This window comes from Mustela erminea, chromosome 9, assembly GCF_009829155.1.
Source record: "Mustela erminea isolate mMusErm1 chromosome 9, mMusErm1.Pri, whole genome shotgun sequence".
Classification (NCBI taxonomy): domain Eukaryota; kingdom Metazoa; phylum Chordata; class Mammalia; order Carnivora; family Mustelidae; genus Mustela; species Mustela erminea.
Genome location: NC_045622.1, coordinates 35,483,669 through 35,555,757, shown reverse-complemented (window position 1 = coordinate 35,555,757; position 72,089 = coordinate 35,483,669).

The following is a 72,089-nucleotide window of genomic DNA, read 5'->3' as shown; positions in this document are numbered from 1 at the left end:
AATCTTCTAACTATGGGAAAACATGCAGACTATAGTTAGGACATGTACATAACTATATGACTTTGGGGATTGAGTAATATTCATTTGCCAGTGAAAAAGGGACTATAAGGGGCTGACTCTTATCCTTGCCTTACTTTTAATTTTTTACCAGGATTGTTTTCCTAGCTGTTAGGAAAAATCAGGTTTTCCTGCACAATATAAGAGTTGGTGTCCACACCAATATCTGGGGAAGAGATCTTTAAGATTTTCTTTACTGTGGGATTTGCTGAGGTTGTTGGATAACTTTTGGGCAAGACCAAGAAAGACAAGTGGCCATCTCTAAAGCTCATTTGAGAAAATAAGATATCCAGCTTGTTTCTAATAGATATTCATCCCCAGGTACTGGCAGTTGTCCAATACATTCTCTAAGTATAAGTTTCTGCTCTAAAGGAGGTTGATGAAGGGAAAATATGCAGATGGTTGAAGGAAAATTTTCTTGTGAAGCATCTGTTGTAGCATATATGTCAGTCAACTCCTTTTCTTTACTATTGAGTCTGACTACTAGTGTGAGCTTCAGTTGTGAGAATAGTTAATTCCTTGGATAGTACTAAGATTTCTAGTAGGTTAGTTATTTCACTTCCATTTCCGGTGGGTATCTTTTTACAACTTTCGTGACTGCTCTTTGTTTCTATACTATATCCAAATCATGTCCAACATAAAAAGCATGTCTTCTACATGTATAAATGTCAGCTTTATTATCTTGTGCTACTATGCAAGACTGGCACAGGCTTTGAGCTTAACAATTTGGCTGAGTTAACCTCAGGTAAGTGTTTGAATTTGATGGGTTGTTGAAAATCTATGGTAGTATATCCTGTTTGAAATTTTCCATTTCTAAGTCTGAGCTAAGTACATGTATAAAGAAGATGACATCAAGGTCTTTGAGAGGAGTTTCAGTGAAGTTTGGATGAGGAGGAATTATAGACTAAATGATGGTGATGAAGCTATGAGATTGTTCCTCAAGAGGGAAAGAAGGCTAGTTGCACTGAGGTTTAGATTGTGATGGATAATGATGTGAGAGGGAGAAAACAGTAGGATTTCATAGGATATGAGCTAGAGTCATTAAAATGTAGAAGGGACGGGAGTGGGGGAATGGGTGAGCCAAGTGATGGGTATTAAGGAGGGCATGGATTGCATGGAGCACTGAGTGTTACATGCAAACAGTGAATCATGGAACACTACATCAAAAACTAATGATGTACTGTTTGGAGACTAATGTAACATAATAAAATAAGTAAATAAGTAAATAAAATCTTTAAAAAAGTATTGAGTGTTCTCAGTAAGTGGCAGGGTTTGAATTGCATGGAGTACGTATAGATTGAGTGAATAACTCAGCACTGAGTCAGCAATGGCATTAACTAATTATGCAGCAGTGGCATATTTGTACAGACAAACAGAAAAGCCTGAGCTGTAGTATCTAAAGTGTGGTTAAAATGTACAATAGGTCTTTGTCTTTCATTATGTTTTTTGATGAAGACCCTTAAAGCACGTTTTCCTCTTTGGGCATAAAAGGTAAAAGGACAAAGAGTAATTGGGAAACCCAGCCATGAAGGAAGAGGATAAAGAGGATGTGAGGTTTTGATATTCAGATATGGAAGGGGAGTCCCAATCAAGATGTTCAGAGATGGACTCTTAGTTCTGGTGTATAAAGGGAAGGCAATAGTGGAAAAGTCAGGAGTCCAATCCCAGCAATAGCCAAATAATGCTATAAACTGTTGAGTTGTATTTTAATCTTGATGATAGGGAAATTGATGATGGTGTTAATTCATTTAGGTGATAAATATTCCCATCAGGAGAGATACCATGTCCTAGGTAATACACTTGAGGAATGCATAATTGCATTTATCTTTAGAGCTGTTATGTCCCTTGTGGGCAAGAACTTGGGAGTAAATATTGGATGTTGACAAGCAAGCTGTCAAAATTAGGTGATCAGAGAAGGTCATCTACAAACTGGATCAGAGCTTCAGAATAAGGTTAAATGTCTCAGGTTTGCATTTAGGTTTCAAAACAACTAAGTCCAGTAAACACCTGAGACATAAAGTGTACTATTTTTTTTTCATAGAACCCCAAAAAAGATATGAGTTGGGGTGAAGAGGTATGCTGAAAAAAAAAAAAAAGTCAGAATATAAGGCAGTGACTATCAATGAACAGTTTTGGTTTGAATAGAAGCCAGAATGGTGTTAGGATTAGGAACTAAAAAACCACGGATCTCTTTCATTTACTGTTTTTTTTTTTTTTTTAAGATTTATTTATTTATTTGACAGAGGGAGACACAGCAAGAGAGGAAACACAAGCAGGAGGAGTGGGAGAGGGAGAAGCAGGCTTCCCACAGAGCAGGGAGCCCAAATGTAGGGCTGTACCCCAGGACCCTGGTATCACGACCTGAGCCAAAGGCAGAGACTTAAGGACGGAGCCACCCAGGCATCCCTATTCATTGCTTTTAAATCTTGAACTAGCTGCCAATAGCCTTCTTTACTTGGAGGGTGGGATATTTCAGGGACTGAATGCTGGGACCGAGTCCTTAAATTGACTAGTAAATTCTTCTTTATTCTTATGAAGGTCCAGGAAGTAACAACAGCATATAAATCTGAGTGTGACTAAAATTTCAAGAGTATTGGCTTCAGGGGCAATGCAGGTCATTAACTTTCAGGAAAGGTTGGAGAGGGCTGCAGGTTAAAGTGGGAAACTAAGGAGCAAGGTTTTGTCACAGAAACTGGGGGTATAATGAAGAGGAATAGGGACTGAGGGAAAAGGAAAATGTAATTCATGGAATAATGAGTAGTGGGTGGAAGAAGACCTGGGGGTGGTGCCTATGGAAAGGTCTGGGGTGAAGAAGCAGTTTGGGAAGTTTTGCAGGAGGAATGGATTGGTGATGAGATAAGCATCCTTAAGGGATTGTACAGTTTGAGATACTGTTTCATTTTTTTAGCCCTGTTGTATCAAACAAAATAAACTGCCACTGGTGAGAAGACATGAGAGAGCCAAGATTCAAGGGCATCTCACAGGTGAACAAGTTTAGTGAGCTCTCAGGTGTCCCAGTAACACCACTGGAGTTCTAAACTGTCCTTAGTAAAATCCAACCATTTTCAGAAGTAAAGAATTGAATTGTTACTTGTAGTGGTAAACATCTAATTAGCAGACGTTTTGGAAAGGGATAAGAAAAGGATTGAGAATTTCATATAGTACAAAAGTTGAACAGAAACTGGCAATAAAACAAATCAAAATCATGCTTAAAAATAAAATTCAAACCTTTACTCTTCTACCATGGACAAATATCTGAAACACAGGGATCAGAATCTGTACTCAGTACTGGGCCCCTGAATTGCCAGTCAGGGAAGGAACATAACAGGCTCAAGAAGTCTCAGCTCCTGGGTGGTGAAGATGAAGTCTAGTCCAATACAAGTCATGTGACCAAATCACTGAAGACAAAAACTGGGTAAGAAAGGAGATTGGCTTTATTCAGCCTGTTAAAATAACAGGAAACACCCCACATCAGAGTGGTTAAAACTCTTTTAGGGAGAGTTAAGCCAGTTACAAATAGGATGGTTTACAACTGGGGTTGTTTTGCAAGAAAGTAAAGTCTCTGTTATCTGAACAGGAAATATTTTTCTATGGGGTTAACTAGTTTCATGGGGAGAGACAGTTCTAATCTTAAGTAATCAGTTATGAGACAATAAACAGGAAGTTAGAGAATCTATCAATAATGTTTTGGATGGAATTTGTTTCTTAAATCTTAGGGAAAGAAATGTCATCTTAGTTTCTTTTATCTGAAACAAATCATGAAATCTGTTTTTGAATTCTTATTCCTGGATAATGGGAAATTCTAACTCACTGAAATTTTATAGATCTTCCTCCTTTTGTTCTGATGCTCTACCATTGTGGTTGTCTGAAAATTGAAGGAAGTTCCTGGTCCTTAGTCTGCAATTTTTACATAAGTATCAAAATTTCTTTATCTTACGTAATACCACTCTCCAGCCTGGTCCTTTGCCTTCCTCAGAGCTAACTTGAAGGTTTCCTTCCAAGAGCTCTTTTCCAGGATTATAATTTTTTTTAAATGAGAGAACACTCTCAAGGTCTTGTGTTTATGGGACAACTCTCACCAGTATCCCATGTTGATCTCTCATCTTGACAGATAAGGTATGGTTCTGCCTTACTCTCTGGAAGTCTAGTACCTTCTTTCCTCATTGTTCTGGAGAAGCTCAACCCTTTCCTCCAAATTTGAGTCATTTCCCCCCCTTCCCATATCTGTGGACTAATTTCTGTACTAATACCTTTTGATGAGCCACCAACTCTCAAATAAGCTCTGATTGTGGGAACTGGGGTGGGGTGGAAGGTATTTGTTTCACATGAATTTGATTCTATAACATAATGCTCATTAGGTCCTTGGGATAGGGAACCTAGATTCTGGACACATGGTGTGGTCACTTATTTAGAAGGTGAGGGTCAAGTCCATTCAGTGCTTGACCTTTATAGCAGGGAGAATAAAATACAAATTATTGCCCAAATAAATGATCCTTTGAATTCTCCCCAAGTAAATTTTTACACTTCAAAAATAGTCTTCCAAATGAATTGTCTCTTTATAAATGTGGTGTAGGTACTTGTCATCTGCTTTCCCTAAGCAGTTATTCTTATAAGTAAAGCAGTGTTTCAGATATGCTTTCTATTCTTTCTGAGTATTCTAAAAATTGGGTTTATGAGATTAGCTACAAAAATAAAGTGAAATAAGTTCATTGCACTTGTTTTTCTATTTTAATTCCAGAATAGTTAACATATAGCATTATATTAGTTTCATGTGTAAAATACAGTGATTCAACAATTCGGTACATCACCAGTTGCTCATCACATCAAGTGTACTCCTTAATCCTCATCATCTGTCTCACTCATCCTGCTACCAACCTCATCTCTGGTAACCATCAGTTTGTTCTCTATAGTCAAGAGTCTGTTTCTTGATTTGTCTCTCCCCTGCTCCCATACTCATTTGTTTTGGGTCTTAAATTCCACATATGAGTGAAATAGTATGGTATTTGTCTTTCTCTGACTGATTTATTTTTCTTGGCATTACACTCTCTAGATCTATCCATGTTGTTGCAAATGGCAAGATTTCATTCTCTCTTATGGTTGAATACTCCACTCTGTGTGTGTGTGTGTGTGTGTGTGTGTGTGTGTGTATGTGTGTGTGTATTATATCTTCTTTACCCATTCATCTATCAATGGAAAATTGGGCTGCTTCCATAATTTGACTATTGTAAATAATGCTGCTATAAACATTGAGGTGCATGAATCCCTTTGAATTAGGGTTTTTGTATTTTGGGGGTAAATACCCAGTCATGTGATTACTGTATCATAGGGTAGTTCTACTTTTAACTTTCTGGGGAAACTCCATACTTTTTTCTACAGTGGATGCACCAGTTTGCCTTCCCGCCAATGGTGCAAGAGGCTTCCTTTTACTCTACACCCTTGCCAACACTTGTTTCTTTTTTGATTTTAGCCATTTTGGACAGGTTTGGGGTGATATCTCATTGTGGTTTTGATTTGAATTCCCTGGTGATGAATGAAGTTGAACATCTTTTTGTGATCGTGTTTTGAGAGATCTTTTTCATAATCCTGGACTTAAAAACAGTAAGAAAATTAATTCAGATGCTGTGTATAGCTATGATCTTTTTATCCTCCTTGTCCAAGCTCTTCATTCCCTGTTTGTATTTAGGAATCTCATTTCTTATATTCTTGGGATCTGACATGCGCTGTCTTGCCATGGATCCTTTAACTGATAGAGAGGGAGAGCCTTTATCTCAAACTGGCACTTTTCTAAATTGAGTGGGTCTTTAGGCCCTTCCCTTTCTATTTCCTGGGTCAAACTTAGGAGTGAGGCTGTGCCAAAAAGCCCAGTTTCTTGTAGGACCAGGTCAAATTTGTTCTTTCATCCCTCTCTGGTTTATTAATAGTCACCAGATATATCTTAGCTTTATTTAGGGTTATCTTTATAAGTACACCAAACCATAGAGATATTTTAGCTTTTATAAACATATAGTGGTTGTAGTTATCTCTTATATATTTTACTTTTGCACCTGAGCAATGCTCTTCACTTTCATTTTATGTTCATGTCTCCTCTTCTGATTCATGTGTGTATGTGTGTTTCAGGCCCACTATCAATAGCAGATTAAGATACAATATTACTTGTTGGGGTACCAGGATTGCCTCTCTTCTGTGGTGAGCTCTTAGGGGACCTACAGAAGGATGTTCAGAGCAACCATGGTTTTTCACTGCCTTGCTCAGTTGCCATCTGCTGCAGTTGGCAAAATCTGGACCATTGTTCTTGAACACAGCATCCCTTCTTCCCCTGGCTAAGTGCTTCTTAATGTTTTGTGGCCAGAGGTCTCTGCATAAGTTTTTAGCTTCAGTTAAATGCAGATAATTTTTTATTTCCATTTAAGGAGGTATTCAGGAAGCAAACCTGTACTGCTTTCTGGTTTTAGATATGGCCAAAGCTGGTCCTAAAGTGCTCAGATAATTCAGCCAGGCACAATGAGAGCTAAAATACCCTTAAAGACTGGGTCACTAAAGCAATCTGCTTCTAAAGGTTAGCAGCTGCCTGTCCTGTGTAAGAGTTACTGCTGTAGTACCTGAGTAATGGGATCCTTTCAAGATTCAAATATCTCTTCTAGAATTGGCTTTTCATACCCCCAAAACACCATCATTTTCCAGGAATTTGTTGTTTCTGTCATAGGCAGAAGCCATTTTTGTAGCACACTATCTTAGAACGTTAGACTTTAACTGAATTTATAATCAGGCTTAGGATGTCATGGTGTTCCCATATCCATGACTTCTGTTACTGACCTCTTCAAGACAAAGCTCTCTCTTAGAAATTCAGAGCCTGAACAAAGGACCTTAAAAATAATCTTCAGTGATATGTGTGCTCTCTTTTCCTTTTGAACACTGTGTCCTCAAAATATATCTACCTCGAAGTGTTAGTAAACATTCATAAAATTTCTGATTAAACTGAATCTTAGCATGGCCTTCTTATAGTTGTTTCTTATTATTGTTATTCTTAAAGTCAAAAGTTATTTACTATCATTTCTCATCTGTTTGAATTATTTTTTGAACTTGGTCTTGGCAATGGGTTAAAAACTAATAAGTTCAAGTTATAGTTGTTATGGTTAATACATAGTGTGGCCATAATCTAGGAATATTTTTAGTAATAGGAATATTTTTAGTAATCTGGAGTGAGGTCTTAGTCAGTAGCAAGTATAAAATTCTCTACAATCTTTGAGGGCAAGAGAGAAAGAAAATAGTTTTACTCTTCTAAATTAATTTAAATTTGGCCCCGAGACCCCATTTGCTAACATGGTAAAAAAATTTAATCTAAAATTTATTTTTGGACATGGTTTCTCACTACCTAGATTTCATAACATTCTGGAATTCAGAGACACATAACAGAGTGTTTATAAAGCAAATTAGAAATTTCTCATTCCTTGGCGGTATTTGTTGTTACTTTGCTCCATCTGTTGTGTGATGCCATTGTTGAGACTGGTCCTTTATCATCATCTGGACACTGATCACTTAAGTCTGTTTAAAGACACTTCCTTAAAGCAGTCTTCTCCATTACCTGATAATTGGACTGTATAGAACTTCATTCATTCTTAGGGCTTTGGTGTTTAATTACCAGCCATATCTAACATCTGAAGCCTAATGTTGGTGACTAAATATAAGAACATATGTCTCTACTATTTGTGGAAATGTGCAGATGTCTCCTAATCACCATTTTCTCAGGGGCTATTTCTTCTTTTCTTTTCAACTCTCAGAATCAGGTTCTTTCTCCTTCTTCTGAATAAGACTCTAGTTCTCAAATAATAGAGCAGACTTTTTTTCTGGATGACTGACAAATTCTATAGTTAGAATTTATTTTTGTAATGCAAAAGCCATTCTCTAAAGGAGAAAACCTTGACTGATTATAAGAAGGGGAAAATATATCTTACTCTCTTTTACCCTTTTCAATGACAAGAAGTAAACCTTAATAATTCAGTAAGTTTTCAAACCACAATATAAACCCATTGAATGCATTTTCTTGAAGCCTGGTAACATAGTCACTCTTCTCATCATTGCACACTCAAATTGCCAGGTACATTTGTAGGCATTAGTAAATGCACTGAATGTTGAATTTTCATTTTGGCTGCTTTTATGTTCTATGTAGGCAATTCCATTGTTAAAAAATGTAGGAGCTATAGCTATAGTTTTCCCCTTATTGATTATACTCATTTACTTTGGATACATCAGTAATAAAATAGAGATCCTTTCTTTTGTAGAACTTATATTCTGTTGGGCAATGGGGGGAATAGAGATAATAACAAAAATAAATAAGTAAGTAAGTAAGTAAGTATATAGTATGACAAATGGTGATAAGTGCTATGGAGAAAACCAAGGCAGAGAAGGGAGAGAAAATGTAGAGAAGGCACTTGAAATATACACTGCAGTGCACAGGGAAACTCTCATTATTTAAAGGATGATATTTGAACCAATATGTGGAGTAAGTGGGAGAATTAAGCATGTATGAAAGTCCTACAGAGAAAAAGAAAGGCTGTGCTATAAAGCAAAAACTTACCTGCCTATACAAGAAATAGCTTTGCGGACTGTTAGGTGTGGATTGACTGGAGGGGGACAGTGATGAGACACAGTAGAGGGGTAAGGAGGGTGGGATTATAAGGTCTTGCAGACCACTGTAAAGAGTCAGGACTTTTATCCCAGTGAAATGGTGAGCCATCATATGGCTTTGAGCAAAGGAAAGACATGAAAGTTTTAGTAGCATCACTATAGTTGTTCTGTGGAGATTAGATGACTGGAGGTTAGAAGCAGGGCAGAAGCATGTGACCAATTGAGAGGCATTTGAAATAATCCCTAGTAACTGGTGATGGTGGCTTGCACCTGGGGTGTATCCAGGCAGGCGGTGAAATTTTATATCTGCTTTGGAAGTAGAGCCAATAGAAACCTAGACTTTAATGACTTAATTCATGTTTATGGGTTCATATTCTCTTTGCCCTGTGTTTTGCATTCTTAATCGGTACTTCCACTGTATTTCTCAAAGAAAGTATAGGAAAGAAAATGACTGATTGAGCTGGGCTTGCGAATGAGCTGTTAAGAATGCCTGTTTTAAAGAGTTATAGGACACCCGAGCTGATAATGGTTTTATTTAGGAAGAATAGAAAGTTAACTCTCAGTAAATTCTTCCTTTGCTGTACCATTTAGATTCCGCTTTGAGTTTTACTGCACCACAATATAAGTATTAGTGGTGGATGGGTACTTGTGGAGCTGCAACACAGCATGAATTCTTCCTGACACCTATTGGGTTATATACTGCAATATCCATAAAAGAGCTCCAACTAGTCCAGTCATTTCTCTTGAGAATGAGAAAACACCTACTCCTCTTAAAATAATAATAAAGAACAGTGGGATACAAAGTCCCATTAGGAAGATCACATGCAGGACTTTGCTTTACTAATTTGCAGAAGAGAAAGCATGCTTCAGTGAAATTTGTCAGAGCAATGCCACATGGGGCTCTATCATGAGAAATTAATAGACAATCAAAGAAAACCAGAAGGCTCCGATTTTTTGTAGATTCAGAGCTAGGCACTCATTTATTTTTGTAGTTTTCTCTTAATAGTCCAGTAGTTTCTGCCATGCAGCAATTTCATTAACGCTTTGATCATACTAGTAATATAAACTCAAGCTTTCTGCAAAGGCTTCATTGCCCTAAAGAGTTAGTAATTGGCCAAATGGCTTTTAGAGTTTTGCTTGGATTCATCACAGTACAAGTAAAAATTAATTACCCCCACAGTTTCTGCAATGCCATAATACAAGGGTGTCAAAACTTGTCTTTCTAAATGGCATTTCCTCGTATCACACTGGATATGGGGCTGGCTATAAATGTGATTTGTGGAAACCATTAATGAAGTACTAGACCTAATTGACTTCTCTTAGCTTTATGACAACATAAAAAAAGTTCTGCACTAGTGATAATTCCTTTAAAGTTCTGTAGTTGGAAATACATGGCTGTATATTTTTCCAATGAGGCAAGACTTAACGTTATTTAGAATTTGAAACGTGAGCTGTAGCTAAGGAACAATATGGCAGACATGACTATTTTGATTTTTATCATTATTACCATCATTATCTTTATCTGCTGCGTCTGCTGAGCTCCTGCTATATTGGTACCACCGTATTAGGCCTTGCGGAAACTGTGCACCAGGGAAGAGGCATAGCAAGTGGGTGGCTCACACTGCTGTATGAAGGGGTGTATTTGACTATTGCTAAAGTTGATTTATGACAAGAGATTTAGCATTGGAACACTGTTTTCTTCACTAATATGATACTTAAGACTCTACAGGAGTCTAACTCTGAGGCTTTGGTTCACTTATTAATTCTATAATCTCTGAAAATAGATGAAATATTTATAAATTGGAGATTCATTTGGATATTAAACTAGGATAAAAATTAGGTAATGGGTAACAATCTTCTCTCTTTTGATCATTCTCTGCTTATACTAAATATACTGCTAATCAACTCAGAGCAGCCATCAGTTGGTAGTGATGAGGAGAGGCCGTATTTCAAAAAACTATTGTGAAGGTGTTAGCAAAATATGTTAATAGATTAAGTGAAACATAACATAGCAAAGTAGGAGGAATATTCCCTTATTTTGTCTGGCCTTCATTTCTTCCCCACTTCCCCCATCCCTTGTACTTTTAATTCAACTGTCAATAATAATCTACATCTCTCTGACTGTAGGGGTATGCATAATAATCTGGGCTTGACCAGTCTCTACAGCAAATAGTAGTTGTCCAAGGGTGGACTCATGACTAAGAAGGTGTATTCATTGTTTACTGTTGCTCTAACAAAGTATATAAATTTAGCAACTTAAAACACAGAATTATTATCTTATAGTTTATGTTGTAAGTATTGCACTCACTGAAACAATCCAGGATAATCTCCCTATATTAAGACCTCTAACCTTAACTTCATCTACAGAGTTCTTTTTTGTCATATAAGAGAACATACTTATAGGTTCTGGAGATTAGGACATCTTTGCAGGCTTTTATTAGAGTTAAAAAATCCTAAATTGGGAAAACAATGTGTATTCAACCTTTTTTTTTTTTTTAAGATTTTTTTTTTTCTTCCTGTAACAGAGAGAGAGAGATCACAAGTAGGCAGAGAGGCAGGCAGAGAGAGGAGGAAGCAGACTCCCTGCCGAGCAGAGAGCCCGATGCGGGGCTCGATCCCAGGACCCTGAGATCATGACCTGAGCCGAAGGCAGAGGATTTTTTTTTTTTTCTTTTTTTTTTTTTAAATTTTTTTTTTTTTTATTTCCAGCATAACAGTATTCATTATTTTTGCACCACACCCCGTGCTCCATGCAATCACGGATTGCACGAAGGCAGAGGATTAACCCACTGAGCCACCCAGGCGCCCCTGTATTCAACCTTTAAGGTAATTCTTAGCTTCCTAATGATGAGAATGACAGGGATTGGAGACAACCTCTGAGGTGACCACTGATGGAAATGCAGAGGAATCTGCTGTTTTAAGCTATTGAGATTTTTTTTAGGTTATTTGTTACCCTAGAATAATTTACCCTATCTGATTGATATATTCTCTTTTACAATTTCAATTATTACTGCTTTCCAGATGTCATTTAGTTTTAGATTGATGCTCTTGGAGAAGCAACATCCATTTTTCATTGTTAGAGGTAGAAAATTATTTCTTACTTCTATATTTCTATATGGAGAAACTGTCATTAAGATAAAAGTACTCCTGGATTCTCTTTGTCCACAGGCAGAAGGGCCAAAAAATTAAAATAAGATTGACTAAAGACACTGGGCATGCATAACTCATCTTCTTCTCTTCTTTGATCAATGGGATCTTCTTGAACTTAGAGGGCCTCTATTTTGATTTGTTTTCAGCCTGTGGTATGATGAGAAATATGGGCCCTTTACTTGCAAGAACTCTTGGGGCAATTCTGCTTAATTCAGGTTGTAATAATAGCAAGTCTTTGACTCAGAACTAAAACCACATTATCTCATTATCTAATTTCTTTTTTAATTAGTAGTAATATTTATTTTTAATATCTGCCTGACCCCTGTCTCTCTCAACAGATACCATACTTGGAAGAAATAGGAAGTACAAGTGTAAGTGAGTTGATGCTCTATTGGGTGAGAGTTGGATTATCACCCTTTAGTTGATTTAATTTTCCTTTCTGTTTCCTTTCTGTTTACTTATTTTTTCAGCCTTGTTGAGGTATAATTGATAAATAAAGTGGTAAGATATTCCAAGTATACAATGTGATGATTTGATATACATATACATTATGAAGAATTTCCCTTCATTGAGTTGACATATTCATCACCTCATTTGGTTACTTTATTGATTGATGGATAGATTGATTGTTGAGAACATTCAAGTTCTATTCACTTATCAGATTTCAATTATACAATACAGCATTATCAACTATAGTCATAGTGTTTTGCACTGGAGCCTCAGAACTTACTTATCTTATAACTGAAAGTTTGTCCACTTTTACCAGTCTCTCCCTATGTCCCTCACTCCTCAGCCTGTGGCAACCTATTTCTCTATTCTTTTTTTTCTTAAGTTTGATTTTTTTTTTTCATTGCACATCTAAGTCATACCATACAACGTTTGCTTTCTCTGCCTGATTATTCCAGTAAGCATAGTGCCCTCTAGGTTTATTCATATTCTTGCAAATGACAGGATTTCCTTCTTTTTAAAGGCTGAATAATATTTCAATTATATATGCACTACATTTTCTTTTAATATTTATCCATTAATGGACAGTTTGTTTCTGTGTCTTGGCTTTTATGAATAAGACTGCAGTAGATATGGTGGTATAAATAACTCTTTGAGATACCTATTTTGTTTCCTTTGGGTGTCAAAGGGAATGGGATGGCTGGATCATAAGTAGTTATATTTTTAATTTTCTGAGAAACCTCTGTACTGTTTTCCATAGTGGCTGTACCAGTTTACAGTACCACTGACAGTGTACAAGGATTCCCTTTTCTCCACATTGTCACCAGCACTTGTTATCTCTCTCTCTCTCTCTCTCTCTCTCTCTTTTTTTTTTTGATAATATATAACCTAAAAGTTGTGAAGTGATATCTCATTGAGTTTTTAAAATAATTCTAATTTGGGCACCTGGATGGCTCAGTTGGTTAGGCAACTGCCTTCAGCTCAGGTCATGATCCTGGAGTCCCAGGATCAAGTCCCCACATCAGGCCATCTGCTCATCAGGGAGCCGGCTTCTCCCTCTGCCCCTTGCCCCTTTCATGCTCACTCTCTCTCTCTCTCAAATAAATAAAATCTTTTAAAAAAATAATTCTAATTTATTTTTTATTAAGAATAATATTTAATTTAAAGTATGAAGTATAAAGGTTATCACAGTCTTTTTTCTATCCTCTTTTTTCTTATGTAATTGGGATCACACCATATATAGTATTTTTAAAGGTAGGATTAATGTAACAATATTCAGAAGTTCCAGATGGAATGCAATATAAACATAGGCTTGATGACATGTCTTCTCTTGAGGGCTTTCTTTCTTTCTTTTTTTTTTTTTAATTAATATTTTTATTTTTTTTATAAACATATATTTTTATCCCCAGGGGTACAGGTCTGTGAATCACCAGGTTTACACACTTCACAGCATTCACCAAAGCACATACCCTCCCCAATGTCCATAATCCCACCCCCTTCTCCCAAACCCCCTCCCCCCAGCAACCCTCAGTTTGTTTAATTAAAATAATGTGTTATTTGCTTCAGGAGTACAGGTCTGTAAATCATCAATCTTACACAATTCATAGCACTCACCATAGTATATATTGTCCCCTGTGTCCATAACCCAGCCAGCCCATCACTCCTCTTCACCCCCCAGAAACCCTCAGTTTGTTTTTTGAGATTAAGAGTCTCTTATGGTTTGTCTCCCTCCTGATCCCATCTTGTTTCATTTTTTCTCTCCCTACTCCCCCACAACCTTCTGCCCTGGCTCTCAAATTCCTCATATCAGAGAGGTCATATGATAATTGTCTTTCTCTGATTGACTTATCTTGCTTAGCGCAATACCCTCTAATCCACCCATGTTGTTGTAAATGACAAGATTTTTTTTTTTTTTGATGGTGGCATATATGTATGTATATATATATACATATATATATATATGTATATATATACAACTCACATCTTTTTAAAATTTTTATTTATTTATTTGAGAGAGAGGCAGTGGGAGAGAGCATAAGAGGGGAGAAGGTCAGCGGGAGAAGCAGACTCCCCATTGAGCTGGAAGCCTGGTGTGGGACTCCGGGATCATGACCCAAGCCAAAGGCAGTCGCTTAACCAACTGAGCCATCCAGGTGCCCTATACCACATCTTCTTTATCCATTCATCTATTGTTGGACATCTAGGTTCTTTCCATAATTTAGCTATTGCTTTGACTTGCATTTCCCTGATGATTAATGATGTTAAATATCCATTCTTTTACCTGTTGGCAATTTGTATGTCTTCTTCAGAAATCCATGTTCAGATCCTTTGCCTATTTTGAAAATGGGGTATTGGTTCTTTATTGCTATTGAGCTGTGTGAGTTACTCACATATTTCATTTTGTTGATGCTTTTCATTGTTGTGCAGAAGTCTTTTAATTTGATGTATTCTCATTCATTTGCTTTTGCTTTTGTTGCCTTTGCTTTTAGTGTCAAATCCAAAAATTCATGGCCAGGACCAATGTCAAGAGGTTTATCCCCTATGTTTTCCTCTAAGAGTTTTATGGTTTCAGTTCTTACATTCAAGTATTTAATCCATTTTGAGTAGATCTGTTTGTTCTTATGCCAGTACTGTACTCTTTTCATTATGGTAACTTTGTAATATGGTTTGAAATCAGGAAATATGATGTGTCTAGCTTTATTATTATTTTTTTCTCAAGATTTCTTTGCTTACTTGGGGCCTTACGTGGTTTCATACAAATTTTATAATTGTTTGCTCTATTTCTGTGAAAATGTCTTTGGAATTTTGATAGGGATTTCATTGAACCTGTAGATTGCTTTGGGTAGTATGAAAATTTAACATTATTAATTCTTCTGATCCATGAACATGGAATATCTTCCCATTTATTTGTGTCATCATTTTCTAATATCAGTGTCTTATAGTTTCAGTGTACCTATCTTTCTCCTCCTTGGTTAAATTTATTTCTAAGTATTTTATTGCTTTTGACATTTGTAAATACAATAGTTTTCTTAATTTCTCTTTTTGATAGTTCATTGCTCATGTATAGAAATACAACTGATTTTTGTATATGGATTTTATATCTTAGAATTTCATTGACAATATTTTGGTGGAGTCTTTAGCATTTTATATATATATAAGATCATGCTGTCTACAATCTACAAATAGAGACAGTTTTACTTCTTCCTTTCTAATATGGATGCCTTTTTTTCTTTTCCTAGTTTACTTGCTCTGGCTAGGATGTTATATACTATATACTTGTATATAGTTATATAACTATAGTTATTTATTATGTTATATACAAGTGGTAAGTGTGAGCATCCTTGTCTTATTCCTAATCTGAGAGGAAAAGCTTTGAGCTTTTCACCATTGAGTATAATGCCGGCTGTAGGCTTGTCATATACGTCTTTATTATGTTGAGATACATTCCTTCTATATCTAGGTTTTTAGGAGTTTTTATACTGAATGGATATTAAATTTTGTCAAATGCTTTCATTGCATTTATCAAGACAATCATATTATTTTTATTGTTGCTTTTGTTAATGTGGTATATCACAATATTTTGTGGATGTTGGGCCACCCATGCATCCCTGGAATAAATCTCACTGGATCATCATATATTATCTTTTTAATATGTTGTTGAATTTGATTTTTAAATATCTGTTGAGGAGCTTTTATATCTAGTTCATCAGGATATTGGCGCATACTTTTCTTGCAGTGTCTTTATCTGGCTTTAGTAATAGGGTGATGCTGGCTTTGTAAAATAAGTTTGGAAGTGTTCCCTCCTATTCTATTTTTGGGAAGAGTTTGAAAAGGGTCAGTATTAACACTTTAAATGTTTGGTAGAATTCACTGGTAAAGTTGTCTGATCACTTTTCTTTGTTGGGAAGTTTTTGATTATTGATTCTCTCTCCTTACTAGTAATTAATCTGTTCAGATTTTTTTCTTTTTTTTATGATTCAGTCTTAGTCTCTTTAAAGATTGTATTTATTTATTTGAGAGAGAGAGAGAAGGAAAGATGGAGCACAAGCAGGGGAAATAACAGAAGAAGAGGGAGAAGCAGACTCCCAAATGAGCAGGGAGCTCAAGGTGGAACTTGATCCTAGGACTGTGGGATTTTGACATGAGCTGAAGGTAGATGCTTAACCTACTGAGCCACCCAGGCACCCCCCAGTCGTATCTTTCTGTGTTTCTAAGACATTATTCTAGGTTGTCCAATTTTGGGTGTATAATTGTTCATAGTAATTTCTATAATCCTTTGTATTTCTGTGCTATCAGTTATAATGTCTCAATTCATTTCTTTTTCTTTTTTTAAAAAATTATTTAAATTCCAGTTAGTTGACAAATACTCTAATATTAGTTTTAGATGTACAATATAGGGATTCATATATTAATTCAACAATTCCATATATCATCCTGTGCTCATCATAACAAGTTCATTCTTTAATTTCCATCACCTATTTCATCCATCCCCTCATCCCTTCCTCTCTGGTAACCAACAACTTATTCTCTATAATTAAGAGTCTTTTTCATGGTTTGCCCCATCCCTCCCCCTCCCTTTGTTTTATTTCTTAAATTCCATATATGAGTAAAATTATATGGTATATGTCTTCGTCCAACTGACTTGCTTTGCTTATTGTAATACTCTCTACCTCTATCCATATTGTCACCACAATGTCATCACAAATGGCAAGATTACATTCTTTATTATGGCTAAGTAATATTCTAATGTATATTGGTATACCACCTCTTCTCTATCTATTCATCAGCCTATGGACACTTGGGCTGTTTCCATAATTTGGGTATGGTAAATCATGCTGCTATAAACATCATCATAGGGTAGTCCTATTTTTAACTTTTTGGTGAGCTTCCATACTGTTTTCCAGAGTGACTGCACCAGTATGCTATTCCCACCAACAATGCAATAGGGTTTCCCTTTCTCTACACACTCTCCAATACCTGTTTTTCTTGTATTGTTGACTTTAGCCATTCTGACTGGTGTGAGGTGGCATTTCATTTGTATTTGTTTTCCCTGATAATGAGTGAGATTGAGTGTCTGTTGGTAGTCTGTATGTCTTTGGAGAAATGTCTATTCATATCTTCTGCCAATTATTTTAGATTGGATTATTCATTTTTGGGGTGTTGAATTTTTAAAGTTCTTAGTATTTTGGACACTAACCTTTTATTAGATATGTCACTTGCAAATATCTTCTCCCATTCCCCAAGTTGTCTTTTAGTTTTGGTGATTGTTTCCTTTGCTCTGCAGAAGATTTTTATTTTGATGAAGTCCCAATAATTGATTTTTGCTTTTGTTTTCCTCACCCAGGAGACATATCTGGTAAGAACTTGCTATGGCTGATGTCAAAGAGATTACTGCCTGTGTTCTTCTGTAGGATTTTTAAGGTTTCAAGTCTTCCATTTAGGTCTTTAATCCACTCTGAATTTATTTTTATTTAAGGTGTAAGAAAGTTTCATTCTTTACATGTTGCTGTCCAGTTTTCTCAAATCCTTTGTAGAACAGACTGTGTTTTTTCCATTGGATTGCTTTTCTGCTTTGTTGAAGATTAATTGACCATGTAGTTGTGGGTTTATTTCTGGGTTTTCTATTCTGTTAAATTGATCCATGTGTCAGTTTTTGTGCCAATACCATGGCTTTGTCTTGATCACTGTAGCTTTGTAATATGACTTGAAGTCTGGAATTGTGATGCCTTCAGTTTTGGTTTTCTTTTTCAAGGTCATAATTCACTTATTATTTTATTTATTTAGGTTATCTCTCCTTTTTTTCTCCATGAGTCTAGTTGAAGAGTTGTCTATTTTATTTAAAAAAAAAAACAGCTTTTAGATTTATTGATCTTTAGCCTATTCCTTTTATTTCCACTTTGATCTTGGCTATTTCTTCTTTTCTTCTAAATTTGGGCTTAGTTTGTCTTTATTTTCCTAGTTCCTTGAGGTATAAGGGTAACTTGTTTCTTTGGGTTTGATTTTTTTTCTTTCTTTTTTTTTTTTTTAAATTTATTTTTTATTTTCACCATAACAGTATTCATTATTTTTGAACCACACCCAGTGCTCCATGCAATCCGTGCCCTCTATAATACCCACCACCTGGTACCCCGACCTCCCATCCCCCGCCCCTTCAAAACTCTCAGATTGTTTTTCAGAGTCCACAGTCTCTCACGGTTCACCTCCCCTTCCAATTTCCCCCAACTCCTTTCTCCTCTCAAACTCCCCATGTCCTCCATGCTATTTGTTATGCTCCATAAATAAGTGAAACCATATGATAACTGACTCTCTCTGCTTGACTTATTTCACTCAGCATAATCTCTTCCAGTCCCGTCCATGTTGCTACAACATGGGTATTCGTCCTTTCAGATGGAGGCATAATACTCCATAGTGTATATGGACCACATCTTCCTTATCCATTCATCCGTTGAAGGGCATCTTGGTTCTTTCCACAGTTTGGCGACCGTGGCCATTGCTGCTATAAACATTGGGGTACAGATGGCCCTTCTTCTCACGACATCTGTATCTTTGGGGTAAATACCCAGGAGTGCAATGGCAGGGTCATAGGGAAGTTCTATTTTTAATTTCTTGAGGAATCTCCACACTGTTCTCCAAAGAGGCTGCACCAACTTGCATTCCCACCAACAGTCTAAGAGGGTTCCCCTTTCTCCATATCCCCTCCAACACGTGTTGTTTCCTGTCTTGCTAATTTTGGCCATTCTAACTGGTGTAAGATGATATCTCAATGTGGTTTTAATTTGAATCTCCCTGAGGGCTAGTGATGATGAACATTTTTTCATGTGTCTGATAGCCATTTGTATGTCTTCATTGGAGAAGTGTCTGTCCATATCTTCTGCCCATTTTTTGATATGCTTGTCTGTTTTGTGTGTGTTGAGTTTGAGGAGTTCATTATAGATCCTGGATATCAACCTTTTATCTGTACTGTCATTTGCAAATATCTTCTCCCATTCCGTGGGTTGCCTCTATGTTTTTTTTGACTGTTTTCTTGGCTTTGCAGAAGCTTTTGATTTTGATGAAGTCCCAAAAGTTCATCTTCGCTTTTGTTTCCTTTGCCTTTGGAGACATATCTTGAAAGAAGTTGCTGTGGCTGATATCGAAGAGATTACTGCCTATATTCTCCTCTAGGATTCTGATGGATTCCTGTCTCACACTGAGGTCTTTTATCCATTTTGACTTTATCTTTGTGTACAGTGTAAGAGAATGGTCGAGTTTCATTCTTCTACATATAGCTGCCCAGTTTTCCCAGCACCATTTATTGAAGAGAATGTCTTTTTTCCACTGTATATTTTTTCTTGTTTTGTCAAAGATTATTTGACCATAGAGTTGAGGCTCCATATCTGGGCTCTCTACTCTGTTCCACTGGTCTATGTGTCTGTTTTTATGCCAGTACCATGCTGTCTTGGTGATCACAGCTTTGTAGTAAAGCTTGAAATCAGGTAACGTGATGCCCCCCATTTTATTTTGTTTTTCAACATTTCCTTAGCGATTCGGGGTCTCTTCTGATTCCATACAAATTTTTGGATTATTTGCTTCAGCTCTTTGAAGAACACTGGTGGAATTTTGATTGGAATGGCATTAAAAGTATAGATTGCTCTAGGCAGTATAGACATTTTAACAATGTTTATTCTTCCGATCCAAGAGCATGGAATGGTCTTTCATCTTTTTGTGCCTTCTTCAATTTCTTTCATGAGTGTTCTGTAGTTCCTCAAGTACAGATCCTTTACTTCTTTGGTTAGGTTGATTCCCAGGTATCTTATGGTTCTAGGTGCTATAGTAAATGGAATTGATTCTCTAATTTCCCTTTCTATATTTTCATGGTTAGTGTATAAGATAGCCACTGATTTCTGTACATTGACTTTGTATCCTGCCACGTTGCTGAATTGCTGTATGAGTTCTAGTAGTTTGGGGGTGGAGTCTTTTGGGTTTTCCATATAAAGAATCATGTCATCTGCGAGTAGAGAGAGTTTGACCTCCTCATTGCCAGTTTCGATACCTTTTATTTCCCTTTGTTGTCTGATTGCTGTTGCTAGGACTTTTAATACTATGTTGAACAAGAGTGGTGAGAGTGGGCATCCTTGTCGTGTTCCTGATCTCAACGGGAAGGCTGCAAGCTTTTTCCCATTGAGGATGATATTTGCTGTGGGTCTTTCATAGATAGATTTGATGAAGTTCAGGAATGTTCCCTCTATCCCTATACTTTGAAGCGTTTTAATCAGGAAGGGATGCTGGATTTTTTCAAATGGTTTTTCTGCATCAATTGTGAGGTCCATGTGATTCTTCTCTCTTCTCTTATTAATTTGTTCTATCACATTGATTGATTTGCGAATGTTGAATCATCCTTGTAGCCCAGGGATGAATCCCACCTGGTCATGGTGGATAATCTTTTGAATGTGCTGTTGGATCCTGTAGGCTAGGATCTTTTTTTTTTTTTTAATTTATTTTTTATTTATTTTCAGCATAATAGTATTCATTGTTTTTGCACCACACCCAGTGCTCCATGCAATCTGTACCCTCTCTAATACCCACCACCTGGTTCCCCCAACCTCCACCGCCGCCCCGCCACTTCAAACTTCTCAGATTGTTTTTCAGAGTCCATAGTCTTTCATGGTTCACCTCCCCTTCCAATTTCCCCTAACTCCCTTTTTTTTTTTTAATTTTTTATTTTTTATAAACATATATTTTTATCCCCAGGGGTACAGGTCTGTGAATCACCAGGTTTACACACTTCACAGCACTCACCAAAGCACATACCCTCCCCAATGTCCATAATCCCACCCCCTTCTCCCAAACGCCCTCCCCCCAGCAACCCTCAGTTTGTTTTGTGAGATTAAGAGTCACTTATGGTTTGTCTCCCTCCCAATCCCATCTTGTTTCATTTATTCTTCTCCTACCCACTTAAGCCCTCATGTTGCATCACCACTTCCTCATATCAGGGAGATCATATGATAGTTGTCTTTCTCTGCTTGACTTATTTCGCTAAGCATGATACGCTCTAGTTCCATCCATGTTGTCGCAAATGGCAAGATTTCATTTCTTTTGATGGCTGCATAGTATTCCATTGTGTATATATCCCACATCTTCTTGATCCATTCATCTGTTGATGGACATCTAGGTTCTTTCCATAGTTTGGCTATTGTGGACATTGCTGCTATAAACATTCGGGTGCATGTGCCCCTTTGGATCACTACGTTTGTATCTTTAGGGTAAATACCCAATAGTGCAATTGCTGGGTCATAGGGCAGTTCTATTTTCAACATTTTGAGGAACCTCCATGCTGTTTTCCAGAGTGGCTGCACCAGCTTGCATTCCCACCAACAGTGTAGGAGAGTTCCCCTTTCTCCGCATCCTCGCCAGCATCTGTCATTTCCTGACTTGTTGATTTTAGCCATTCTGACTGGTGTGAGGTGATATCTCATTGTGGTTTTGATTTGTATTTCCCTGATGCCGAGTGATATGGAGCACTTTTTCATGTGTCTGTTGGCCATCTGGATGTCTTCTTTGCAGAAATGTCTGTTCATGTCCTCTGCCCATTTCTTGATTGGATTATTTGTTCTTTGGGTGTGGAGTTTGCTAAGTTCTTTATAGATTCTGGACACTAGTCCTTTATCTGATATGTCGTTTGCAAATATCTTCTCCCATTCTGTCAGTTGTCTTTTGATTTTGTTAACTGTTTCCTTTGCTGTGCAAAAGCTTTTGATCTTGATGAAATCCCAATAGTTCATTTTTTCCCTTGCTTCCCTTGCCTTTGGCGTTGTTCCTAGGAAGATGTTGCTGCGGCAGAGGTCGAAGAGGTTGCTGCCTGTGTTCTCCTCAAGGATATTGATGGATTCCTTTGCACATTGAGGTCCTTCATCCATTTTGAGTCTATTTTTGTGTGTGGTGTAAGCAAATGGTCCAATTTCATTTTTCTGCATGTGGCTGTCCAATTTTCCCAGCACCATTTATTGAAGAGGCTGTCTTTTTTCCATTGGACATTCTTTCCTGCTTTGTCGAAGATTAGTTGACTGTAGAGTTGAGGGTCTATTTCTGGGCTCTCTATTCTGTTCCATTGATCTATGTGTCTGTTTTTGTGCCAGTACCATGCTGTCTTGATGACAACAGCTTTGTAATAGAGGTTGAAGTCCGGGATGGTGATGCCACCAACGTTGGCTTTCTTTTTCAATATCCCTTTGGCTATTCGAGGTCTTTTCTGGTTGCATATAAATTTTAGAATTATTTGTTCCATTTCTTTGAAAAAGATGGATGGTACTTTGATAGGAATTGAATTAAATGTGTAGATTGCTTTAGGTAGCATAGACATTTTCACAATATTTATTCTTCCAATCCAGGAGCATGGAACATTTTTCCATTTCTTTGTGTCTTCCTCAATTTCTTTCATGAGTACTTTATAGTTTTCTGAGTATAGATTCTGTGTCTCTTTGGTTAGGTTTATTCCTAGGTATCTTATGGTTTTGGGTGCAATTGTAAATGGGATTGACTCCTTAATTTCTCTTTCTTCTGTCTTGCTGTTGGTGTAGAGAAATGCACCTGATTTCTGTGCATTGATTTTATATCCTGACACTTTACTGAATTCCTGTATAAGTTCTAGCAGTTTTGGAGTGGAGTCTTTTGGGTTTTCCACATATAGTATCATATCATCTGCGAAGAGTGATAATTTGACTTCTTCTTTGCCGATTTGGATGCCTTTAATTTCCTTTTGTTGTCTGATTGCTGAGGCTAGGACCTCTAGTACTATGTTGAATAGCAGTGGTGATAATGGACATCCCTGCCGTGTTCCTGACCTTAGCGGAAAAGCTTTCAGTTTTTCTCCATTGAGAATGATATTTGCGGTGGGTTTTTCATAGATGGCTTTGATGATATTGAGGTATGTGCCCTCTATCCCTACACTTTGAAGAGTTTTGATCAGGAAGGGATGCTGTACTTTGTCAAATGCTTTTTCAGCATCTATTGAGAGTATCATATGGTTCTTGTTCTTTCTTTTATTGATGTGTTGTATCACATTGACTGATTTGCGGATGTTGAACCAACCTTGCAGCCCTGGAATAAATCCCACTTGGTCGTGGTGAATAATCCTTTTAATGTACTGTTGAATCCTATTGGCTAGTATTTTGTTGAGTATTTTTGCATCTGTGTTCATCAAGGATATCGGTCTATAGCTCTCTTTTTTGGTGGGATCCTTTCCTGGTTTTGGGATCAAGGTGATGCTGGCTTCATAAAATGAGTTTGGAAGTTTTCCTTCCATTTCTATTTTTTGGAACAGTTTCAGGAGAATAGGAATTAGTTCTTCTTTAAATGTTTGGTAGAATTCCCCCGGGAAGCCGTCTGGCCCTGGCCTTTTGTTTGTTTGCAGATTTTTGATGACTGTTTCAATCTCCTTACTGGTTATGGGTCTGTTCAGGCTTTCTGTTTCTTCCTGGTTCAGTTGTGGTAGTTTATATGTTTCTAGGAATGCATCCATTTCTTCCAGATTGTCAAATTTATTGGCGTAGAGTTGCTCATAGTATGTTCTTATAATAGTTTGTATTTCTTTGGTGTTAGTTGTGATCTCTCCTCTTTCATTCATGATTTTATTTATTTGGGTCCTTTCTCTTTTCTTTTTGATAAGTCGGGCCAGGGGTTTATCAATTTTATTAATTCTTTCAAAGAACCAGCTCCTAGTTTCATTGATTGGTTCTATTGTTTTTTTTTTTTGGTTTCTATTTCATTGATTTCTGCTCTGATCTTTATGATTTCTCTTCTCCTGCTGGGTTTAGGGTTTCTTTCTTGTTCTTTCTCCAGCTCCTTTAGGTGTAGGGTTAGGTTGTGTACCTGAGACCTTTCTTGTTTCTTGAGAAAGGCTTGTACCGCTATATATTTTCCTCTCAGGACTGCCTTTGTTGTGTCCCACAGATTTTGAACCGTTGTATTTTCATTATCATTTGTTTCCATGATTTTTTTCAATTCTTCTTTAATTTCCTGGTTGACCCATTCATTCTTTAGAAGGATGCTGTTTAGTCTCCATGTATTTGGGTTCTTTCCAAACTTCCTTTTGTGGTTGAGTTCTAGCTTTAGAGCATTGTGGTCTGAAAATATGCAGGGAATGATCCCAATCTTTTGATACCGGTTGAGTCCTGATTTAGGACCGAGGATGTGATCTATTCTGGAGAATGTTCCATGTGCACTAGAGAAGAATGTATATTCTGTTGCTTTGGGATGAAATGTTCTGAATATATCTGTGATGTCCATCTGGTCCAGTGTGTCGTTTAAGGCCTTTATTTCCTTGCTGATCTTTTGCTTGAATGATCTGTCCATTTCAGTGAGGGGAGTGTTAAAGTCCCCTACTATTATTGTATTATTGTTGATGTGTTTCTTTGATTTTGTTATTAATTGGTTTATATAGTTGGCTGCTCCCACGTTGGGGGCATCGATATTTAAAATTGTTAAATCTTCTTGTTGGACAGACCCTTTGAGTATGATATAGTGTCCTTCCTCATCTCTTATTATTGTCTTTGGCTTAAAATCTAATTGATCTGATCTAAGGATTGCCACTCCTGCTTTCTTCTGATGTCCATTAGCATGGTAAATTCTTTTCCACCCCCTCACTTTAAATCTGGAGGTGTCTTCGGGCTTAAAATGAGTTTCTTGGAGGCAACATATAGATGGGTTTTGTTTTTTTATCCATTCTGATACCCTGTGTCTTTTGACAGGGGCATTTAGCCCATTAACATTCAGGGTAACTATTGAGAGATATGAATTCAGTGCCATTGTATTGCCTGTAAGGTGACTGTTACTCTATATGGTCTCTGTCCCTTTCTGATCTACCACTTGTAGGCTCTCTCTTTGCTTAGAGGACCCCTTTCAATATTTCCTGTAGAGCTGGTTTGGTGTTTGCAAATTCTTTCAGTTTTTGTTTGTCCTGGAAGCTTTTAATCTCTCCTTCTATTTTCAATGATAGCCTAGCTGGATATAGTATTCTTGGCTGCATGTTTTTTTCATCTAGTGCTCTGAAAATCTCATGCCAGCTCTTTCTGGCCTGCCAGGTCTCTGTGGATAAGTCAGCTGCCAATCTAATATTTTTACCATTGTATGTTACAGACTTCTTTTCCCGGGCTGCTTTCAGGATTTTCTCTTTGTCACTGAGACTTGTAAATTTTACTATTAGGTGACGGGGTGTGGGCCTATTCTTATTGATTTTGAGGGGCGTTCTCTGAACCTCCTGAATTTTGATGCTCGTTCCCTTTGCCATATTGGGGAAATTCTCCCCAATAATTCTCTCCAGTATACCTTCTGCTCCCCTCTCTCTTTCTTCTTCTTCTGGAATCCCAATTATTCTAATGTTGTTTCGTCTTATGGTGTCACTTATCTCTCGAATTCTCCCCTCGTGGTCCAGTAGCTGTTTGTCCCTCTTTTGCTCAGCTTCTTTAATCTCTGTCATTTGGTCTTCTATATCACTAATTCTTTCTTCTGCCTCATTTATTCTAGCAGTGAGAGCCTCCATTTTTGATTGCACCTCATTAATAGCTTTTTTGATTTCAACTTGGTTAGATTTTAGTTCTTTTATTTCTCCAGAAAGGGCTTTTATATCTCTCAAGAGGGTTTCTCTAATATCTTCCATGCCTTTTTCGAGCCCGGCTAGAACCTTGAGAATTGTCATTCTGAACTCTAGATCTGACATATTACCAATGTCTGTATTGATTAGGTCCCTAGCCTTCGGTACTGCCTCTTGTTCTTTTTTTTGTGTTGAATTTTTCCGTCTTGTCATTTTGTCCAGATAAGAGTATATGAAGGGGCTAGTAAAATACTAAAAGGGTGGCAACAACCCCAGGAAAATATGCTTTAACCAAATTAGAAGAGATTCAAAATCGTGAGGGGGGAGAAAGGGGATAAAAAGAGGTTCAAAAAGGAAGAAAGAAAGAAAAAAAAAAAGAAAAAAGAAAAAAAAAGAAAAGAAAAGAATTTAAAAAAGAGAAAACACCTAAGAAAAATGTAAAAAAGAAAATATATATATATTAGATAAACTAGTAAAAAATCGTTAAAAAAGAAAAAGGTAACAGTTAAAAAAAAAATTTTACCCGAAGGCGAGAAAAAAAAAAAAAAAATTAAATTACCTGCAAGACTAAAAAAAATCACAGGGAAAAAGCCATGAGTTCCACGCTTGGCTTTCTCCTCCTCTGGAATTCTGCTGCTCTCCTTGGTATTGAAACCGTACTCCTTGGTAGGTGAACTTGGTCTCGGCTGGATTTCTTGTTGATCTTCTGGGGGAGGGGCCTGTTGTAGTGATTCCCAAGTGTCTTTGCCCCAGGCGGAATTGCACCGCCCTTATCAGGGGCCGGGGTGAGTAATCCGCTCGGGTTTCCTTTCAGGAGCTTTTGTTCCCTGAGCGCTTTCCATAGAGTTCCGGAGGACGGGAATACAAATGGTGGCCTCCTGGTCTCCGGCCCGGAGCAGCCGAGAGCCCAGGGCCCCACTCCTCAGTGCGCCCTCAGAGAACAGCGCCCAGTTACTCCCGTCTGCCTGACCTCCGGCGGCGCTCCGAGCTCACCGAGCCTTAGACCGGTTCAAGGTCACCCCGAGCTGCGAGCTTACTGTCGGCTCTGTCTCTGTAGCTGGCTTTCCCGTTCCAATACCCGCAAGCTCTGCGACACTCAGACACCCCCGATCCTTCTGTGACCCTGCGGGACCCGAGGCCACGCTGACCCCGTGTGGGCTTTGCCCTGGGTAGCCTCTGGAGCGATGTCCCTCAGCGGAACAGACTTTTAAAAGTCCTGATTTTGTGCGCGGTTGCTCCGCCGCTTCCCGGGAGCCAGCCCCTCCCCCCCGGGGTCTATCTTCCCGTTGCTTTGGATTCACTTCTCCGCCGGTCCTACCTTTCAGAAAGTGGCTGTTTTTCTGTTTCCAGAATTGCTGTTCTTCTCTTCGATCTGCCGATGGATTTTCAGGTGTTTGCAATCTTTAGATAAGCTATCTAGCTGATCTCCGGCTAGCTGAAGTAGTCTCAGCCTGCTACTTCTCCGCCATCTTGACTCTTCCGTCGATTTTTTTTCTTAATGCTGATATTAATCCACATAATTCTGTCTTAGCACTGCTTTTACTATATTCCATAGGTTTTGGTATGTGGTGTTTCCATCTTAATTTTCTCAAGTTATTTTTTGATTTTCTTTTTATTTCCTTTTCATCAAATGGTTTTCCAGGAGCATGTTATTTAATTTACATGCACTTGTGAGTTTAGTTTTCTAATTTTCTTCTTCTAACTTATTTCCAGTTTCTCACCATGGTGGTCAGATAAGACCTTGATAGGATTTAAATCTTCTTAAATCTATTAAAACTTGTTTTATGGCCTAACAAATAATCTATGTTGCAAAATATTTCACGTGCCTTTAAAAAATGTGCATTCTTCTGCTAATGGTTGGAATATTCTGTATATATCTGTTAAATCCATCTGTTTTTCTGTGTTGCTTGTCATTGTTTCCTTATTGATTTTCTGTCTGGATGATCTATCCACTGCTGGAAGTGGCGCTTTGAAGTTCCCTGTTATTATTATATTTCTGTATGTTTCTCCTTTCAGATCTAGCAATATTTGTTTTATATATTTAGGTGTTCCTATGTTGGGTGCATAAATACTTAAAAATACTTTAACTTTGATGAATTAAGTCCTTTATCATTATATAATGACTTTTTTTTCCTCTGGTTTTAGTTTGTTGCTTAAACTCCTTTTTGCTGAAGTATAGTTACTTCTGCTCTCTTTTTGTTTCTATTTACATGACATATCTTTTTCCATCTCTTTACTTTCAATCTCTGTGTATACTAAATCTTAAGTGAGTCTCTTATAGGCAGCATATAGATTTACCTTCTTTTAATCCATCAGCCACTCTGTGTTTTATTAAAAACATAATTTAGTCCATTTACATTTGTATTGATAGGTATGGATTTATGTCGGTGCCCGAGCGGCTTGTAGCGCATGCGCGGTGATGCTTTTGGGCTCCGCCGTGCCCGCTTGTTGCCTCGGCCGCCGCTGCCTCAAGCTGTTGCCACCGACAGGTGGCGACGATGCGGAGCTGCTCCGGCTGGGCCCTCGTGGGGGCCTCGGGCGCCGCCTGACTTTTTCGGTGCCCGAAAGTAAACACGCCATTAAGATGGCGGCTGGATGAGAGCCAGTAGGCGGAACTTAAGATTTTGTATCTATGTGGCTGCGAGTGATTGGTTGTGCAACCTTGGTATATATAGACATGCACGGGCGGGGGAGAGAGAGATCCCAACAGCTACCCAGAAATAAAGCTTGCTTCGCTGAGGTCTCCTGGTCGTTCTTGCTGGCGAGAGCGACAGATTTACTATTGCCTTTATCTTTTTTCTAATTGTTTAGTAATTCTCATATTCCTTTCTTCCTCTCCTTTTCTTTTCCTTTGTCACTCATTGGGGCTGTAATGAGTATTCTTTGATCTCTTTTTCTTTATTTTTTTGTGTATCTATTATAGGCTTTTGCCCTATGGTTATCATGAGGCTTACATAAAATATATTTATAACAGTTTATTTTAATAACAGCTTAATTTTGAATGCATGCAAAAGATCTTTATTTTTACACTCCCCCTCTCATATTTTAGTTTTGATATCACAATTTCCATATTTTTTACATTGAGTATCCAATAACACATTATTTTAATTATTGTTATTATTTTTTTAATTTTTAATTTTTTATAAACATATATTTTTATCCCCAGGGGTACAGGTCTGTGAATCACCAGGTTTACACACTTCACAGCACTCACCAAAGCACATACCCTCCCCAATGTCCATAATCCCACCCCCTTCTCCCAAACCCCCTCTCCCCAGCAACCCTCAGTTTGTTTTGTGAGATTAAGAGTCACTTATGGTTTGTCTCCCTCCCAATCCCATCTTGTTTCATTTATTCTTCTCCTACCCACTTAAGCCCCCATGTTGCATCACCACTTCCTCATATCAGGGAGATCATATGATAGTTGTCTTTCTCTGCTTGACTTATTTCGCTAAGCATGATACGCTCTAGTTCCATCCATGTTGTCGCAAATGGCAAGATTTCATTTCTTTTGATGGCTGCATAGTATTCCATTGTGTATATATCCCACATCTTCTTGATCCATTCATCTGTTGATGGACATCTAGGTTCTTTCCACAGTTTGGCTATTGTGGACATTGCTGCTATAAACATTTGGGTGCACGTGCCCCTTTGGATCACTATGTTTGTATCTTTAGGGTAAATACCCAATAGTGCAATTGCTGGGTCATAGGGCAGTTCTATTTTCAACATTTTGAGGAACCTCCATGCTGTTTTCCAGAGTGGCTGCACCAGCTTGCATTCCCACCAACAGTGTAGGAGAGTTCCCCTTTCTCCGCATCCTCGCCAGCATCTGTCATTTCCTGACTTGTTGATTTTAGCCATTCTGACTGGTGTGAGGTGATATCTCATTGTGGTTTTGATTTGTATTTCCCTGATGCCGAGTGATATGGAGCACTTTTTCATGTGTCTGTTGGCCATCTGGATGTCTTCTTTGCAGAAATGTCTGTTCATGTCCTCTGCCCATTTCTTGATTGGATTATTTGTTCTTTGGGTGTGGAGTTTGCTAAGTTCTTTATAGATTCTGGACACTAGTCCTTTATCTGATATGTCGTTTGCAAATATCTTCTCCCATTCTGTCAGTTGTCTTTTGATTTTGTTAACTGTTTCCTTTGCTGTGCAAAAGCTTTTGATCTGGATGAAATTCCAATAGTTCATTTTTTCCCTTGCTTCCCTTGCCTTTGGCATTGTTCCTAGGAAGATGTTGCTGCGGCTGAGGTCGAAGAGGTTGCTGCCTGTGTTCTCCTCAAGGATTTTGATGGATTCCTTTCGCACATTGAGGTCCTTCATCCATTTTGAGTCTATTTTTGTGTGTGGTGTAAGGAAATGGTCTAATTTCATTTTTCTTCATGTGGCTGTCCAATTTTCCCAGCACCATTTATTGAAGAGGCTGTCTTTTTTCCATTGGACATTCTTTCCTGCTTTGTCGAAGATTAGTTGACTGTAGAGTTGAGGGTCTATTTCTGGGCTCTCTATTCTGTTCCATTGATCTATGTGTCTGTTTTTGTGCCAGTACCATGCTGTCTTGATGATGACAGCTTTGTAATAGAGCCTGAAGTCCGGAATGGTGATGCCACCAACGTTGGCTTTCTTTTTCAATATCCCTTTGGCTATTCGAGGTCTTTTCTGGTTGCATATAAATTTTAGAATTATTTGTTCCATTTCTTTGAAAAAGATGGATGGTACTTTGATAGGAATTGCATTAAATGTGTAGATTGCTTTAGGTAGCATAGACATTTTCACAATATTTATTCTTCCAATCCAGGAGCATGGAACATTTTTCCATTTCTCTGTGTCTTCCTCAATTTCTTTCATGAGTACTTTATAGTTTTCTGAGTATAGATTCTGTGTCTCTTTGGTTAGGTTTATTCCTAGGTATCTTATGGTTTTGGGTGCAATTGTAAATGGGATTGACTCCTTAATTTCTCTTTCTTCTGTCTTGCTGTTGGTGTAGAGAAATGCACCTGATTTCTGTGCATTGATTTTATATCCTGACACTTTACTGAATTCCTGTATAAGTTCTAGCAGTTTTGGAGTGGAGTCTTTTGGGTTTTCCACATATAGTATCATATCATCTGTGAAGAGTGATAATTTGACTTCTTCTTTGCCGATTTGGATGCCTTTAATTTCCTTTTGTTGTCTGATTGCTGAGGCTAGGACCTCTAGTACTATGTTGAATAGCAGTGGTGATAATGGACATCCCTGTCGTTTTCCTGACCTTAGCGGAAAAGCTTTCAGTTTTTCTCCATTGAGAATGATATTTGCGGTGGGTTTTTCATAGATGGCTTTGATGATATTGAGGTATGTGCCCTCTATCCCTACACTTTGAAGAGTTTTGATCAGGAAGGGATGCTGTACTTTGTCAAATGCTTTTCCAGCATCTATTCAGAGTATCATATGGTTCTTGTTCTTTCTTTTATTGATGTGTTGTATCACATTGACTGATTTGCCGATGTTGAACCAACCTTGCAGCCCTGGGATAAATCCCACTTGGTCGTGGTGAATAATCCTTTTAATGTACTGTTGAATCCTATTGGCTAGTATTTTGTTGAGTATTTTCGCATCTGTGTTCATCAAGGATATTGGTCTATAGCTCTCTTTTTTGATCGATCCTTTCCTGGTTTTGGGATCAAGGTGATGCTGGCCTCATAAAATGAGTTTGGAAGTTTTCCTTCCATTTCTATTTTTTGGAACAGTTTCAGGAGAATAGGAATTAGTTCTTCTTTAAATGTTTGGTAGAATTCCCCCGGGAAGCCGTCTGGCCCTGGCCTTTTGTTTGTTTGCAGATTTTTATGACTGTTTCAATCTCCTTACTGGTTATGGGTCTGTTCAGGCTTTCTATTTCTTCCTGGTTCAGTTGTGGTAGTTTATATGTTTCTAGGAATGCATCCATTTCTTCCAGATTGTCAAATTTATTGGCGTAGAGTTGCTCATAGTATGTTCTTATAACAGTTTGTATTTCTTTGGTGTTAGTTGTGATCTCTCCTCTTTCATTCATGATTTTATTTATTTGGTTCCTTTCTCTTTTCTTTTTGATAAGTCGGGCCAGGGGTTTATCAATTTTATTAATTCTTTCAAAGAACCAGCTCCTAGTTTCGTTGATTTGTTCTATTGTTTTTTTGGTTTCTATTTCATTGATTTCTGCTCTGATCTTTATGATTTCTCTTCTCCTGCTGGGTTTAGGGTTTCTTTCTTGTTCTTTCTCCAGCTCCTTTAGGTGTAGGGTTAGGTTGTGTACCTGAGACCTTTCTTGTTTCTTGAGAAAGGCTTGTACCGCTATATATTTTCCTCTCAGGACTGCCTTTGTTGTGTCCCACAGATTTTGAACCGTTGTATTTTCATTATCATTTGTTTCCATGATTTTTTTCAATTCTTCTTTAATTTCCTGGTTGACCCATTCATTCTTTAGAAGGATGCTGTTTAGTCTCCATGTATTTGGGTTCTTTCCAAACTTCCTTTTGTGGTTGAGTTCTAGCTATAGAGCATTGTGGTCTGAAAATATGCAGGGAATGATCCCAATCTTTTGATACCGGTTGAGTCCTGATTTAGGACCGAGGATGTGATCTATTCTGGAGAATGTTCCATGTGCACTAGAGAAGAATGTGTATTCTGTTGCTTTGGGATGAAATGTTCTGAATATATCTGTGATGTCATCTGGTCCAGTGTGTCGTTTAAGGCCTTTATTTCCTTGCTGATCTTTTGCTTGAATGATCTGTCCATTTCAGTGAGGGGAGTGTTAAAGTCCCCTACTATTATTGTATTATTGTTGATGTGTTTCTTTGATTTTGTTATTAATTGGTTTATATAGCTGGCTGCTCCCACGTTGGGGGCATCGATATTTAAAATTGTTAAATCTTCTTGTTGGACAGACCCTTTGAGTATGATATAGTGTCCTTCCTCATCTCTTATTATAGTCTTTGGCTTAAAATCTAATTGATCTGATCTAAGGATTGCCACTCCTGCTTTCTTCTGATGTCCATTAGCATGGTAAATTCTTTTCCACCCCCTCACTTTAAATCTGGAGGTGTCTTCGGGCTTAAAATGAGTTTCTTGGAGGCAACATATAGATGGGTTTTGTTTTTTTATCCATTCTGATACCCTGTGTCTTTTGACAGGGGCATTTAGCCCATTAACATTCAGAGTAATTATTGAGAGATATGAATTCAGTGCCATTGTATTGCCTGTAAGGTGACTGTTACTGTATATTGTCTCTGTTCCTTTCTGATCTAGCACTTGTAGGCTCTCTCTTTGCTTAGAGGACCCCTTTCAATATTTCCTGTAGAGCTGGTTTGGTGTTTGCAAATTCTTTCAGTTTTTGTTTGTCCTGGAAGCTTTTAGTCTCTCCTTCTATTTTCAATGATAGCCTGGCTGGATATAGTATTCTTGGCTGCATGTTTGTCTCGTTTAGTGCTCTGAAAATATCATGCCAGCTCTTTCTGGCCTGCCAGGTCTCTGTGGATAAGTCAGCTGCCAATCTAATATTTTTACCATTGTATGTTACAGACTTCTTTTCCCGAGCTGCTTACAGGATTTTCTCTTTGTCACTGAGACTTGTAAATTTTACTATTAGGTGATGGGGTGTGGGCCTATTCTTATTGATTTTGAGGGGCGTTCTCTGAACCTCCTGAATTTTGATGCTCGTTCCCTTTGCCATATTGGGGAAATTCTCCCCAATAATTCTCTCCAGTATACCTTCTGCTCCCCTCTCTCTTTCTTCTTCTTCTGGAATCCCAATTATTCTAATGTTGTTTCGTCTTATGGTGTCACTTATCTCTCGAATTCTCCCCTCGTGGTCCAGTAGCTGTTTGTCTCTCTTTTGCTCAGCTTCTTTATTCTCTATCACTTGGTCTTCTATATCACTAATTCTTTCTTCTGCTTCATTTATCCTAGCAGTGAGCGCCTCCATTTTTGATTGCACCTCATTAATAGCTTTTTTGATTTCATCTTGGTTAGATTTTAGTTCTTTTATTTCTCCAGAAAGGGCTTTTATATCTCTCAAGAGGGTTTCTCTAACATCTTCCATGCCTTTTTCGAGCCCGGCTAGAACCCTGAGAATTGTCATTCTGAACTCTAGATCTGACATATTACCAATGTCTGAATTGATTAGGTCCCTAGCCTTCGGTACTGCCTCTTGTTCTTTTTTTTGTGTTGAATTTTTCCGTCTTCTCATTTTGTCCGGATAAGAGTATATGAAGGAGCAAGGAAAATGCTAAAAGGGTGGCAACAACCCCAGGAAAATATGCTTTAACCAAATTAGAAGAGATCCCAAATTGTGTGGGGGGAGATAGGGGATAAAAAGAGGTTCAAAAAGGAAGAAAGAAAAAAAAAAAGAAAAAAGAAAAAAAAAGAAAAAAGAAAAAAAAAAGAAAACAAAAGAATTTAAAAAAAAAAGAAATCAAATAAGAAAAATATAAAAAAGAAAAAATATATATATTAGATAAACTAGTTAAAAAACGTTAAAAAAGGAAAAGGTAAAAGTTAAAAAAAAATTTAACCAGAAGGCGAGAAAAAAAACTAAAAATGAAAAAGAAAAAAATTAACTGCAAGACTAAAAAAAATCACAGGGAGAAAGCCATGAGTTCCGTGCTTTGCTTTCTCTTCCTCTGGAATTCTGCTACTCTCCTTGGTATTGAAACAGCACTCCTTGGTAGGTGAACTTGGTCTCGGCTGGATTTCTTGTTGATCTTCTGGGGGAGGGGCCTGTTGTAGTGATTCTCAAGTGTCTTTGCCCCAGGTGGAATTGCACCGCCTTTATCAGGGGCCAGGGGTGAGTAATCCGCTCGGATTTGCTTTCAGGAGCTTTTGTTCCCTGAGTGCTTTCCGTAGAGTTCCAGAGGACGGGGAATACAAATGGCGGCCTCCTGGTCTCCGGCCCGGAGGAGCCGAGAGCCCAGGGCCCCACTCCTCAGTACGCCCTCAGAGAACAGCGCCCAGTTACTCCGGTCTGCCTGACCTCCGGCCGCGCTCCGAGCTCACCGAGCCTGCGACCGGTTCAAGGTAACTCCGACCTGTGAGCTTACTGTCGGCTCTGTCTCTGTAGCCGGCTTTCCCGTTCCAATACCCGCAAGCTCTGCGACAGTCAGACACCCCCGATCCTTCTGTGACCCTGCGGGACCTGAGGCCACGCTGACCCCATGTGGGCTTCGCCCCGGTTTAGCCTCTGGAGCGATGTCCCTCAGCGGAACAGACTTTTAAAAGTCCTGATTTTGTGCACCGTTGCTCCGCCGCTTGCCGGGAGCCGGCCCCTCCCCCCGGAGTCTATCTTCCTGTCGCTTTGGATTCACTTCTCCGTCGGTCCTACCTTTCAGAAAGTGGTTGTTTTTCTGTTTCCAGAATTGCTGTTCTTCTTCTCTTCGATCTGCTGATGGATTTTCAGGTGTTTGCAATCTTTAGATAAGCTATCTAGCTGATCTCCGGCTAGCTGAAGTAGTCTCAGCCTGCTACTTCTCCGCCATCTTGACTCCTCCTCCCTAATTATTGTTATTTTTAATACTTTTGTCTTTTACCCTTCATACTAGAATTATAAGTGATTTACCCATCACCATTACCTAATAGAGTATTTTAAATTTAACTGTATATTTATCCTTACAAGTGAATTTTATACTTTCTTATTTTCTTGTTAAACTAGCATCCTTTGTTACATCTTGAAAACCCCCCTTTAACATTTCTTTTTCGGCTGGTCTAGTGGTAATGATTTCTTTCAGGTTTTTTTGTTTGGAAAACTCTCAAATCTGAAGGACAATTTTTCTAAGTAATGTATTCTTGGTTGGCAAAGGTTTTTTTTTTGTTGTTGTTGTTTGCTTGTTTGTTTTCTTTTTGTTTTTAAGGTACTTTGAATTTAGCATGCCATTACTTCTAGCCTGAAACATTTCTACTAAAAAATCTGCTGATGGTCAGTGGGAATTTCCTTCCATATATAGGTTGTTCTTTTTCTTCTTTTAAGATTCTTTCCTTGTTGGGGCACTTGGGTGGCTCAATTGGTTAAAGTGGCTCCTTCGGGTCAGGTCATGATTCTGGGGCCCTGGGATCAAGCCCCGCCTGGGGCTCCCTGCTCAGTGGAGAGCCTGCTTTTCCTTCTCCCTATCTGCTGTGCTGTGTACTTGTTTTCTGTCTCCATCTCTCTGTCAAGTAAATAAATAAAATATTTTTTAAAATTCTCTCCTTGTCTTTGATTTTGGACAATTTAATCATTATATTTCTTTAATTTTTGACAATTTAATTTTAATGTTTCTCTTTGGATTCTTCTTATTTGGGAATTTTTGGACTTCCTGCATTGGGATATCTGTTTCTTTCCCCAGGTTAGGGAAGTTTTCAGCCATTATTTCTCTAAATAAGCTTTCTGCTCTTTTCTCTCTCTCTCTTCTGCTTCTAGGTACTCTATAATGTGTATATTGACCTACTTAATATTGTTGTATAAATCCTTAAGCTATCTTCAGTCTTTCATTTTTTTTTCTTTTTGCTTCTCTTAATGTATCCTACTGCCCTATATTTAGGTTCTCCAATCCTTTCTTTCACTTTATCTAGTTTGTTGTTCCAATCCTCTATGGAATTTTTTACTTATTGTATTTTTCAGCACTGTGGTTTCTGTATGTTGCTTTTTATGTTTTCTGTCTTTTTATTAAAATCTTGCTTTGTTCACACATTGTTCTCTTGACTTGATGAATATCTTTATCTTCATTATTTTGATGTCTCTTTCAGGTATATCACTTAAATCTATTTCTTTAAGCTTGGATACTGGATATTTACTGTGTTCTTCTGTTTTGAACATATTCATTTCTTCATTATTCTTGACTCTCTGTGCTGTTTCTGTGCAATAGATAAAAGAGCTGCTTCTTCCAGTCTTGACAGAGTGACCTCATCAGTCAGCCCAGAATTGTTTCTCTAACCTTCATAACTGTCCAAACTGCCTCCTTTGATTTAGTTGCCCCCAGTAGTTGAGAGTGTGCCAAGACCCATCATTGTCCCAAAGATGATTACAGTCAGCACTTTGATTGAAGCTGATTAGAACTGTTGCCCTTAGGCAGCAACTTTAAAAATATGCAGATAATCCAGGGAAAGTGTTTTTCTTCAGGGAAAGACTGGAAAATGCATGTTCTTGTTTCCTCTCTGGAGAAGTAGCTAGTTAATAACCTCTTCTTTTTGTTATATTACTCTGGTACACATGAATAGAAGCCCTATTGGCTATGAAAGCCAAGTAATCTTTGGCTCATTCCTTAGGCTTTAGCCATCAAATCTGAGACACAGGTATGTGCGCAAGTTCCTTCTAGTTAGATGTCAGTTAAGGTGGTATGTTCAACCTCTTTACCAGACATGGATCCTAGAATTGGCGAATTATAATATCCTATGTCTTTGGTGATAGTGAATAGTGAATAGCCAATATGTGTCACTGACCCAGCTAATGTATAAAAGACTTTCCTTGGCATTAGTATTTGTATTGGTATATGGATATTAGATTGATAATAGCTACAAACAAAAACCTCTGTATCATTTTCTTAAAGTTGGAAGCTGGCTATTGAAAATGAGGAACTGCCATCTTCATTAGCTTCATAAATGAAGTCTGTTTGTAGTCAAAGCAAATATTTCTAACATAAAGAGGGAACTAGGCTTAAAACAGAGAAAGGGAGAGAAAGAGAATGAGAGCAAGAGGAATATGCCTTATGACATTTTTTAATCTCTAGTTCTAAATTTGCCCGAGGCCAGTTCCACTTCTGGGTGTCTTGGTTAAACAACAAAATACATTTTTTTTTTTATTAAGAGTGTTTGAGTTCAGTTTCCTTCACTTGTTAGTGAGTGAGTTTTGATTACTATTGATGAGTAATATCAATTTTGATAAATATTGATAAATGATGATAAATGATGAGAGGCACAGATGACAGAGGATAGGGGACCTATTTCAACCAGTTCCCTGAATTCAGCTGCATATCTATTGGACCATTCTGAACAACCACAAAATAAGCCTGTGAAGTAAGAAGATACATCTGGATCTCTATAAACAGAATATCTCAGGTGTTTGGTTTTGACGTATGAAGTGGGGAGCTGTGATTCTGCAGGCAGATCTCAGAAAATAAATGGAAGGCAAGGGAGGGAGCCTCTGGGATCCCGTGCCACCAGACCACAAAAGCCCCCTGCACTGGGGACTGGCACAGACTTGCAGACCAGTAGTGGTGGGGAAAGGTCTTTAGGGCAGCCCCAGACTGAAACCTGGAGCTGCAGGGTGTGTGTGTGTGTGTGTGTGTGTGTGTGTGTGTGTGAACTGGGCGTGGTTGATGGTTTTAGAAGTAAATAGGGCATAGATGTGCCTGGACCTGAAAGCGAGGGCTAGGAGTGCTGCTGTGGGGTACACAATGCAGGATGTTGCAGTTTTTAGTAGCATATACAGAAACAAAGACAATGTGGCCTGGAGAGCTCACTGAAGAACAGACTGTGATCTCTCTGTTCTGAGACAGAGGTCTGGATATGGTCACTTCATTTTTTTTTAAAACCTTATTTTATTTTTTCAGTGTTGCAAGATTTATAATTTATTCATCACACCCAGTGCTCCATGCAAAATGTGCACTCCTTAATACTCACCACCAGGCTCACTAAATCCCTCACCCCATCCCTTCCAAAACCCCAAAAATACAGATGTAGTGAAAAGAAGGGCCATCTGTACCCCAATGTTCATAGCAGCCATGGCCACAGTTACCAAACTGTGGAAAGAGCCAAGACGCCCTTCAACCAATGAATGGATAAAGAAGATATGGTCCATATATACAACAGAATATTATGCCTTGTCATGGCCAGTGTGACAAATTGACCAGGAATGTGAGGGTAAGAGGATGAAGAAAAGAACTCGAGAAGCAGAGAGATGGGGGCAGAAGCACTGAGGAGGATGTCCAATAGTGCTGATTTTATTCCACATCTTACAAGCATTTATAAGGCAGACCACAATAGAAGGAATAATACATCAGTATCTAGTCAGATAACCTCAAGTTCCTATAACAAGTTTTACATTAACTACAAACAAATCTTATGATGCCAGGTAATAAGGCTAATGCCATTAGCTACTATTGATACAAGAAGTTACAATCAGCCAGGGAGTGGATTATGGGAAGTACAGGAACAACAAGGACCAACTAAGAATTTATGACCCTGACCATATTGTTTCCTTTCTGTTTGGGGAACGTGCGGGAAGTCACATAGGTGAGTGCACGACGCATAGCACAGACCCTTTCTCAGTGCTACTCAACCTTTCCTGTCCGCAACCCTTTATTAAGGTATTTGGACTTAAAGGGAGACACAAGTCAGGGCCTGGTTTGGTCCTCGTCTCAAGCCTTATCGTGGCCTCCAACAATGCCTCCATCAGAAAGGATGAATACCCAACTTTTGTATCAACATGGATGGGACAGGAGGAGATCATGCTGAATGAAATAAGTCAAGCAGAGAGAGTCAATTATCATATGGTTTCACTTACTTATGGAGTATAAGGAATAAGATGGATGTGGTCACTTCTTATCTATCTCTTGGAAGAGACACAGAAAGCTGTCAGGGAAAGCTGTCAGAGAACAAAAGTCCCCCCAAACTGGTTATCACTGAGCCCATCTCCCCCCACAGTGGGGCAGGGGAACTCTGCCCAAACAGGGTTGCCTGAATAGCAACATGGCAGGCTCCTACCCCAGAAAACAACCTGGAAAACGAGAGACTGACAACCCTAAGGTCTCTATAAAACAGGTGTTTCTTGCTTTGGGTTGTGGTCAATAATTTGGACTCTCTACATTCCTTCAACCACCCCTCAACAGAATGACTAGGAGAAAGAACCCTCAAAAACCCTCAGAGACTGTGACCTCTGCCACAGAACTAATGGGTATGGATATAAGCAAGATGTCAGAAATAGACTTCAGGGTAACAGTTATGAAGATGATAACTAGAATGGAGAAAGCCATTAATGGCAACATAGATTCTCTAAGGACAGAAATGAGAGCTGATCTGGTGAAACTTAAAAATGCTATCAATGAGATCCAATCTAACTAGATACTCTAATAGCTAGGGTAAATGAGGCAGAACAAATTAGTGATTTAGAGGACAAACTGACAGAAAAGAAGGAATAGGAGGAGGCCTGGAACAGTTTAAAATCCATGAAAACAGAATTAGAGAAAATAAATGACACCATGAAATATTTCAGTGTCATAATTATTGGGATCCCTGAGGAGGATAGAGAGAGAGAGGACTAGAAGGTAATTTGACAAAATTATAGCCAAGAACTTCCCTAATCTGTGGAATGAAGCAAGCATTCATGTCCTAGAGACAGAGAGGACCCCTCCCTAGATCAAGGAGAACAGACCAGCATGTAATAATGAAACTTGCAAATCTTAGAACAAAGGAAACCATCTTAAGGGAAGTTGGGAAGAGGTTCCTTATGTATAGAGGGAGGAACATCAGACCTGTCTACAGAGACCTGGCAAGCCAGAAAGGGAAGAAAGACATATTCAGGATACTAAATGAGAATAACATGCAGTCAAGAATTCTTCATCTGGCAAGGTTGTCACTCAGAATGGATGGAGAGATAAGGAGGTCCCAGGACTGGCAGAAACTGAAAGAATATGTGAACACCTGCAAGAAATTTTCAGGGGAGGTTCTATAAAAGGAGAAAGACCTGAAGAATGATACAGAACAGAAATTTACAGGACAATGAACAGAAACAAGGATTTCATAGGCAACGTGATGACAGTAAACTCTTATCTTTCAATAATCACTGTCAATGTGAACAGCCTAAATGCTCCCATAAAATGGCACAAGGTAGCATATTGGCTAAAAGGACAGGACCCATCCATACACTGTCTAAAAGACACTCATTTTGAACCCAAAGATATATCCAGACTGAAGGTGAAGGGATGAAGAACCATGTTGCATGCCAACAGACCTCAAAAGAAAGCTGGGTAAGAAGTCTCATATGAGACATATTAGATTTTAAGCAAAAGACTGTAGTTAGAGATACAGAAGGACACTATATCATTCTTATAGGGTATCTCAAACAAGAAGATCTAACAATTGTACATATCTATGCCCCCAACATGGGAGCATCCAACTACATAAGCCAACAGCTAATCAAAATAAAGAGATATACTGATAAGAATATGTTAATAGTAGGAGCCCTCAACACTCCATACTCACCATAGATAGGTTAAACAGAAAATCAACAAAGAAACAAGAGCTTTGAATGACACCCTGGGCCAAATGGACCCTTATAAATATATACAAAACATTCCACCCTAAAACAAGAGAATATTCATTCTTCTCAGGTGCACATGGAACTTTCTACAGAATAGACCACATACTGGGTCACAAATCAAGTCTCAATTTATACCAAAAGATTGAGATTATTCCCTGCATATTCTCAGACACAATGCTTTGAAATTGGAACTCAAACACAAGAAAAATTTGGAAGAAATTCAAACACTTGGAAGCTAAAGACCATTCTGCTCCAGAATGTTAAGTCAACCAGGAAATCAAAGAAGAACTTAAACAATCCATGGAAACCAATGAGAATGAAAACACATTGGTCCAAAACCTATGGGATATGGCAAAGGCAGTCCTAAGCAAAATACATAACCGTCCAAGCCTCACTTAAAAAAATAGAAAAATCCTGAATACACAAACTCTATACCTTAAAGAACTGGAGCTGGTTGAAGCAGTGATCAAAAACCTCCCCCAAAAACAAGAGTCCATGACCGGATGGGTTTCCTGGGGAATTCTACTAAAAATTCAAAGAAGAAATAATACCTATTCTTCTGAGGCTGTTAAAAAAAAAAAAGGAAAGAAAGGAAGGAAGGAAGGAAGGAAGGAAGGAACCAAAGGACAACTTCCACATTTATTCTATGAGGCCATTATTATCTTGATTCCAAAACCAGGCAAAGACTTCATAAAAAGGGAGAATTCCATACCAATATCCCTGATGAATATGGATGCCAAAATTCTCAAAAAGATCGTAGCTAACTGGATACAGCAGTACATTAGAAGAATTATCCATCACGACTAGGTGAAATTTATCCCTGGGATGCAAGGGTGGTTCAACATTTGGAAATCAATCAACAGGATAGAACTAATTAATAAAAGAGAAGGACCACATGGGCCTCTCAATTGATGCAGAAAAATACAGCATCCTTTCCTGATTAAAACTCTTTAGAGTATAGAGATAGAGGGAACATTTCTCAATTTCATAAAATCCATTCATGAAAAACTGATAGCAAATATCATTCTCAATGGGGAAAAAGCTGAGAACCTTTCCCTTAAGATCAGAAACATGGCAAGGATGCCCACACTCACCACTATCGTTCAACATAGTACTAGAAGTTGTAGCAATGACAACAAGACAACAAAAAGAAAAGAAAAGATATTCAAATAGGCAAAGAAGACAAACTCTCTCTCTCTTCACAGATGACTTAATACTTAATGTAGATAATCCAAAAGACTCCATCCCCAAACTACTAGAATTCATACAGCAATTCAGTAATGTGGCAGGATACAAAATCAATGCACAGAAATCAGTTGCTTTCTTATACACTAAAAATGTAACTGTAGAAAGAGACATTAGAGAATCAATTCCATTTACAATAACACCAAAAACCATAAGATACCTTGGAGTAAACCTAGCCAAAGAGATAAAGCTTCTATACTCTAGGAACTACACAGCACTTATGAAAGAAATTGAAGAAGACACAAAAAGATGGAAAAACATTCCATGCTCATGAATCAGAAGAACAAACATTGTTAAAATGTCTATGCTGCCCAGAGTAATTTATACTTTCAATACCATCCTGATAAAAATACTGACAGCATTTTTTGAAATGCTTGAACAAACAATCCTAAAATTTTTATGGAACCAGAAAAGACCTTGAATCACCAAGGAAATGTTGAAAAAGAAAAACAAAGCTGGGAGCATCATGCTTCCTGATTTCAAGCTATATTACTAAGTTGTGGTCGCCAAGACAGCATGGTACCAGCACAAAAACTGATACATAGACCAATGGAACAGAAAGAGAGTCCAGATATGGACTCTCAACTCTATGGTCAAATAAACTTTGACAAAGCAGGGGGAAAATATCCAATGGAAAAAAAAAAAGTTTCTTCAATAAATGGTACTATGAAAATGGAACAACTATGAAAGAATGAAACTTGACCCTTCTCTTACACCACACACAAAGATAAACTCAAAATGGATGAAAGACCTCAATGTGAGACAGGAATCCATCAAAATCCTAGAGGAAAACATAAACAGTAACCTCTTCAACATTGGCCCCAGCAACTCCTTTCAAGACACGTCTCCAAAGGCAAGGGAAACAAAACAAAAAATGAACTTTGGGACTTCATCAAGATAAAAAGCTTCTTCACAGCAAAGGAAACAGTTAACAAAACTAAGAGGCAACTCACAGAATGGGAGAAGATTATTTACAAATGACACTACAGATAATGGGTTGATAATTAAGATCTATAAACAATTTCTCAAACTCAACATCTGGGAAACAAGAAGCAAGTTAAAAAAAAATAAATGGGCAGAAGACCTGAGCAGACATTTCCCCAATGAAGACATACAAATGGCTAATAGACACATGAAGAAATGTTCATCATCATTAGCCATCAGGGAAATTCAAATCAAAACCACATTGAGATACTACCTTACACCAGTTAGAATGGCAAAAATTGACAAGGCAAGAAACAACAAATGTTGGAGAAATTTTGGAGAAAGGGGAACCCTCTTACACTGTTGGTATATGTTGGTAGGAAGGCACATTGGGACAGCCACTTTGGAAAACAGTGTGGAGGTTCCTAAAAAAATTAAAAATAGAAGTACTCTATGACCCAGATATTTATACTACTGGGTGTTTACCCCAAAGACACAGATGTATTGAAAAGAAGGGCCATATACACCCCAATGTTCACAGCAGCAATGTCCACAATAGCCAAACTCTGGAAAGAGCCAAGATGCCCTTCAACAGATGAATGGATAAAGAAGATGTGGTCCATATATACAATGAAATATTAGCCATCAGAAAGGATGAATACCCAACTTTTGCATTAGCATGAGTGGGACTGGAGATTATGCTAAGTGACATAAGTCTAGCAGAGAAAGTCAATTATCATAGTTTCACTTATTTGTGGAGCATGAAGAATAGCATGCAGGACATTAAGAGAAGGAAGGGAAAAATGAAGAGGGGGAGGGAAATTGGAGGGGGAGGAGAACCATGAAAGACTATGGACTCTGGGAAACAAACTGAGGGTTTCAGAGAGGAGGTGGGCAGGTGGATGTGTTAACCCGGTAATGGGTATTAAGAAGGGCATGGTTTGGGGCACGTGGGTTGCTCAGTGTGTTGGGCTGCTGCCTTCTGCTCAGGTCAGGGTGATCTCAGGGTGCTGGGATTGAGTCCCGCATCAGCTCTCTGCTCAGTGGGGAGCCTACTTCCCTCTCTCTCTCTCTCTCTGCCTGCCTCTCTGTCTACTTGTGATCTCTCTCTGTCAAATAAATAAATAAAATCTTAAAAAAAAAAAAAGAAGGGCACGGTTTGCATGGAGTACTGTGTATTACATGCAAACAATGAATCATGGAATACTACATCAAAAACTACTGACACATTGTATGTGACTAATATAACATAATTTTAAAAAAGGTTATAAATAATGAACCTAAAACACTATGGTTGCATAAATACCAGAACCATTTTACTATTGTTTGTTGTTTATGATAACTGTTTTGTGGGAAAAAGTGTAGTGATAAGAAAAAAATTTTCACCTTAAAGTGATTTTAAGTTATTTAGGTAAAAAAAATACATAGACAATAGAGAAAAACATATAGAAAAAATTTTTTTGATAGCTGTTACAGATGGTAGAGCAATTGATCCAGATTGCCCAGAAAAGATGGCACTGAGAAAATTTTTCGATGAAAAAATGTGCAAAAGAAGATAAAGTTATTGGTGATTGTTCCTACATACAGCTATCAGATTTGAGAGAAACACCGGGAAGAAAAAGGTAAGGATTAAAATCAGGAAATATGCTGATTTGAATGCAAAAGGCGAAAAAACCATCTCAGAAGTTCAAGGAACAGTCGTGCCTATACTAAAAAATATAATGAAGGAACTTTATAAAGGATTATATTTTAGAAAGAAGACAAATGGTAAACAACAGAATTATCAGCATATGTTACTCCTGACATCTTATAACTTTTAAATATTTAGGATGTGTGCTTATTATTTTTTTTTGTAATTTAATCATAATATATTTTGAGTAAATATGTTAAGTGTTTGCTGTTGGAGTAAAATTGGCTAAGGTTTTACTACTGAAACCAGCACCTCCTTATGTTGGACATAAATTATTAAATTTATCATGTATTTAACAAGACTTGAACATCTGTCAAAAAGAGACAGGCAGATTTCTTTCATTTCCTTCTTTTGAGCAAGGATCAAAGATCATTTTCTACAAACCTTTTTTCTATTGCCTTACTATTCAGATAACAAAATCCTGCTTTGTAGAATCCTTATTACATATATTTGAGCAGCATTTATTTACTTTCTTTGTATTATATTAAAGTTTTGTTCCCTTTCAATTTATTCTTGCAGCTCTTATCAATGAAGGGACTCAGAAATTATTATTATTGAGCCTATCAAAGTGAGCTGTTCAATATTATATCAACTGGGCTTTTATGGTGCCCTAAAGCTTATGGTGGTACCTCTGTAAATCATCACATTATTTGATCAATGAAAGATAACTCTCATTCTATGAGCTTCATTTTCCATTTAATAGTGTGAAAAAAATGTCTATTAATATCAGATGTTAAATTTAGAGAGCACATTAACTCTCACCTCTCCTCGTTGAAGTGTTCTACAGATTTGAACAAAATTTGATTTGATACCTCAGTCATAGTACCTCTTAATTATAACCCAAATCCAAGCAATGCTTTTATTATATATCTAGAAAATGTGTAATAAATCATTTTAATGCTGATGCTTTGGCATCAGACTACACCTGAGTTTAAAGTTTGACTTTCCCATTTGCTAGCTGCTTCATCTTAGACAAGTTATTCTGACACACTCTCTCTCTCTCTGCCTGCCTCTTTGTCTACTTGTGATCTCTCTCTGTCAAATAACTTAATTCCTTCATTAAAGGGAATTAATAATACATATTTCATATGGTTGGAGTTTAATGAGCTCTATACAGGTCAGACACTTAATACAGTATCTGCTACTCGGAAAAAAATGTCAGTAGTCATGACAATTATAACTATGACAGTGACAAAGCTATTATTACATAGGCTCTAAGGAGCCTCTGGATTTGTACACAGCAAACTCACACTATGTCTAGGGAAAAAGTAGCTTGATGTCATGTTTCCTCTTGTCTGTTTATCTATGGATAAAACAAAATTATTCTGTTGTCATTTTATCCAAAAAGCCTGCTCTGAAATATGCTTCAACACTTTTCCTTCAAGTCAGTAATTTGAAATAATGTTTTTTCTGAATGTAAATTAAAATAAACACAGCTGTTTTTATTGTTCCCAAGCTGGAATTGAAATAGGGTCTCATACAACGGCAGTCTCCTGGAACTTCAGCCTTCTCAGTTTCCTCTGTGGCTCCAAGATCTCTGTGCGGAAAGTCCTTGCAGTAATAAATGCCATCTTCCATGTCCCTCATGCCTCTCATATTGCAAAGGTGTGCGCCTTTGACTTCTGATTCTGTCGTGAGAACCCCTGTATAGCTAGTGTTGATGCTTCCACTTGTCACTCACTCTGTGATGTGCTATTTGCCATTTTAGGCTCCATCCTTTAAATCACAATTCACTGCTCCTGTGTGTTCTGTCATCTTCATAGAGAAGTTCCTGTACTTTTCCTCTTTCTTTCTTCAGTGCCTGCTGCAGTGCTTGGCAAACACTAGGGTGCTCATTAAATGAATTAATGCAACTTTTATTTCACTCACTGTTTACTATAATCTTGACTCTAAATGCTCTTGGACTTTTCTAAAGGGAGACATGCCTCTTTTAAGGAAATTTACTCTCTGACATTTTAAAGATCTTTTTCCTGCAGTCCCAACTCTCCTCACTTATTGAGCTTCTATCACATTTACTTTCAGTGGTAAATTCTTTCCTCACTGTGGTATATTAAATATTGATTAGGAAATATTCACTTTATGGAAAGAGTATATACTTCTCTGCTTTATTGCCATTCAGCTTGCCATATGACTTGGTTTGGTTAAAGTATGCTCGAGATGAAACTTTCATGGAGACTTGAAAGGATTTGTGTGGTTGGTCTTGCCCTCCCTGTTGAGCTTCTGACTTTCACCAAAAGAGAATATGACGGGACGCCTGGGTGGCTCAGTTGGTTAAGCAGCTGCCTTCGGCTCAGGTCATGATCCCAGCGTCCCGGGATCGAGTCCCACATCGGGCTCCTTGCTCGGCAGGGAGCCTGCTTCTCCCTCTGCCTCTGCCTGCCATTCTGTCTGCCTGTGCTCGCAGGCAAATCTTTAAAAAAAAAAAAAAGGAGAGAATATGACTTTGGTAGTCACTGGTCAAAGGAAGATGACAAACACTTGGAGAAGACCGAGACTCAAACCACAGCCTGGAGCCAAGACTTCTAAGCACAGTTTAGAAAAGCCAAAGCCAAGTTGACCGGAAGACCTGTACGGGAAAACTGCTTAGTTGTTTTATGTCACTATGTTAAAATAATTTGTTCTGCAGCATAACTGTGGTAATAACTGATTGACCCATCCAATCTAAAGAATTGGGGTGGATATTTAGGTTTATGAGCTAATCTGAAGAATATTGAAGGAATAAAAAGTTTTAGTAAGTTTTTCTTATTATTAAACTGATTCATATACACATAAATACATGGACCTACAAAGTCAACCCTTGACATATAATGAAAAAGTGTCTGAGTTGTATAGAACTTATTTTAAGTTCATGCTCTGGAATTTCTGTTGTAATAATGAACTACATCTATCACCTTAGTTCTAAAGCTTTAACAATTAAAAACTAAAGAACTGAGTCACCCAGACTCAGTGCCTGGTGTGCGTGGGTGGGTTAAAGTCTCTGCCTTCATTCAGGTCATGATCCTAGGTTCCTGGGATCGAGCCCCACATCAGGCTCTTTACTCAATGGGGAGCCTGCTTCCTCCTGCCTCTCTGCCTACTCATGATCTCTGTCAAATAAATAAATAAAATATTTTTTAAAAAGAGTAATCTTTATTATATAATAGCTACATGAACTTGCTGGGAGCCACTTGTTACACACAATTGTGTATTTTCTTGTGTTTATATTAGACCACCTTAAATTACATATTAAAACTAGCTTGTTATTACTGTTATTACATAAAGAATCTCCTATTTTGCTAACATTCAAGATGGACACTCAGCTATAAGCAAATTCTCCTTGTTCCTTTGTTTCCAGACTTAGAATTATCTTTTTCTTTTTTCTTTTTCTTTTCTTTTCTTTTTCTTCCTTTTTTTTTCTTTCTTTCTTTCTTTTTTTATTTTTTTTTTTGGTAGTCTACACAGTGCCATCATTTTCATAGGTTTAGGAATATACTGCTGTTTAATGAATAATTAGCTATTTCTGTCTTATTTGTTCTTTTGAGTTACACACACTGAGGAAATTCTTCCACTTCTATTGAGGACTACCTTTTCCATTGTTCTGGTTGACACTTGTTTTCTAGGCCAACTTTGAGAATGATATATTTTTTTTAAAGATTTTTAAAATTTATTTATTTGAGAGACAGACACCACAAGTAGCCAGAGAGGCAGGCAGAGAGAGAGAGAGGAGGAGGAAGCAGGCTCCCTGCTGAGCAGAGAGTCCGATGTGGGGCTTGATCCCAGGACCCTAGGATCATGACCTGAGCCGAAGGCGGAGGCTTTAACCCACTGAGCCACCCAGGTGCCCCGAGAATGATATTTTTTGTTTGTTTTTGTTTTCATTCAAGCATAATAACAATGTTACATTAGTTTTAGGTGTTCAATATAATGATTGAACAATTCTATCCATTTCTCAGTGCTCATCAGGATAAGTGTAACCCTTAATCCCCTTTTTCTACTTCACATATCTCCCCACTCAACTCTCTTCTGTCAACCATCAGTTTGTTTTCTGTATTTAAGAGTCTTTTTTTTATTAGTCTCTTTTTTGTTTGTTCTTTCATTTTGAGTCTTAAATTCCACATATGAGTGAAATCATATGGTATTCATCTTTCTCTGACTGCCTTATTTCACTTAGCATTATGTCCTCTAGGTCTATCCATGTTATTGGAAATGACAAGATTTGTCTTTTTTTTTTCTTCTTTATCTACTCATCTATGGATGGATCCTTGACTTCCTTCTTTATCTGGGCTATTGTACATAGTGCTGCCATATACATAGAGATATATTTATCTTTTCCATTTAGTGTTTTTCTTTTCTTTGGGTAAATGCAAAGTAGTGGAATTACTGGATCATATGGATATTTACCTTTATCATTATGTAGTATTGTTCTTTGTCTCTGATTATAGTCTTTGTCTTAAAGTCTATTTTGTCCATTTTAAGTGTTGCTACCCCAGCTTTTTCTTTGCTTCTATCTTCATGAAAAACATTTTTCCATCTCTTTCCTTTCAGTCTGCATATGTCTTTAGATCTGAAGTGAATCATTTGTACATGACATACATAGATGGATCTTGTTCTTTTAGTAACCCTCTGTATTTCTATGTATTTTGACTGGAGCATTTAGTTTAGTTTTTTTTTTTTTAATTTTTAACTTTTTAAATTTCTTTTTAGGGGACCAGGATTCATTGTTTATGTACCACACCCAGTGCTCCATGCAATACGTGCCCTCCATAATAACCACCACCAGGCTCACCCAACCTCCCACCCCCTTCAGAACCCTCAGATTGTTTTTCAGAGTCCATAGCCTCTCATGGATCATCTCCCCCTCCAATTTCCCCCAACTCCCTTCTCCTCTCCATCTCCCCTTGTCCTCCATGCTATTTCTTATGCTCCACAAATAAGTAAAACTATATGATAATTGACTCTCTCTGCTTGACTTATTTCACTCAGCATAATCTCTCCCAGTCCCATCCATGTTAATACAAAAGTTGGGTGTTCATCCTTTCTGATAAAGGCATAATACTCCATGGTATATATGGACCACATCTTCCTTATCCATTCATCCATTGAAGGGCATCTTGGTTCTTTCCACAATTTGGTGACTGTGGTCATTGCTGCTATGAACACTGGGGTACAAATGGCCCTTCTTTTCACTACATCTGTATCTTTGGGGTAAATATCCATTAGTACAATTGCAGGGTCATAGGGAAGCTCTATTTTTAATTTCTTAAGGAATCTCCACACTGTTTTCCAAAGTGGCTGGATCAACTTGCATTCCCACAAACAGTGTAAGAGTGTTCCCCTTTCTCCACAACCTCTCCAACACACGTTTTTTACTGTCTTGTTAATTTTGGCCATTCTAACTGGTGTAACGTGATATCTCAATGTGGTTTTGATTTGAATCTCCTGATGGCTGGTGATGAACATTTTTTCATGTGTCTGTTAGCCATTTGTATGTCTTCATTGGAGAAGTGTTTGTTCATGTCTTCTGCCCATTTTTTGACATGATTATCTGTTTTGTGTGTGTTGAGTTTGAGAAGTTCTTTATAGACGTGGATATCAGTCTTTTGTCTGTACTGTCATTTGCGAATATCTTCTCCCATTCTGTGGTTTACCTTTTTGTTTCATTGACTGTTTCCTTTGCTGTGCAGAAACTTTTGATCTTGAAGTCCCAAAAATTCATTTTTGCTTTTGTTTCCTTTGCCTTTGGAGACATATCTTGAAAGAAGTTGCTGTGGCTGATATCAAAGAGGTTACTGCTTATGTTCTCCTCTATGATCTGATGGATACCTGCCTCATGTTGAGATCTTTTATCCATTTCGAGTTTATCTTTGTGTATGGTGTAAGAGAATGGTCAAGTTTCATTCTTCTACACATAGCCGTTCAATTTTCCCAGCACCATTTATTGAAGAGACTGTCTTTTTTCCACTGTATATTTTTTCCTGTTTTGTTGAAGATTATTTGGCCATAGAGTTAAGGGTCCAATCTGGGTCTCTACTCTGTTCCACTGGTCTATGTGACTGTTTGTGTGCCAGTACCATGCTGTCTTGGTGATCACAGCTTTGTAGTAAAGCTTGAAATCAGGCAACGTGATGGCCCCAGTTTTGTTTTTCTTTTTCAACCTTTCCTTAACAATTCTGGGTCTCTTCTGGTTCCATACAAATTGTAGGATTGTTTGCTCCAGCTCTTTGAAAAATGCTGGTGGAATTTTGATCAGGATGACATTGAAAGTATAGGTTGCTCTAGGCAGTATAGATATTTTAACAATGTTTATTTTTCCAATCCATGAGCATGGAATTGTCTTCCACCTTTTTGCGTCTTCTTCGATTTCTTTCATGAGTGTTCTGTAGTTCCTCCAGTACAGATCCTTTACCTCTTTTGTTAGGTTTATTCCCAGTTATCTTATGGTTCTTGGTGCTATAGTAAATGGAATCAATTCCCTAATTTCCCTTTCTGTATTTTCATTGTTAGTGTATAAGACAGCAACTGATTTCTGTGGATTGATTTTGTATCCTGCCAAATTACTGAATTGCTGTATGAGTTCTACTAGTTTGGGGGTGGAGTCTTTTGGGTTTTCCATATAAAGTATCATGTCATCTGTGAAGAGAAAGTTTGACTTCTTCATTGCTAATTTGAATACCTTTTATTTCTCTTTGTTGCTTGTTTGCTATTTCTCGGAGTTCTAATACTATGTTGAACAAGATTGGTGAGAGTGAGCATCCTTGTTATGTTTCTGATCTCAACGGGAAGGCTGTGAGTTTTTTCCTATTAAGGATGATATTTGCTGTGAATTTTTCATAGATAGATTTTATGAAGTTGAGGAATGTTCCCTCTATCCCTATACTTTGAAGTGTTTTAATCAGGAATGGATGCTGGATTTTGTCAAATGCTTTTCCTGCATCAACTGAGAGCACCATGTGGTTCTCCTCTCTTCTCTTATTGATTTGTTCTATCACATTGATTGATTTGCTAATGTTGAACCATCCTTGAAACACAGGGAGAATCCCACTTGGTTGTGGTGGATAATCTTTTTAATGTGCTATTGGATCCTATTAGCTAGGATCTTGTTGAGAATCTTAGCATCCATATTCATCAGGGATATTGGTCTGAAATTCTCCTTTTTGGTGGGGTCTTTACCTGGTTTAGGAATCAGGGTAATGTTGGCTTCATAAAAAGAATCTGGAAGTTTTCCTTCTGCTTCAATTTTTTGAAACAGCTTTAGGAAAATAGGTGTTATTTCTTCTTTGAATGTTTGGCAGAATTTCCCAGGGAATCCGTCAGGTCTTGTTTTTTGGGAGGTTTTTAATCATTGTTTCAATCTCATTACTAGATATTGGTCTATTCAGCTTGTCAATTTCTTCTTGGTTCAGTTTTAGAAGTTTATAATTTTCCAGGTATGCATCCATTTCATCTAGGTTGCTTAACTTATTGACATATAACTATTGATAATAATTTCTGATGATTGTTTCTATTTCTTTGGTGTTAGTTGTGATCTCTTTCTTTTCATTCATAATTTTATTAATTTGGGTCCCATCTCTTTCTTTTGGATTAGTTTGGCCAATGGTTTATCGATCTTACTGATTCTTTAAAAAAACCAGCTTCTAGTTTCATTGATGTGTTCTACTGTATCTCTAGTTTCTATCTCATTGATCTCTGCTCTCATCTTGATTATTTCGCTTCTTGTGTGTACCATTGGCTTAATTTGTTGTTGATTCCCCAGTTCTCCAAGGTGTAAAGAGATCTGGTGTATTCTGGATTTTTCAATTTTATTGAGGGAGGCTTGGATGGTTATTTATTTCCCTCTTAGGACCACCTTTGTTGTATCCCATAGGTTTTGGACCAAAGTGTCTTCATTCTCATTGGTTTCCATGAATTGTTTAAGTTCTTTGATTTCCTGGTTGATCCAAGCATTCTTAAGCAAGGTGGTCTTTAGCTTCCAGGTGTTTGAATTCTTTCCAAACTTTTCCTTGTGGTTGAGTTCCAGTTTCATAGTATTGTGATCTGAGAATATGTAGGAAATAATCTCAATCTTTTGGTATTAGTTGAGTCCTGATTTGTAACCCAGTATGTGGTCTATTCTAGAGAAGGTTCCATGTGCACATGAGAAGAACGAGTATTCTGTTGTTTTAGGGTGGCATGTTCTGTATATATCTATGAGGTCCATCTGGCCCAATGTGTCATTCTATGCTCTTGTTTCTTCATTGATTTTCTGCTTGGATGATCTATTACTGATAATGGCTTGTTAAGATTTTCTACTATGAACGTATTCATATCAATATGACTCTTTATCTTCATCAACAGTTTTCTTATGTAATTGACTTTTCCCATATTGGGGGCATAAATATTTACAATTGTTAGATCTTCTTGCAGTATAGTCCCTTTAAGAATGATGTAGTGTCCTTCTGTATCTCTGACTACAGTCTTTAGTTTAAAATCTAATTTATCTGGTATGAGAATCACTACCCCAGCCTTCTTTTGAGGCCCATTGACCTGAAAGACCCTTCTCCATCCGTTCACTTTCAGTCTGGATGTATCCTTAGGTTCAAAATGGGTCTCTTGTAGACAACATATGGATGGGTCCTCTCGTTTTATCCAATCTGCAACCCTATGCCATTTTATGGGTGCATTTAGGCCATTGACATTGAGAGTGATTATTGAGAGATACGGTTTTATTGACATCGTGTTACCTGTGAAGTTTTTGTTTCTATAGATTGTCTCCGTGTATTTCTGTTCAATGATATTCTTAGGATTTTTCCCTTTTATAGAACCCTCATTAATATTTTCTGCAGTGTCAGCTTGGTGGTCACATACTCTTTTAAACCTTGTCGGTCTTGGAAGCTCTTTATCTCTCAATCCATTTTGAATGTCAGTCTTGCTGGATAAAGTATTCTTGGCTGCATGTCCCTCTCATTTAGTGCCCTGAATATGTCTTGCCAGCCCTTTCTGGCTTGCCAGGTTTCTGTGGGCAGGTCTGACATTTTTCGGATGGGCTTTCCTCTGTACTTAAGAAATTTCTTCCTCCTAGCTGCTTTAAAGAGCTCCTGTCTGAGAACTATGATTCATCATTTTCACAATCAGGTGTCTCAAGGTCTTTCTAGATTCTCTGATCTTGGGAGGAGACCCTTCTGCCTCTAGTACATGAACACTGGTTCCATTCACTAGATTGGGAGAATTTTCATGGGGTATTTGTTCAACTATAGCTTCTAGTTTTCTTTCTTTCTCTTCCCCCTCAGGGATTCCAATAATTCTGATGTTGGAACATTTCATGGCATCATTTATTTCCCTAATTCTGTTTTCATGGCTTTTGAGCTGTTTGTTCCGGGCTTCCTCCTGATCTTTTCTCTCTATCTGTTTGTCCCCCAGATCTATCTTCTGCCTCAGTTACCCTAGCTTATAGAAAATTTAGATTAGATTGGAACTCACTGAGAGCATTGTTAACATCATCCCTGGTGGCTTACACTTCTGCCCTAATAAATTCTATTTTGTCATTAAAGGCTTTCTTCAACCTAACTATTGCCTGGATAATTGTTAGCCTGAATTCCCTTTCAGACATAGTGTCTATGTCCATATCCAATAGCTCTGATGGAGAGGGCCCAGTCTCTGAATTTTTCTTCTGTTGGGCATTCCTCCTCCTAGTAATTTTGGTGAGAGATGGCTGAATGGATGTGTAGCTGAATGTATCAACTGTGGTGCAGGCAAGATGCACCCTGGAATGCTTCTGAACAATCAAGAATCCCCACCAAAAAGAAAGAAAAAAGAAAAAAGAAAGAGACAGGGAAAAAAAAAAAGAAAGATAAAATAAAAGAGAAGACCCAGGCTGAATGGGTCCCCAAGGTAAAATTTGGAAGTATACAAACAAAAAAAGACAAACAAAAAGACTGACAATAGTAGATGACAAGAGAAAAATAAATAAATTATAAAAAGAACCCCGTCAAAATGAACCCTATGCCTAAGATTTATATACTACCAGAACAAAAACAAAAACACAGAAACACGGACAGAATAAAAAGATGGGACGGTGGTTATAAATTCTCATTGTGGGTGAGGAAGGTTATTTTGATTCTTCCTGGATGTATCTTGATATCTTTGTTAAAGGACTCAACTTTCCTGAGATAAAGGGGGATTAAAACTGCTTTGTAGCATTGATTGGGGAAAGGGGATTATCTTGAAGCTTATCTCTATATGAATATTAAAAAAAATAAGAAAATAAAATAAAAAATAGAAAAGAAAAAGAAAAACACAGGTATATGTATCAAAAAGCTCAGGTTAAAAGGTTATTATGGAATTTGATGTACTGAACAGCTCATTGTGATGACAAATAGGTTAAAAAGTTATATTAAAAAAATGAAAAGAACCAGAATAATCGGAACGAATTAAAAATAAAAGTTGTATCTATGAAGTAGTGGTGGTTGTCCTCTTGGGTTTTTTTTGGGGGGGGGGCTGGCTTTCTGGGGGAGGGGCCTGCCGCATGGTTTTTTAGGGAGTCTTGCTAGAGTTGAGTCTTTCTGCCCCCATTAAGGGGTTGGGTTCTGAGGAAACCGTTTTTTTCAGGCCTTTGTTCTCTGGAGGTTTTTTTGTTTCTTTGTTTGTTTTTTTCTCCTAGTGGCAGCTTTTGGTGGTTTTTTTGGAGGTTTAGAGGAAAACAAACTGTACCCAGATCTCCATCTCAGAGAGAAGCCTCAGTCTGTTCCCCTCTGGGTGCTCCAGAGCACATAAATTCCCCCTCTGCCACTGGCAGAGTACGCCCCAGTCATGGTCTCTGGGATCACAGGAAATCTTGCTTGTACCCCAAATCATGAGAAATCCTAGCCGCAGCTGTCTGGGCAACTCCAGATCACCAAAGAGGTCCCAAGCAGAGATATTGCACTGAGATTGTCACGCTGGCTGGGTCTGAGAATGCTCAGACTCTCTGGGTCTTAGAGAGTGCTGGCTAGCACCCTCAGTGACCTCTTTCAGGGGAGGGTGTTGGGCGTGACTCAGACTCTGGTCATGCAGCGCACCTGCAGAGTGCAAAAGGCTGTGGTTCTGCTGGCTGGCATCCACAGCAGGCTCCCTCATCCTGACAGGTGCTGCAAACCACACGCTCTCAAGTGCGCTGGTGACTCAGGGACTAAGACCTGGCTTCATTGCTATGCTCTCTGGTACCCCTGCCAGCGATGGCCATCCTGGGTCCATGGGCCTAAGTCCCTCTGCCTAAACGCCCAATTCCACCAATTTCCCTTTAAGAACTTTTGCTCTTTTTGAGTGATATCAACCAGACTGTAAGTTAATGCTGATCCCCCAATCACAGGGCACTCTCGTATTGGGGTATTACTTTCCAATGGATCACTTCTGGTGGCCCCCTCCCCCTTTTGTTTATCTTCTGATATCAGTCTGATGTTCCCACTCTGCTTTACCTGTCCACTGGTGCCTTCTGCCTCCGTAGAGATCCAGAAGTGTATAATTCTAATTTCAGGCTGATTTCATGGGTGATCAGAATTCTTTGGTAATCAGCTCACTTTAGGGGACAGGTTGAAACAGTACCTACTACTTCTCTGCCATCTTGTCTCCTCCTCCACACTTAGTTTTTATATTCAAAATAATTATTGATAAATATGTACTTATTGCAACTTTGTTACTTGTTTTATAGTTGTTTTTATAGGTCTTCTCTGGTCCTTTCATCACTTGTGGTTTGATAATCTTTTTTGGTGATATGCTTCTTTCTTCTTTTTTTTTGTGCATCTATTACAGATTTTTGATTTGTGTGTTTTTTTTTTTAAGATTTTATTTATTTATTTGACAGAGAGAGATCACAAGTAGGCAGAGAGGAAGGCAGAGAGAGAGAGGAGGAAGCAGGCTCCCTGCTGAGCAGAGAGCCCGATGCGGGACTTGATCCCAGGACCCTGAGATCATGACCCGAGCTGAAGGCAACGGCTTAACCCACTGAGCCACCCAGGCGCCCCTTGATTTGTGTTTTTAATTGAGTTTGTAAATAACATCTTATGCATGTGTAAGCCTATATTAAGTTGATGGTGGCTTAAGTTGCGCCCATTCTAAAAATCATTAAAATTTTATGTCACCTTTATGTTTTATGTAAATGATGTCATACTTCACATTTTTTAATTTTGTGAGTATATTTACTGATTTTTTATGGATAATTGATTTTACTGCTTTTGTTTTTTAACATCCATACTGGTTTTATAAGTAATTAATCTCCTACTTTTATTATGTTCATATTTATATTTGAAATTTTTTCCTTTCATAATTTGCTTACTCCTAATTATGGCCTTTTCTTTCAATTCAATTAATTCCCCTAAAATTTCTTGTAAAGATGGTTTAGTGGTAATAAACTCTTTTCCCTTTTGTTTTTCTGAGAAACTCTATGTATTTCCTTCTATTCCCCAATGATAGCTTTGCTGGATAGAGTTTTCTTGGTTGTACATTTTTCCTTTAAGGACTTTGAATATCTCAGGACACTTTTTTCTGGCCTACAAAGTTTCTGCTGAAAAATCAGCTGATAGGCATATGGGGTTTCCCTTGTATGTAGCTGTTTTCTTTTCTCTTACTGCTTTAAAAATTCTCTCTTTATCATTGGTTTTTACCATTTTAATTATCTTTGTTGGAGCTCCTTGTGTTGATTTCTTTTGGTGGTAGGGTTTCTCTGCCTCATGGATCTGGGTGTCTACTTTTTTCCACTTATTAGGAAAAGTTTCAGCTGTTATTTCTTCAAATAAATTTTTACCCCATTTCTCTCCTTTCTCCTTCTAGGATCCTATGATGTGAATGTTATGCTTAATGATGTCACTGACTTCTCTTAACTTATTCTATATATATATGTATTATGTATTATATGTATTATGTATGTTTATTATGTATGATATGTAATATAATATATTATACACACACACACACACCTTTGATAGAGGATTATCATTTTATACCTGGAGGAATGGTTTGAAGACAAAATATAAACAGTCTCCTATATTTACTTCTATTTTTTAGACCCCAGGCCTTATGGATTCACATATTTTCAAATTTGAAAGCATTCTATTATAATAAAAGGGTATTGTGTCCAAATGATGGTGGTGTCATGATGTAGCCTTCAAGAAAAGAATAGAAGGTTATTTCTCAGATTACTAATTTGCTTTGAAATCTTGTGTAAGTCCCTCTTTGGGCCTATTTTGACATCTATAAAATACTGAAAGTAATGCTGAGCCACACTGCATTGGAAGTGGAGGAAAAATTCCTAAATGATTATAATATGTTTTGCAGATAGAGAATCATGTGTTTACTGAAAGTGATAATATTGACCCATTAATCCTTTTAGTGACAAAGAAAGTGTCATTACTTAGGGAGCTGATGTGTAAGTGGAAAAAAGAGAAATAAAAGAATAGAAACAAGAAAAAGTGCAGGCTTAGACAAGTGAATTAACTTTTTTATCTAAAGGAAGACAGATTTTCCAAAGGCCAACTATGTTGGCTTTACCTCATTTTAAATTGTGAAGAAGAATGCTTGAAATGGACCAATTTTTGCCAATTTTACCCTTTTTTTGAATGTATATTTAATGTATTATTTAAGCAATATTTAAACATTTAACCAAAATGGCTCTTTCATGCTAATTTGTATCATTTATATAAGAATTTTTGAGGTAAACCTGGTTCTCTTATATTTTATTATTTGGAAAGGAAACTTCTGTCTAATGCCTCATTTAAGATTCAGTGGAATCTTTCTTGCTTCAGTAATTTTCCTATTAAATTACAACTATTAGTGCTAGTTTCTCACCCTAAAGGAAACCAATAAAATCACCCAAACTAATGAAGTTGTTTCCACCAGCAAGTACCTCGTTATAGGGGTACTTCTAATTACTGTTAAAATGAACTGGAACGGAATGTCTCCAGAATGGGATGTCCCAGAGCTATAAACCAAAACCGTAAACAGCTGTGCAACTCCTAATCTGTTCATTTCACCTTCGCAATCATAGAACAACATAACTAAGTTTTAAATATTGGTAGACAAGAATAAGAATGGATTTGAACACAAAAAAGAAAACATTAGTGAGATTTTCCTTATGTTGTTATAAGAACATATTGGTTATATTCTGTCTTATAAATAGGATTTATTTTGTCTTCTGGATGTTATCTTATTTGCTCATGCATTTGTGTCTCTCTGTACTAATTACCATGCTTAGTACTTCAGTCAAGAGTGCATTGAACAAGGATGGTGACACAGCTTATATAGGAGAAAACACTGTCAGTACAGAAATAATCTGTGCAGTGGAATGACTTTAGATCAGATTTAATTAATGTGTGCTTCCCTTTCCAATATAATTTTATGCCTACAGCAATATAAAGCTGAACTTAAATCCAAGGCAGAAGGTAGACACTCTGCAGATAAATAAGAAACCATGCTGCTTTTATTGACACTAATTCATTTGCAGCATGAATTTCAAAACAGAAACATTTATCAATCTAATTGATAAATTCAAGCAGTTTTGCAAGTTAAAAAAATGAGACAAAAAGCAATGAAATATTGAGAAAGAAATTATTATAGAGGAAGATAAAAATATCAAGTCACATTTGGAAAGACAGTGTAGAGACAACTTTAAAATTCTTAAACTTTAAAACTTAAAAACCTTTGCTTTTCCCCCAGTGAAGGGAAATGAAAAATGTCAGTATAAATTATAATAACAACACCAAATAATAATAATAATAATACTGTTATTTTTATATTTGTGATACATGAATTCTAAAAAACTTATGAGGCACATATAAAAACACTGGACTAGTATAAATGAGAAGTGGCATCTAGTTCTGGCTCTCGACTGAAAAAGTTGTGGAACTGTGTTCAACTCACTTAATCTCACTGGACTTGTCTCCTTAATAATACAACAGAGATGGTAAAATTGAATATATGATCTGTGTGATCTCTCCCAAGGTTTCTTATCTCTTTAGCTGTTCTGTGACTTAGAAACACTCATGCTTCTCACAGTGACCATTTGTGGAATATACAGCATTCAAGATCCATGAAATAATTTTTATTCCTTTTGTGAAAAATTGGCAAGGATGTGTATAATCCTCTCAGAATGAGAAGTATGTATTTTTATTTAATAATAAAAATGGATAAATACTACTGTGTATTTGTATTATGTCAACCTAAATCAGCTGTAATTGTATTTTCCATAATCCCTTCCTTGCATAGTTCAGGGTAGCATGGACCACTAGAGATATTTGGAGAGGTTTGGCAGAAGTGAAGTACCAGCTATGAGCCACATTGACATTTATTTGATGCCTCACCTTGTTAGCAGGGCAACAGGCAAATCACAGGCTCCTGTGTTATGGATAAAAAAAAATTCTAACTATGCCATGCCATAATTGCTCTAAAACTTTATAAGTTATTTTTAAAAAGTTCAATCATATAAAGGACATTGTCCATAAAATTAAGTAATCCTAACAATTAATATAAACAACATGATATAGGAAAGTCTCACGTGTCCTAAAAATAAAGATACACTTAGAACAGTGTGTATAATCATGACCTTTGGAATAAATTTCTAGATAATAAATCTCTTGCTGTCTCCTTTTGCTTTCTAAGATTTCTGTGAAATAAGGTTAATTAGAACTTTTTCAACCCAGCAATGTCCACCCCTCCTCCCTCCCAAAAACCCTTTTAATATTTAGTTGTCTTTGCAGTGGACTATAAAATTAAAAATGAATTTTTCTTAGCCAGAAAAAGAAAAAAAAACATAGTACATGTTTAAATCACCAAAAAGTATTATTAATATTATTGACACTAAAAACAACAAGAAGGACCAAATGGAAAATAATCAGTGCTGATTTAAAAATGTTGGAGCAATATGTGGAGGGCAGAAAGAAAGAGGATGAACATAGCTCTTTAAAAAAAAAAAAAAAAGATGCAGAGAGGGGAAGTTTTGTAATTTAATTTTTAGAAACAAGGGTGTTTGGACTGTTAGCAGTGGACCTGGAGGCCAGCTTACACACTAGAGTGCCTGTGACAGCCTCAGCCAAGTCTCAGTCAAACTGGAGGCCTGCCCCACCTATCAGCCTGCCCACTGCTGTTGCATCTGGGCCTCCCATACAGCTGTGCCAGAGGTCAACCCTGAACAGCATTGATTTCACAGAATTTGTGGCCAGATCTCTCAGCCATATGGTGAAGGGTGGAGAGCCCTACTCACCAGTAAGCCGACAATAGTCATGGCTGGAACTTATGGCAGCTGCAGAGGTGGAGAGTCCCTCACACTAAGCAATCTATATCAATTGCAGCCCCGCTGCAATAGAATAATGCATGTAGGGGACACGCCCTGACCATCTTGCTTGGGTAACCAGGGGCATTTGGGTTACTGCACATCATAGAACATCTACATTAAGCCACTCTTTCAAAACTGGGAGATGTAACTAATTTACAATACACAGACACAAACATGAAGAGGCAAAATAAGGAGACAGAGGAATATGCTTCACATAAAACAACAAGACAAAACTTTAGGAAAAGAACAAAATGGAGATGAGCAACCTACTAAATAGAGTTCATAGTAACGGTTATACAGATGCTCACCAAACTCAGGAAAAAATAGATGAACATAGTGAGAAATTCAACAAAATGCATAAAGAACCAATGAGATTGAAGAGTACAAAAACTAAAATGAAACATACTTTAGAGAGAATCAACACTATGTTAGATGATGCCAAAGAACAATCAGTGACCTGGAAGACGGGGTAGTGGAAATTACCCAATCAGAAAAAAATAATTTTAAAAATGAGACTATTTTAAGAGACCACTGGGAACACATCAAGCATACTAACATTTGCAATATAGGGCACTCAGAAGGCAAAGAGAGAAGAGGACCGAAAAACTATTTGAAGAAGTAATGGGTGAAAATTACCCTAACTTGGGGAAGGAAACAAGACATCGAGGTCCAGAAATCAGAGTTCCAAATAAGATGAAACCAAACAAAAACACAAAAAGATGCATTTTATTATTATTATTAATTAGTGTTTATTTAAATTCTAATTAGTTAACACAGAGTGTTATATTAGTTTCAGGTGTATAATATAGTGATTCAATAATTCCATATATTACCCAATGCTCATCTCAACAAATACAGTCCTTAATATCCATCATGTATTTCACCCATCTCCCTACCTCCTTCTGATAACCACTAGTTTGTTCTCTATAGTTAAGATTCTGTTTCTTGGTTTGTTATCCTCTTTCTCTTTTTTTCACTTTGTTTTGTTTCTTATATTCCACATACAAGTGAAATCATATGGTATTTGTCTTTTTATGACTTATTTCACTTAGCATAATTCTCTCTGCTTTCATCCACATCGTCATTACACATGGCAAGATTTCATTCTTTTTTATGGCTTAGTAATATTTCACTGTATATATGTACCACCTTTTTTTAGCCATTCATCAGCCAATGGACATGGGCTGTTTCCATAATTAGGCTATTGTAGATAACTTTTATAAACGTTGGGACATATCTACCCTTTTAATTAGTATTTTTGTATTCTTTGGGTACATACCTAGTAGTGCAATTGTTGGATTGTATTTTTACTTTTCTGGTGAATTTTTACTTTACTGCTTACCAGAGGGGCCGTACCAGTTTGCTATTCCCACCAACAATGCAAGAGGGTTCCCCTTTGTCTGCATCCTCACCAACACCTGTTGTTCCTTATATTGTTGATTTTAGCCATTATCGTTGGTGTGAGGTGACATTTAATTGTATTTGTTTTCCTTGATGATAAGTGCGGTTGAGTGTGTCTTGGACACTAACCCTTTATCATATATATCACTTGCAAATATCTTCTCCCGTTCCTTCTAGTTTTGGCCTTTTAGTTTTGCCTTTTAGTTTTGGTGATTGTTTCCTTTGCTCTGCAGAAGCTTTTTATTATGATGAAATCCCAATAATTGATTTTTCCTTTTGTTTTCCTCACCCAGGAGACATATCTGGTAAGAACTTGCTAAGGCTGATGTCAAAGAGATTATTGCCTGTGTTCTTCTGTAGGATTTTTAAGGTTTCTAGTCTCCTCCCATTTAGGCCACTCTGAATTTATTTTTGTTTAAGGTGTAAGAAAGTTTCATTCTTTACCTGTTGTTGTCCAGTTTTCCCAACACAATTTGTTGAACAGACTGTGTATTTCCCGTTGGATATTCTTTTCTGCTTTGTTGAAGATTAATTGATCATGTAGTTGTGGGTTCATTTCTGGGTTTTCTATTCTGTTCAATTGACCTTTGTATCAATTTTTGTGTCAGTACCATACTGTTTTGATCACTACAGCTTTGTAATATAACTTAAAGTCTGGATTGTGATGCTTTCAGTTTTACTTTTCTTTTTCAAATTTGCTTTGGCTTTTCAGGGTCTTTTGTGGTTCCATAGATATTTTGGGGTTGTGGATCCCAGCTCTGTGAAAAATGGTGTTGGTATTTTGATAGGGATTGCATTAAATGTGTACATTGCTTTAGGTAATATAGACATATTAACAATGTTTGTTCTTCCAATCCATGAACAAGCAATGTGTTCGCATTTCTTTGTGTCATCTTCAATTTCTTTCATCAGTGTTTTATGGTTTTTCAGAGTACAAATTTTTCACTTCTTTGGTTATGTTTATTCCTTGGTATACTATTATTTTTGGTGCAGTGGTAAATGGGGTTGATTCCTGATTTCTCTTTCTGTTACTTCATTACTGGTGTATAGAAATGCAACATATTTCTGTACATTGATTTTGTATCCTCCAACTTTAGTGAGTTCATGTAGTAGTTTTTGCAATTTTTTAGTGAAGTCTGGGTTTTCTATAGAGAGTATCATGTCATCTACAAATGGTAGAAGTTTGACTTCTTTCTTTGCCAATTTGGATGTCTTTTATTTATTTTGGTTGACTGATTGTTATGGCTAAGACTTCTAGTAGTATGTTAAATAGCAGTGGTAAGAGTGGTCATCCCTGTCTTCTTCCTGACAGGGAAGGAAAAACCTCTGTTTTTCTCCACTGAGTATGATATTAGCTGTGGATTTTTTATATATGGCCTTTATTATATTGAGGTACACAGTCCCTTCAAACCTACATTGCTGAGGGCTTTCATCATGAATGGATATCGTACTTTGTCTAATGTTTTTTTCTACATCTATTGAAGGGATTTTATACTCGTTCTTATACATTCTTTTATAAATGTGGTGTATCACATTGATTGATTTGTGAATATTAAATTTCCCTTTGCAGCCCAGCACCACCCACTAGGTCACAGTGAATGATTCTTTTAATGTAGTGTTGGATTTGTTATGCTAAATGAGCATTTTTGCATCCATGGTCTTCAGCTATGTTGGCCTGTAGTTCTTTTTCTTAGTGGAGTCTTTATCTAGTTTTGGTATTTGGGAAATGCTGGCCTCCTAGAATGAATTTTAAGTCTTCCTTCCATTTCTGTTTTTTGGAATAGTTTGAGAAGAATAGGTATTAACTCTTCATTAATTGTTTGGTAGAATTCACCTGTGAAGCCTTTTTTTGTTTGGTGGAAATTTTTTGATTACTGATTCAGTATCTTTGCTGGGTATCAGTCTGTTCAAGTTTTCTATATTTTTCCTGTTTCAGCTTTGGTATTTTATATGTTTTTTGGCATTTATCTATTTCTTCCAGGTAGTCCAATATGTTGGCATATAGTTTTACATAATATTCACTTATAATTGTATTTCTGTGGTGTTGGTTATTTCTCTTCTTTCATTTGTGATTTTATTTATTTGGGTTCTGCCTACTCTTTCTGTTAAGTCTGGCTAGGGATTTATCAATTTTATTAATTTTTTTTCAAGGAAACAGCCCCTGTTTTTATTGACCTGATATATTAGTTTTTCAGTTTCGATATCATTTATTTTTGCTTTAATCTTTATTAGTTTCCTTCTTCTGTTGGTGTTAGGCTTCATTTGGTGTTCTTTATCTAGCTCCTGTAGGTGTAAGTTTAGGTTGTTTATAGGTAGGCCAGTATTGTTATGTATTTCCTCTTAGGACCAATTTTGCTGCCTCTCAATGGTATTGGACCATTGTGTTTTCATTTTCATTTGTGTCCTTATATTTTTTAATTTATTCTTTAATTTCCTGGTTGACCCATTCATTGTTTGGTAGCACATTGTTTAATCTCCACGTATTTGTGGTCTTTACAAATTTTTTCTTGTGACTGACTGCAAGTTTCATACAATTATAGTCAGTAAATATGATGTAATCTCAATCATTGTGCATTTCTTGAGGCCTGATTTGTGACCTAGTAATGATCTATTCTGGAGAACGTCTATGTACACGTGGAAAGAATGTGCATTGTGTTTTAGGATGGAATGTTCTGAATATATCTGTTAAGTCTATCTGGTTCTGTGTGTCATTCAAAACCATTGTTTCTTGTTGATTTTCTATTTAGATAATCTGTAAATCTTTAAATGATGTAAATGGATGTTATAATCTCCTATTATTGTATTATTATCAATGAATTCCTGTATGTTTTTTATTAATTATTTTCTATATTTGGTGTTACCATGTTGGGTGCATAAATATTTACAATTATTAGATCTTTTTGTTGGATTGTTTCCTTTATAATAATATAGTGACCTTCTTCATCACTTGTTATCATCTTTGGTTCAAGTCTATTTTATCTGATAAAGGTATTACTACTCTGGCTTTCTTTTGACATCTATTTGCATGGTAAATATTTCTCCAATGCCTTACTTTCCAACTGCAGGTGTCTTTAGGTCTGCAACGAATCTCTAATAGTTAGTACATGGATGGGCCTTGTTTTTATCCATTCTGACACCCTATGTCTTTTGACTGGCGCTTTTAGTTCATTTATATTTAGAGTTATTAACAGATAGATATTCAATGCCATTTTATTTCTTGTCATTTTTTTGTGGAGATTTTCTCTGTTCCTTTCTCAGATTTGTCAGTTGTGGTCTTTCCTTTCCAATCCAAGTCCCTTTTAATATTTCTTATAGGGCTATTTACTGGTCACAAAATCCTTTAGTTTTTGTTTGTCTGGGACACGTTATCTCTCCTTCTATTCTGAATGGTAGCCTTGCTTCAGCCTTGGCTGCAGATTTTTCCCAGTCAGCACCATTCATGCTACTCTCTTTTGGCTTGCCAAGTTTCTGTTGTGAGATCTGCAGATAGCCTATGGGTCTTTCCTAGTAAGTTAGAGACTTCTTTTGTCTTGCTGCTTTTAAGATCTTTTTCTTTATTGTTATATTTTTGCAAATTTAATTATAACATGTCTTTGTGTTGGTCTGCTTTTATTGGTTTTGATAGGAGTTCACTGTGCCTCCTATATCTGAATATCTATTTCTGTTCCCAGATTAGGGATTTTTCAGCTACTATTTCCTCAAATAATTTCTGCGCCTTTTTCCCTTTCATCTTCTTCTGGGACTCATATGATATAAATATTATATTTGATGGAATCACTGAATTCCCTAAGTCTATTCTCCCACTCCACAATTCTTCTTTCCCTCTTTTGATCACCATTTTCTATTACTTTGTCTTCTATATCACTTATTTATTCCTCTTCCTCTTCCTTGTGCTAATTGCATCAAGGCTGTTTCCAATTTCAGTTACTACATTTTTTATTTCTGAGTGATTCCTTTTTAATGTTTTTATCTCTGTGGTAAGAGCCTCTCTGAAGTCTTCCATTCTTTTCTCAAGCCCAGTGAGTATATTTATGATTGTTGCTTTAAATTTTCCATAAGACATGTTACTTAAATCTCTCTCACTTAGAGACAGGGCTAAGACCTTTTGTTGTTCTTTCATTTGGAATGAATTCCTCTGTCTTACCACTTTGTCTAAGTATCTACCTTCTTCTCCGTGTTAGAAAGCTCCCTATGTTTCTTGCTCCTGAGAGTATCCACCTTATAAAGAAAAGGTCATATATTGCCCAGTGCCTGGAGTTTCAGGGAATGCAATCTTGTGTGCACTGCATGCACTCTGCTGTTGTATTTTGGTTGTTTAATCCTTCAGGTCAGTGGTCTGGAGAGACTCTCCTTTCCTGCAATGGGAAGTGTCTGGTCCTTCGCCAGAATGTGTCAAGTTTTAACTTGGTGTGCTGGTCTGTTTGTTAAATGAGACCTGATATGATTTCCACTAGGACTAAAGCCCTTCAAAACTCTCTGTTATATGTGATGTGTCCAGTGGTTTCTGCGGGCCTTCTGGGGAAGGGGGTCTGCTGTACCGGAACTAAGGTAAGTTTGTCTGACAAGGGCAGTTGTGCCAGAGTGCAGACTTGTGGTAGTTGGTTTAAGGAAGAAGCCAGTGTTCAGAGTTTGCCTACTGGTTGCAAAAACTCACAAAAATCAGCCCACCTTGTTTCCCCAGTCAATGGCTTTGAGAAAATGTTCTCCGTGTGTGTTCCCCTGTGTGCTCCTCTCTCTCTTTCTCTAGCTTTTCTCTGCTACCACAGCTCCATCCCCTAGGCAGCATCTGCAATCCATTTCTCCCCCAAACCGCATCTCTGAACTTCCTACCTTCTTTGATGTAGCTTCTTCTCTCCCTGTCGTTGTGGAGTTTGTTCTATAGTTCTTCAAGTTGATTTCTGGGGTACTTGGAATGATTGAATACTTATCCAGTTGTGTTTGAGGGATGAGATGAGCCTACAGTCCTCCTACCATGTCACCATTTTAGGTCCTCCCAAAATTTCATGCTTTTAGAAGGAACTCAAACTTAGAAGGAATGAATAAATTCCTAGAAGCATATCTTCCAAACACTGAATCAGAAAGAAGTAAGAAATCTGAATATACCAATTACTAGTAATTAAATTTAATCAGTAATCAAAAAACTGCCAACAAACAAAAGTTCAGGACTAGACAGCTTCAGAGATGAATTCTACCAAACATTTAAAGAAGAGTTAATATGCATAATTCTCAAACTATTAAAAAAAATGGAATTGAAATGGGACTTCCAAACCCATTTTACAAAGCCAACGTTACCTTAATACCAAAATCAGACAGAGACACCACATAAAGAGAAAATTAGGGGAAATATTCTTCAATAAAAGTCCTTAATTAAATATTTGTAAAGTGAATTCAAAATGCATTAAAATGATCAAACACCATGATCAAATGAGATTTATTCCAACGATGGAAGGATGGTTCAATATTTCCAAATCAGTCAACAAGTACACCACATTAACAAAAGGAGAGATTAAAAAACCTTAAGATTATCTTCACAGATGCAGAAAAGGATTTGATAAAATTTTACATTAATTTTTAATAAAAACTTTCAACAAAGTGGGCATAGAAGTGACATCTCAATATAATGAAGACCACATATGCAATCCTATAGTGAACATGATACTCAAAGGTGAAAAGCTGAAAATATTTCCTCTAAAATCAGGAACAAAGCAAGGATATCAATTCTTGCCACTTTTACTCAACATAATATTGGAGGGCCTAGTCACAGAAATTAGAACAGAAAAATAAATAAAATGTTTCAAATTGGAAAAGAAGTAAAACTTGCTATTTGAAGGAGATATGGTACTATACAGAAAACTTTAAAAATTCCTCCTACAAAGTATTAGAACTAATTAATGAATTTAGTAAAGTTACAGGATACAAATTTAATATACATAAATCTGTTGCATTTCTATGCACTAACAATGAATGGATATTGTTTCTGTGTTAAGAGCCTCTTTGAAGTCTTCCATTCTTTCCTCAAGCCCAGTGAGTATATATTTCTCAGAAAGAGAAACCAAAAAAATAATCCTATTTATAGGTGCACCAATAATAACTAAACACCTTGAAAAAAATTTAAGCTAAGAGCTAAAATACCTGTATACTGCAAACTATAAGACATTGATGAAAGAAATTGAAGAGTCCAATAAATGGAAATATATTACATATTCATGGATCAGAAAACTTATTTTTGTAATGTCCTTACTACCAAAAGCAAGGTACAGATTTAGTGTAATCCCTATCAAAATACCAATGGCATTTTTCACAGAACTAGAACAAATAGTCCTAATATTTTTATGGAACAAGACCCACAATAGCCAAAGACCCTCACAAGAGGCTCACATAAGATTCTCAATGGCCAAGCCAATTTTGAGGAAGAAGAACAAAGCTGTAGATATCACACTTCCTCATTTCAATCTGTATTACAAAGCTATATCAATCAAATCAGTATGATATAGGTCTAAGAACAGACATGTAGATCAATGGAATAGAACAGTGAGTCCAGAAATGAACACACACTTATATATTCAAATAATCTTTTATAAAGGAGGTGAGCATATACAGTGGGGAAAAGATAGGCTCTTCAACAAACAGTGTTTGGAAAAACTGGACCACTACATGCAAAAAATGAGACTGAACCACTTTTTAAAAAGATTTTATTTATTATTTGGCAGAGAGAGAGAGCACTCAGCAGGGGGAGCAGCAGGCAGAGGCAGATTCCCTGATGAGAGCCCAATGCCAGGCTTGGTCTCAGGGCCATGGGATCATGACCTGAGCTGAAGGCAGATGCCCAACTAACTGAGCCACTCAGCGCCCCCAATACTGAACCACTTGTTTACCATATACAAAAATAATTTCAAATGGGTTAAAGACTTAAATGTAAATCTAGAAACCATAAAACTCCTATAAGAAATCAGGCTATATGCTCTTGGACATCAGTTTTAACAATATTTTTTTGGATCTGTTTCCCAAGGCAGCAGCAACAAAAGCAAAAATAAACTATGGGGACTATATAAAACTAAAATGCTTTTGCATAGAAAAAGAAATTAAGGAATTGATTCCATTCATGGTAGCAGCAAAAACCATAAGATACCTAGGAATAAACCTAACCAAAGAGGTAAACGATCTATACTCTAGAAACTACAGAAAACTCATGAAAAAAATTGAGGAAAACACAAAAAGAAGAGAAATATTCCATGCTTATGGATTGGAAGAATAAACGCTGTTAAAATGCCTACGCTGCCCACAGCAATTTACACTTTTAGTGCCATCACTTTTAAAATACCATTGGCTGGGGAGGAGTCAAGATGGCGGAGAAGTAGCAGGCTGAGACTACTTCAGCTAGCCGGAGATCAGCTAGATAGCTTATCTAAAGATTGCAAACACCTGAAAATCCATCGGCAGATCGAAGAGAAGAGCAGCAATTCTGGAGACAGAAAAACAACCACTTTCTGAAAGGTAGGACGGGGGAGAAGTGAATCCAAAGCGACGGGAAGATAGACCCCGGGGGGAGGGGCCAGCTCCCGGCAAGCGGCAGAGCAATGGCACACAAAATCAGGACTTTTAAAAGTCTGTTCCGCTGAGGGACATCGCTCCAGAGGCTAAACCGGGGCGAAGCCCACGCGGGGTCAGCGTGGCCTCAGGTCCCGCAGGGTCACAGAAGGATCGGGGGTGTCTGACTGTCGCAGAGCTTGCGGGTATTGGAACGGAAAAGCCGGCTACAGAGACAGAGCCGACAGTAAGCTCACAGCTCGGTGTTACCTTGAACCGGTCGCAGGCACGGTGAGCTCGGAGCGGGGCCGGAGGTCAGGCAGACGGGAGTAACTGGGCGCTGTTCTCTGAGGGCGCACTGAGGAGTGGGGCCCCGGGCTCTCAGCTCCTCTGGGCCGGAGACCAGGAGGCCGCCATTTGTATTCCCGTCCTCCGGAACTCTATGGAAAGCGCTCAGGGAACAAAAGCTCCTGAAAGCAAACCCGAGCGGATTACTCACCCCCGGCCCCTGATAAGGGCGGTGCAATTCCGCCTGGGGCAAAGACACTTGAGAATCACTACAACAGGCCCCTCCCCCAGAAGATCATCAAGAAATCCAGCCGAGACCAAGTTCACCTACCAAGGACTGCGGTTTCAATACCAAGGAGAGCAGCAGAATTCCAGAGGAGGAGAAAGCAAAGCACGGAACTCATGGCTTTTTCCCTATGATTTTTTTTAGTCTTGCAGTTAATTTAATTTTTTTTCTTTTTCATTTTTTGTTTTTTTCCTCACCTTCTGGTAAAATTTTTTTTTAATTTTTACCTTTTTCTTTTTTAACGTTTTTTAACCAGTTTACCTAATATATATATATTTTCTTTTTTATATTTTTCTTATTTTTTTAAATTCTTTTCTTTTTTTTTCTTTTTTCTTTTTTTTTCTTTCTTCCTTTTTGAACCTCTTTTTATCCCCTTTCTCCCCCCTCACAATTAGGGATCTCTTCTAATTTGGTTAAAGCATATTTTTCTGGGGTTGTTGCCACCCTTTTAGTATTTTCCTTGCTCCTTCATATACTCTTATCTGGACAAAATGACAAGAAGGAAAAATTCAACACAAAAAAAAGAACAAGAGGCAGTACCGAAGGCTAGGGACCTAATCAATACAGACATTGGTAATATGTCAGATCTAGAGTTCAGAATGACAATTCTCAAGGTTCTAGCCGGGCTTGAAAAAGGCATGGAAGATATTAGAGAAACCCTCTCGAGAGATATAAAAGCCCTTTCTGGAGAAATAAAAGAACTAAAATCTAACCAAGATGAAATCAAAAAAGCTATTAATGAGGTGCAATCAAAAATGGAGGCTCTCACTGCTAGGATAAGTGAGGCAGAAGAAAGAATTAGTGATATAGAAGACCAAATGACAGAGAAGAAAGAAGCTGAGCAAAAGAGGGACAAACAGCTAGTGGACCACGAGGGGAGAATTCGAGAGATAAGTGACACCATAAGACGAAACAACATTAGAATAATTGGGATTCCAGAAGAAGAAGAAAGAGAGAGGGGAGCAGAAGGTATACTGGAGAGAATTATTGGGGAGAATTTCCCCAATATGACAAAGGGAACGAGCATCAAAATTCAGGAGGTTCAGAGAACGACCCTCAAAATCAATAAGAATAGGCCCACACCCCGTCACCTAATACTAAAATTTACAAGTCTCAGTGACAAAGAGAAAATCCTGAAAGCAGCCCGGGAAAAGAAGTCTGTAACATACAATGGTAAAAATATTAGATTGGCAGCTGACTTATCCACAGAGACCTGGCAGGCCAGAAAGAGCTGGCATGATATTTTCAGAGCACTAAACGAGACAAACATGCAGCCAAGAATACTATATCCAGCCAGGCTATCATTGAAAATAGAAGGAGAGATTAAAAGCTTCCAGGACAAACAAAAACTGAAAGAATTTGCAAACACCAAACCAGCTC